This window comes from Lissotriton vulgaris, chromosome 6, assembly GCF_964263255.1.
Source record: "Lissotriton vulgaris chromosome 6, aLisVul1.2, whole genome shotgun sequence".
NCBI lineage: Eukaryota > Metazoa > Chordata > Amphibia > Caudata > Salamandridae > Lissotriton > Lissotriton vulgaris.
Genome location: NC_141694.1, coordinates 1,133,109,998 through 1,133,182,086, shown reverse-complemented (window position 1 = coordinate 1,133,182,086; position 72,089 = coordinate 1,133,109,998).

The following is a 72,089-nucleotide window of genomic DNA, read 5'->3' as shown; positions in this document are numbered from 1 at the left end:
CAGAATGCATCACACATAGAAGTAGCAAATCATCATTAGTAAAGGTTGCTTATATGCAGGAAGAGACACCTTCCTGCACTTAAACAATAATTAATGGCACTTTGCTCTTTTATATGTGTGCTGTTGAATGCAGCACACACAGAAAAAGCAAAAACGAGGAGAAATGAAAGTATTCCTCCTTGCTTTGCCATTCTGATGCCTGCTCTTGCATTGCGTTCTTGGCGCTGCCTCAGATTTACACATCCTTGGAAATCTGGGGCAGCGTCAAAAAGCAATGTGTGTTGCGGTCGAACGCCCACAGCAACACTCATTGCACGCCCCTTTCACGCCAAGTGATGCATGTAAACAGACCTTATTTACAAGGTGACGTTAAACCACAAAAGAGTGGCTTAACGCCACTCTGTAAATATGAAGAATGGCATATCGCCACCAGAACATCACTAACTGTGACTTTCTGGGGCCATAATGAAAAAGAGCACTATGCGCAATGTAGAAAAATGTGGCACATTATGGGGAATATGCTGCCCCAAGGGCAGCCGCAAACTGGTGCTGCCCTGGGGGAAGAGCATTCATGTGAAATACAGAGTGGCTGCTTTGATGGCGCTCTGTGTTTCACTGTGCAGGCAGCAACCAGCACAGACTTTTTAAGGGGATTACAGATCTCCTTGAATACAGGTGTATTCAGGGACTGCACCCACCTGTAAGGGGATGTCTGGGGGTCCATAGGACCCCCGTTCCCCATCCAGATGGCTGCTCTCAGGGGGAGCATTGACAGTGCACCTCCTAAAAAAGTGCACCACCTTTTAGGTGGTGCAGTCAGTGTGCCTCCTGATTGCTTTTTTGCCTCTGCGCCCACATCGGTAATATGGTATGGGCACACAGGCAAATGGATACCCTCATTTGCACGGGGCTCACTCCCATTTCAATAAGGTATTGCCCCCATGAAGATAGTACTGATCTTTTATGTGCGCCAGTTCTACTGGTATTACAGAAGGGGCTGCACAAGAGTCTGCAGCCCCTTCTATAATACCAAAGTGCCCCGATGCGCGCAAAGCTTGCGCAAACGCCTCTTCCTCCCCCGGAGCAATATATGTAATATGGCCCCTTGATGGCGATATCCCCGGGTAAATATGCCCCTGTACCTTGTTGCTTAGTGGTTCAAAGCTTCTAATTCAGAGATGAGCATGTGAAACCATGGTCACAGGTTGAACCCTGGTGGACCCTTTTGGACTTTTTTCCTTCAATTACCACAAAATGAGTACTTTTCAGTGGGTAAGAGTAAACACATTAATTCATTGGCAAAATACCATTCAGAATGACCTGGGCTTTACAAATACAGGATATGTTACTGCCAAAACATGTGCTGTTAATAATTTCTGTACAACTCTTAAGTATTCATAAACAAGAGTGTTAGCTTGCTGTGTTGATCATCCTCTCAAAATGACATTACAGAGGTATTATGTGCCAATGACTGCCTATTGTTTCTTTTAGTTTGCCTTGTTCCAGGTGGGGCCCACTGGCATTATTTTTGGGGGACATACACTTACTTTTCCTCATCAAATTTTGGGCAGGAACAAAAGAGAAAAGAACACAAAGGTGAAAAAAGGAGAAAGAGAAAGATGGGAAACAATGATAATGAGAGAAAGGGAAGATGACAAAGAACCTGCAAGAGTGAGGTAAAGAGGCATGGGGGTCTGGTGGTGGTTGAAAGAGCCATGAGGTGAAATAAAGACAATGAACCTTGATGTAAAGCACCCACATTTGATCGTACTGGCTGTAGGTTTCAGAGCAAAACTTTGGGCCCAGCATCAGCGACAGATCCTCGTTATGGCGGAGGAGCATCACCCCGCCTGCTGCGAGTGCAGCTGGCACACACATAATGAAATGGTAATAAATACCATTTTATTAATGTGTCACAGGCTAGCGCTATTACAGCATGATGGCAGGGTGAGTGGCTGTGTAGTGCAATTGCACTATTAATGCAGAACCCTGCCAGTGTGCATGTTAGATTGACCGGCTGTCTAGAGCCAGCTAATCTGACCTGCACACTTCAGAGCCTGCAATCCCAAGGCTGAGAAACAGCAGAGGGGTTGCAGCTGCAGGCCCCAAGCCTCAAAATGAGTGCTTGGTTACCCTGCTCAAGCCAATCTGGATTGGTTGGCTTTGCGTTGTACAAGGAAGGAAGTCCTTCCCTTTACGCCAAAGTCAACATTGTGGAGAGCGCCAGAAGAAAGAAGAATACTGCATCTAGAGCCTACGCTGCATTGAGGACATGGAAAGGAGTGTTGGGTGACAGGCAAGTTCTTTTATTTTTAATTAAATGTTTATTTGTTGTCTGTTTCCCCTCTCTCCTCCCCACCTCCCCATCATCCAGCCACTCCGCCCACATACCAGCTACTACTGCCTGGCACTCTTTCTTTTACAAATTAATGTGGGGCCTTGATCTGGCATTGAGCAAGGAGGGCAGCTTGATTTTGGAGCTCCACTTTGAGACGGGACTGAATGGGCACAGTGGCCTTCCCAGTGCTGCAGGGGTCCTACAACCCACATTCCCTCATTTGCACCCACCTTCTGATGCCCGACCAGGGAGCTCCGCTGAATGCCGCAGCTGGCATACACTGAAACTTCTGCTGCCAGGCACAACTGCTGGGCCTGGAGGAGGAATTGAGGCCTAGGCTCTCCTGCAGCAGCTCTGCCCTGCCCCAACCTCCAGGAATCATCTCCAACCACTGGTGGTCCACCACTTGCTACGTGATGGGGACATGGGGGGCTCAGGACCTGTATCCCTAACCTGTCACAACAGGGCCACTACACACAGAAGCAGAACTGGCGATGGTATGTCCCGACCCACACAGCTGCAATGCTCGCTCGCTGCCTCGCATTAAAACCTACGGACGTTACAAACAGGGAGACCCTGGATGAAGGCTGGCATGGCCAGATACCAGTAAGGGAGGGTCTCACACACATTCCATGCTTCCCACTGTGCCTTAGTACCTTTTCTTTGCATCATTGGCAAAAGGGAGCTGGACCAAGAACGGTGCAAAGGTGAAAAAGTAAAGGCCTGGTCACCAGCCCAGCACAACATCGGAGCACTTTAGTCAGCTCACTCAGGCGGTCGGCGGTATATTCACAGTACAACAGGGGTTTTTTGAGCATCTGCTCCCCCAGCCCTCCACCCATTGTACCTCCTGTAGAGCCAGGTTGCAGGCAGACTTACCATACTAGACAGTGGCAGATCCAGGGTTGACTTATTCCCCATCTCCTATTGATATATAACCAGTGCAACCAAAATTACACTGGACCCACATAAGTATGACGCCTTGAGGTTGGAGCACCCTTCCCTATCCTAACCCTGAGGACACACCAGATCGAACATGCTCCCTGGATCTCCTGCCCTCCTACCCACTACAAAAAGCCTTTCCACCTGTCTTCCAGGTCATCTAACGCCGGCAGATCCTCACCCCACAGCCTGACTGCATGGAGGGCTATGCAGCAAAGCTGTATGTGAATGGGGCAACAAAGAACTCTGCCTGACCACTCGCAGCTTGTCTGATATCTCGACATCAGAAACTCCAGTCAAGGACACCAATGGGTGATTGGGTCTATCAGGGTAGCCTTACCTGGAGGGGACGAGTCGGTAAAGGGGACCTCCTCAACACAACCACTAGGAGTCCCTGTATAGATGTTGTTCCTTTAAACACAGGTGCCTGAGCCCTCTTAGCAGTTTAGGCCCTACCGCCACCTTGCTGGCCTTCTCCCGTGGAGCACTGATGGGCACTCTCCCCTTCTTACACATGCCCCATACCCCCAGAGGACATACCACCGCCACAGCCCCACAACCTAGAACTGGAAGACGCTGACCATTAGACGCCACCACATCTACCTTTCCCTACTGTGGATAGGACTGTTAAAGCAGAAGTGTGAGGTGCTCCACAACATTTCAGGACAAATGTCAGCTGATAAGCCTACAGGCAAGTCTGTATGGCAGTTCCTCTTCACAGAGGCTCTCAAACAGCTGCCCACCATGTCCACGAAGAGACCCACCCATCCCACAGGTAATCTACCCAAGCCTCCCACAGCCACCACCCAGAACAACACCATGGACGCATCATGCAAGGAATCTTGGTGGTAGGCCGCCGCCTGGAAGGCATGGGCGCTAACATATCTACCCTGATGGAGGAAACAAAATCAATATGACTTGACATCGCAGGATTTCACACCCGCGTGAAGGGTTTGCATCAGAGGTTGATGGTGGTAGAGAGCTGCCTTGACAACATGCTGGATAAAGACTAAGATCTTCTTTTCCTCCGCAGTAAACTGATCAATTTGCAAGGTTGTAGCAGAAGGGACAATGTCTGCTTTTTTGGATTTCCGGAATCGATAGAGTGCTCTAATGGTAAAACCATCCTCAAGGACACCCTCCCAAAGCTTACTGGCATCACCTTAGAACTGTTGCTGGAAATGCAATGTGCTTGGCGCATTGGCCCTACATGCAAGGACCTTGCAGCACACCCGGGCCCTCATTGCTTGTTTTTTGTGACATGAGCAAGCTTGACAACTGCTTTCTGTAGTATGCTCTCAAGGCCCACTCACGTATGAGGGGTCCAAAATCTGTATGGCAGCGGATTGTTCTATGGGGGAGACCTATGACCACCACAGGCTTTCCTCTCTTTTCGACCCCGCCTATGTCAAATGGTCATAAAGTATGGCCTCTTTGAGCCTGCCTGATTCTGAATCACCAAGGATGGCATATCCAAAGACTCCTCCGATTCTGAGGATCTGCGCCTATTTTTGGACAGTTCTGAACCTCAGGACATGGATGCCTCCTTTGCAACATCCGGACTTGCCCACAACATAAAGCCTCCCACCCTTACCGCCGATGGAAAGTGTCCAAACAACAGTGGATCCCAGCACCGAGGCAGAGACCACGATAGGACAGCCCGCTCCCAAGGAGACAAATAGCAGGCCCTTCCGTCAGTAGCTGCCTGCACCTAAGACTAGGGTACAGACGAACCCCATTCCCCCCTGAAACTCAGTTTCACAACACAATCATCAATAAGAGACTTGGGCTGATGTACCGCACCAGATGCGACTGAACATGCCAGTAGATGGCTGATTGAAGCAACGTTTGTCGGACAGCTGAGTATCACCTCATCAGTTATGAGCGCTTTCATAATTGTCTTTACTGTCCATTGACACTTCTGTTACAGTTAATATAATTCTCACTATTCTCTCTGATCCATGCTATGTGCTTCAAGAGCTCACTCCCCACCTTCATCCCTCTCCCATGAAGTACTAGCACTCATTCCTGTACCCCACCAGGCCTAGAGCTAACAGAAAAAGTGCGTCCAAGAGCCATTTTTCCCTGCGCACCCTGACCCTCCCATTCTCTCCCCTCCAGGTGTTCCTGTAGCCACAGCCTACTCCTACTTGACGCACCCTGACTCCCCCTGGCCCTTTCTCTCTTTGTGCTAGTAATCTAGACCCACAAACCTCAACCCTTTCATCAGACTGCCCACAACAATGGAGTGATGGGAATCCACCTGCCCCCGGGCACCATTACACCTGCAGGAGTATGGTCACTCTCCCCAGATAACAGACGAGAATTTATCTGCCCTGTCCCCCACCCACAGCTGCCGCACAGTCTCTCTGAGCCCCCCCTGCCCACCATCTCCTTCAGCACTATGTCACCCAGTTAAGGGTCCCTCGAAGCGCCATATCCACGAGTTTAGACCCCCGGTACACAGATCAGTGTTCCCAGTGCTGCACCCTTGGCAGCAGTTACCTCTATCCCCTTCCCTTCCTACTCCCCACTCCATTTTCAATTCATACGTCCACTCATCTCCCCAACATTTGCACCCTAGATGTTAGTGCTCGCTATCCTTAGACACTGGCTGTACCCCCAGAGCGGCCCTCCTCTGCATGCCTGTTGATACACCCACCCCCCTCCATGTACCCTCCCATCACCCTCCCACCCTAAGCCCTCCCTTCTTATCTTGATACCAGTTGCTCGTACCTACTCCTTTCTCTCCCCCATACTGCTACTCGGTCTCATCCCCTTCTTGCTACTGCTGTATTGCCTCTGCATGTGCTCACTGACACCGTCTCTCCACTTCCATAACCTACGTAAGCACAACTTCTAGCACTTTCCCTTGGGACACCCGTTAACCTGTTGATTCCCTGGTAGCAATACACGAGGGCTGAAAACCAGCCAACTACACCTGTTTTATATATGTGCAAATCCCACTCTCTGCGTGCTCTATCTTGGAATGTTAATGGCCTCACACGTTAAATTAAATGAAAAAAATTGCTATCTTATCTTCAGTCTAAAAGGGTAGATGTGGCCCTGTTACAGGAAATGCATTTATATTGAAGACAATGGAAACCGTCTCAGGGGTCTCACTGATACCTGGTCCTTTTAAACCAACAAAGAAGAAATTGGCACAGAAGCTGAAATATAAAATACATATTAATTTACCTCAGTTGAGGGAGACTACATCACACAATACCCTCAGAAACTGTATGAGTCAGTCTAAGGAGTACAGAAAACAGGGGCCTTATATTTGTTTAGAGTTACATAGTCAGCATAAAACCAAGGGGAGGTCCTGGCTCATGTAAGCAGGCAAAATTACTAATATGGGCATACAAGATCTGCTTCCTCAACAAAGTGGGAGGAGAGTTACTTCTCCATACATCAGTAAAAATAGCCTGACAGGTATATAAGAGGAGCAGGTGCATTTTACTAGCTTGGCCCTTCTGAACATGTGCAAGGCTCTGAAGAGGTAAACAGCACATGGCGAGCACATGGCTACCTAAAATAGCTGCCAAGTACCAAAATGGCTTTCAGCTCATGCTAACAAATCCCTGCAATCTTTAACAATATGTCCTGGAGTCTAAAAAAGTGCATCTAGATTGGGTGGGTAAAGTGATACACAGTAGCACAACCACAAGGACAACCCTTGACTGGGACCCCCTTGTAAATGCGGGAGGAATCCTTCTCCATAAATGCCTGCCTGTAACATTACCGAAAACATGGTCTGACCCCGATTAGGATATATGCATTCACCAAACTACACCTGGGAGACAACTCTTTTTGTCTGGGATCTGTCTATGCTCCAACTGGTGCGAAACGGCCATTACTCCTTCACTTGAATCACTTTCTAGTACAGATAGGTGCCTCGCAATATTTCATTAGTGGGGGCTCAAACCCAGCATGAGACCCACTCCTGGAAAGAACAGGTCCTCGAGATAGAGGTAATCCTGCAGATAGGGCCCTGATGAGTGACGTACTATTGGACAATGAATTGGTAGATGACTGACGCCTTAGTCACCAGACAGATACACACTATACCCTGACCTCCCCCTTCCACGGCATGCACTTCTGGCAGGACTATTTCCTCATCTCTCACAGAACAATTGCACTCATTCGGAAATCTCAAATACCGGAGGCAGCACTTCTGACCACTCTCCAGTTATATTATCCCTGGAGGTGGGAATGGCCTCTCTCGGACATAAACCATATCAAATTAAATACAGCGACACACCTCAGGGTAAATCCCAACTGAAAGCCCACCTTACTATGTATATCCCAAATAATCATAGCACATTGATTTCCCACAGGGTACTTTGGGCTGCTGTGAAGGCCACCATCAGAGGTCAACTCATGAGAGACGCCGCAGTGGCTACAAAACAAATGGTTTTCAAACAGTAGGAACTGGAGAGGGATATCTCATCCTCTACCCTCCTCTACCCCACCTTACAGCACCACAGATCCCAAGAACAGGCCCGGATGGCCCTAAATAGTCATTTCACCTCTAAAGCCAATTACACCTTGCAACAGATGAAGCGGTAACTCTACGAGCAAAGGGAAAAAGCTGGACACCAACTGGCGGCACAGATCCGGCAACGGGAAGCCGCCATGGCCATCCCCGCCATAACATTGGCAGGGGGTGAGACCCTTACCCCACCCCCAAGACATTGTGAACGAGTTTGACTCATTTTACAGGCCCCTCTACTCTCTGGGTAAACTGGCTGGGGAGGGTTGAGTGACCACTTTTCTGAGCGGGTCAGACCTACCCCGTCTCTCGGACAAGGATTGAGCTCATGGACAGGGAAATCTGCAAAGAGGAGATAGCACTTTGCAGTATCAAAGCTACCCTACCATAAATCCCCCGGGACAGATGGCTTCCCTGCAGAATTCAACAGGTGGTCTGGAGAGGAGGCGGTCGATGCCTTGCATGCCACCTTTCATGGGGCAGAACAGATGTCCTCCCTGGGACCCCTATTTAACATGGCGATGACTGCTGGCTTACCCAAACCTGTAAGAGACCCCTTACTTTGTGGCAGCTACCGGCCCCTTTCCATGCTAAAGTGTGACGTTAAAATACTGGCCAGTATTTTAACAGCCGTCTGAGCAAAGTTCTACCCTCCATGATACACCACACTCAGGTAGCCTTCGTACCAGGCCGGACCTCCAGAAATCACCTTCTCAACTTAGCATATACTCTTTTGACCACCAAAGATCTCCAGACTGATGGGTTGGCCCTCTCCCTTGATGCATAAAAGGTGTTTGATCGCACTGAATGGAGCTAGCTAGTTGGGTGATGGAGCGCCTTTTCCTGGGAGACCAATTAATTTCTAAGGTGTGACTGTTGTATGACTGCCCCACCACCCAGATTAACTGTGGGGGCTTCCTTTCTGACCCTTTTCCTATTCATCGAGGAACACATCAGGGATGCCCCCTCTCATCACTTCTATGCTTCCTAGCCATGGAACGCTTGGCCTCTACAATCCGCAACTCTGCCAGCATAGTGGACATTCCACTCCCAAACGACCACTCCAAGATATATCTCTATGCATGCGACCTCCTACTCACTCTGACGGATCTGCAACGATCCCACCCAGCCTTGCTGGGTGTCATCGATGACTTCTTGATACTTTCCGGCTATAAAATGAATTGGTATAAGAGTGAAGCACTTCCCATCTTGGCCAGGACCACGAAAGAGGCCATACACAGTCACCCTTTCTGCTGGCAAGCTTCAAATACTCAAATACCTGGGAATACTGGTGAACAGAGGTACAGAGAGAATGGTCGTAGACAACATAGACTCATTACTAGCCCAGATGAAAGGATAATATGAGAAGTGTTTGACTCTGGGGTTCTCCTTGAGGGGCAGAGTGCAGGCAGTACGGACTGTAACATTGACACGCTTCAAGTACACGCTTGGGATGCTCCCCGTCCAGGGGCCTCTCTCTACACTATGCCTCATTGATTTCCAGATTCAGTCTTTTGTGAGGAGATTCTCAAAGCCCAGGCTTATCGCAACTAAGCTCATGGCGCGCCATTCTAGTGGAGGCCTAGGCCTCCCGTTGGTGGAACATTACACCCTTGCTCTGCAGCTTTCCCAACTGTCACATAAGCTATCTGGGGCCAGATGTAGGTCGGCCGGTAACGGCCGAAAATCGGTATTTTCGGCCGTTACCGATCGGTAAATAGGTGAGCGCTATGTAGGGGGCATTATTTTACCGAATCGGTAAAATTACCGATTCGGTCATTTTACCGATTCGGTAAAATAAAAAATCGGTAAATTTACCGAATGTGAGCCACCCAGATGTAGGTGGGACTCTTCAGAGTCCCAAAGGCCTTACCGAATCGGTATTTAACCATCAAATCCAATTTGATGGTAAAATACCGATTCCGGTGTTCATGCACATGTGTGCATGCACACCTATGCCATGTGACAGGCAGACCTGCCCTTAGGGCATGTATGCCTGTCACATGGCACCCGAGCCTGTTTTGGGGGTGCCAGAGGGTGTCAAAGTGACACCCCCTGCACCCTTGTGAAATTCGGTATTTACCGATTCGGTAAATACCGAATCGGTAATGCCCATTCATTCCTATGGGCTTCAAAGCCCATAGGAATGAATGGGCAATACCGATTCGGTATTTACCGAATCGGTAAATACCGAATCGGTAAATACCGAAATCATCCGATTCGGTATTCCAGCACATCTGGAATACCTACATGTCCACCTCATAGATTTACCGATTTTTAATTACCAAATCGGTAAAATTCGGTAATTGAAAATCGGTAAATCTATTTCACCTACATCGGGCCCCTTGTGTCTAGAACCCGCCGCACTGGGTCCACATTGAACGAGAATAACTCTCCACTGACACAGGCCTTTCTATCCTATACGGGGGCTGTTCCTGCCAGCATGACCCCACCCACCCAGTGTTGCACGATATGCACAAGGCCTGACAGCATGCACATTGCGTACTCGGGACGGACCCACGTCTACATGAAAAAGCCCCCTTGAGGGGTAATGCCAGCATACCGATTGGCGGACAGACTCTGTCCTGAACTCAATGGAGGAAAGTGAGTATCCACACTCTTGACCAGCTTTTACTACATGGAAACCTCAAACTATTTGACCAGCTGATAGAGAAATTCGGCCTTCACCCAACACAAAATAGGTGCAACATGCAATTGCAACAGGTCCGGTTGAGTATTGGGCCCTAGACTGTGGTCCCTACAGCCTTCACCAGTAGCATATTATCTGAATGCATGGGAAAAACACAAAGGGGTGATATCAGGACTGTACATTACAGCTGCATGCCATCGCTTCATGAAACCTCCATCGCAAGCTCTCTGCACCAAATGGCATGCCTGCCTGCTAGACACATACGACTGCACCAAATGGCATGCCTGCCTGCTAGACACATACGACAACGATGAGTGGGCAGATAACCTAGAAGACCTGGGCAAAGGTACAAGGGAGGCACGTCTGAAGTTCTGTCTTTTTAAGACATTGCGCAAATGGCATTGGACACCAACAAAAAATAAACAGAGCAGGCCTCTTTCTGAACACGGACTGCTGGATATGCATGAACACCCACTGCGATATAACCCATATCATCCGTGAATGTACTTTGACCCAAACCTTCTGGTCATATTTTGGATCAGTCTTGAGTACTTCCATCACTCTACATCTACCCCCTCAGCTATTCTCCTCCACGATGTACACAACTCACCGGAACGCTCATGCCCACAGCATTGTCAACTTCACACATCCTTGGCCACAGCCAAGTTATGTATCCTCCGCCAATAGAGGTCACCAGCACCCTCATCACAGGAGGCTTGGCTTGTGGCCATGGTCCAAACAGCTTTGCATGAACACATCATTTACAATCTGCATTACCAGACCAATTTGTTCTTCCAGACGTAGGCACCTTTCCTTCCTGACAAGAACGCCAGCAGACATCCTGCCTCATGTGTCCCAGAAAGCCCCCACACCCATATGAACCATGTTGGGCCATGCTGAACCATACAACTGATTATTACTATAGCACACAATGCTTACTTACTCTCCCCCTCCTTCCTTTGTCTTCCTACCTTTTACTATTCGCATAATGTAATTTCTACCCCCTACTTACCCCTCCATCACTGCCCTACCCTACCATAACCTACCTTTCTTTATCTCCCTCATACCTACCCCCTATCTGCAGTGCCGGCTCGTGTATGGCATTAAAATGCCTTTACATCTACGGATGATTTCAACAGATAGGCAGTGCCGGCTCATGTAGGGCGTTCGACCGGGCGGTGACGTGGGGCGGGGGAGGGGCAAGGTGGGGGGGGGTGTAAATTACGGGAACGGATGATTACAGGTAAGTAACGTAAAAAATAAATAAAATTAATTTTGTTGCGTGCTCTGCAATGCCAAATGTGATGCAGCGCACGCACCAAAATTTGTTTTATTTGTTTTTTGCGTTACATACCTGTGATCGTCCGTTCCCGTATTTTACAACCCCCCCCCACCCCCCCCCCCCCACACACACACACTCCCCCTCCCCTGCCCCACGTCACCGCCCGGTGGAACGCCCTACATGAGCCGGCACTGCCTATCTGTTGAAACCATTCCGTAGATGCAAAGGCATTTTAATTACAGAGGATAGTCATTTCAAAATGCTTGCCATGTATGAAGGAGCAATTGACGAGATCACGCCCCCTCTGGTTCTGAAATTGTATTTACAATTGAGGTTCCTGTCTCTGCCCCCTAGAACCTTTTCTATGAAGTGGGCTAATGCCCAAACTTTGGGAGATGGGCCCAGCTTGTGGGGCTTTGGAGTCTTTACTGCACATGTTATTCTATTGCCCAGCCTATGGTTCTCGAATGAAGAAATTGATATAGCTACTGTGTAGAAAGTTGTGTACTAGGAGACACCTGAAGGCACTCAGGATACTAAGGAGCTATAACTCCAGGTTGGTGGTATTCACAGCTGGACGATACCTTATGTTTGTTTGGATCCGCTGCTCCAAATGTTTACAAGCAAGCGAAAAAGAGATGCCATAACCTTTTGTGACGATAAGTGGATGTACTTGTCTGATCTACCACAATGATCCCAAGTATCCATAGAATGCCTATTTGGCTTTTAACTGCTGTGTACTGTATTGCTGTGATTGTATATGATTGTATTTTAACAAATGTTCGTAAGTATTTTAAAATGTATTTTAACAGGGCATTTCATTCACTACGGAGATGCTTATGTCTTCCACCCGCTTTGCATTTCGGGTCTGACTGCATGCAGTTATATTCTATAAATCAAAAAATGCTTGCACCTTAATTCCACTAGCACTTTAATTGTTTGTTGGTAGAACACAGACTCTTGCAAAGGGAAATATCCTTCTGCCTTAGATATCTTGCCAGGTCCTTTGTTTTTCTTTTGTGAAAGCTGCTCTAAGATGATCCAGCCTCTTTGACATAGCAGACGTTTGAGGATGAGCCTATATGGAAAATTGTATTTTATTGATATATCGATACCACTGTGTACGTGACCCAAGGACCTCAAGATTCGAAAGGATTATTAAATGTGGGCCGTATGTTGTCCATAAGAAGGGCCTCTTGTTTAGTTGCAAGGGGTTCAGTGGGAGTATTTACTTGTGACTAGTTGGCCTTCTCTACAATGTCTCAGTGAGGTGCTCCTGATTTGTATGCTTTTATGTTGAATGACTATGTCGGTTTTATTCGGTCTTTTGTGCCATTCCATATCAAACTTGACAGCTCTCTGTACACTTTAACTATGAGTCTGGTTTATTGCACTGCATACGATCAATTAGCTCATATTGTAAATGCTTCGTTACTGTTGTCTTGGATTTTCCCTCATGTTCTTTGCACAATTTTTTGAAGAGGCCACAGTAGTTTTCAGTAGGGCTGAATATGGAAAGAATTGGCAAAGGCAAAAAGGGATTGTGAGGAATTGTACTTTGAATTTGATATATGGGAAGGACAAGAACATTAACCAGAACCTTTGCAACATAAACCTAAACTTTATATTTGCCCGTAAAACTAATGGAATTCTAATTCTGATAAAAGAGACACCTGGCAATTATAAGTTTAGGAATTTGGCCAGATGGACTTCTGCTGAAACAATTTTGCACACACAACCAGTAACAAAGTGAAATGCATCCAAAAGGAACACACTGCTTAATAATCACAGTTTTAGTGATAATATCCGAGTTGAAGTTGGATCAGAGATAACCATGATGTGTGTGATTATATACTAGTTGAAGTTGGATCAGAGATACCCATGATGTTAATGTTAGTTAACCTTGAAAGGCCATAACATTTTTATTTTTGGCTTGCATTTACTTCACAGCAGACAGAACTTACAGTGCTGCTGGTGCAACTGTTTCTGGTTTGTCTTGTTAAACCTCATCAGGTTCATTCACCTTGGACTGAAAATGTACACCCTTGCAGATAAGCATAATTAGTCTGCACCCAGTCCATCATTTGCTGCCTTACGATCACCGTGCACTGATTTTAGTGGCTTAATTACCAAGTGCAACATCTAAGTTCCATCTATGCCACGCCCATCCCCAGCAACCCCCCTTTGTTACAGCCTGTGTCGCACAAATGGTAACATCAGGTAGTGCTTGCCCTGTCTGTCCTTTATAAAAACACATCAAAGCATTGCCTGTGTGAGAGCTAGGTCTATAAAATATACTTTCTTAGCGAGCATGAGGATTAGGGTTCTCTGAAGCAAAAAAATCAATAGAGAGTGCTGCATTAAAAAATTTAAGTTAATGCTGGCGATTTATTGATAATGAGTGGTATGCAAAAAATATATGTCATGGTTCAGAATGTAGGGCAGCATAACAATGCCAGCCGGTCGGACCGCCGGCAGCTTTTGCGGTGGTCAAGAGTGCACTGACAAGCATGTGGGCTGTCTGACTGCTGTATAACAATGTGACTGCCAGGCAGGCAGTCACAAACGCGTTGGGGGCATGCTGTGACATTGGCAAAGGGCCATAGCTCATGCCAGCACTGTGCAGCACCTCCAAAGTTTCCATGCACTGTGTGCCATGCACTCTGAGGTACATGGCAAATGATGGATGGAGGTGAGTGGGGGCACTAAAAGTGCCCCCCAGAGCCACTTTTCAGTGGCCTATGTAGTAATAGAAGATACACAGACCAGCTGTATAGTTAGATAATCCTTTGTTGTAGCTCTCTTCTAGGATAGATGAGTGGGAGAAGATAGGAAGTACAGATGTAGCCCCACCAGGAGCAAGCTCCAAGTAGCTCAGCCTGAGTTGACTAACTGACACTTTGAGCCAGAGAGAACCCAAGCATTCTATGATGTAATTTCATGTCATGGACATTCTATTCAGTGGAGAACAGTAGAGAAGTAATTTACTACAGCCTACAATAGCAGCGGGCCCTGTTTGTAAAATAATACAACCTCACCTAAATAAGGTATACCCAGAATACTGACCCTGAAAAACTGAACCACCAAACACTTGAAAACAGTGAGGAGTATTACCTGGGAACTGAAATGGGCCATTGACTACCCACAAACACTACCACCTCTCCAAAGTAGGGTACACCACAGAAAATTGACACTGGGAACTGATATGGGCATTGACTACCCACAAACACTACCACCTCCCCAAAGTAGGGTACACCACAGGAAAGTTACACTGGGAACTGATATGTGCATTGACTACCCACAAACACTACCACCTCCCCAAGGTAGGGTACACAACAGGAAATGTACAATGGGACCAAGACTACAACATCCCCTACATAGGATACACCATAAGATTCAACATCACCCTAGGAAACAGAAATGGGCATTGACTACCCACAAGCACACAACTGCCCTAAAGGAGGGTACACCGTAGGGTTAAAAGATCTTGCCCTACGAAACACTCCAGTCACAACAGCTCTCAATACACTTTCCATAATGACCTCAAATACACACAATAGGGCAAACACACCAGAAAAAAAAACACGCTGAAAAAAACCTATGCCCAAACAAGCGCACAGTCAAAACAATGCTAAGCACTTCAAAAGAAATAGATAAAAGATTTGAGCACCGGTCAGCTGTCACTCACCCGGAGTTTTGCACACAGCTGTCCGCAGTCAACGCTGAATCTTGCCACACAAGCAAAATATCAGGCTGTCTATGGGATGCAATATCTGAAGGAGAGTCAAGAGTTCCGATGCTCCACTCCCTCTTCGACTGAGACATCGCCCAAATTGTCTGCATCATGAAGAAAATTAAGCACTAAAATGCAGGCCAAATCGCTTTGATCGCCGAAGAAACGGAGCTGTCGACATCAGAAAGCGTTTTTTTATTTGAATGGCAAGACTAAACAGAGACGTGTAAATAACGGTAGAAGTAATGCTGTACGCTAGCTGGGACTGCAAGCTGTTAGAAGCCGTTGTCATGGTAACTGAACTGAGTCAAAATGGCCACCACGTCGACCGTAGCAGCGTAAGCAGCGTGAGAGCGAAGCTTGACGTGTCTCCAGAGAAAGGCGTCACCAGAGCGAAGGATTAGAACATGAGAAGGACTTCACTACGGGAGAAGACCTTCGCTAACTCCCAGATGCATTCTAAACACGTCATCAATTGGACGGCAGCAGGGAAAGCGAGAAGATCGCTGCTGGCCAACCGTCGACCAACCGTCATCAGCATCCAGGACAGTGAGTAAACGATCTTAGCAAAGCACAGTCATCCTGCATCCACGCGCTGCCAGGAACCTCCGACTCTCCGATGAGCCCACACACTGGAGCTGCCATGCAACACAACACCCAGCCAGCGAAGCACATGACCCATGTGCAAACAGCAGCGAGTTCCGCCACTGCAAATCACCAAAAAGTGCAAAATCTCACCATGGAGACCGTTCCCCAATGAAATCCATGTCGCTGTAAATGTGCCAAACAAACTGCCATGCCATACCTACTAGAATCTCGAGCACATGTCACGCCTCTCACAAGACACAAAGTCTTCTTCAAAGGTACAGGGCAATACGTTGAGTCCACACGGGACGCTTCTCAAGAAAACGCCAGTTTCCACACACAGGGCAGAGACAGGCAGAGTAGGCAGAGGCTGTTGGAAGGTCTCTTTCCACACAGAAGCCTGATCACTCTTGTGGACACTTTGTTCACAAGACTTGCTTATTAGGCCAGGGAAATTCCGACACAGGTTGAACTATGTTACTAGATCCCTCAGAGATCTTCCATGTGACAACAGATTCTTGGGTGATGAAACCATAAACGCCCAGGTTGCAGGCTGTCCAGATAATACAGGACACTGGTGGGGCTGGATGTGCGTTACCTTTTAGTTTCAATTGAAGTTTTAAACATCCTTAATGTCTTTAGTTCCTTGTCTTCTAGTTGCTTGGTTCCTTAGTTGGCCTTTCTCCTTAGTTCACGCGTAGGTTCATCCTGTTCACAATCGTCGCCAAGTTATAGTAAAGGAAGATACACAGTCCAGCTGTATAGTTAGATAATCCTTTATTGTAGCTCTCTTCTAGGATAGATGAGTAGGAGAAGATAGGAAGTACAGATGTAGCCCCACCAGGAGCAAGCTCCAAGTAGCTCAGCCTGAGTTGACTAACTGACACTGTGAGCCAGAGAGTCACCCAAGCATTCTATGATGTCATGTCATGTCATGGACATTCTATTCAGTGGAGAACAGTAGAGAAGTAATTTACTACAGCCTACAATAGCAGCGGGCCCTGTTTGGGGCCCCAAATATCCCTTTCTGACATATCCCTTTCTGACAAACTTCCTACGATACCGCATATATGTTGCGTTGAATAATTGGTCTAGCTTGCTTGTCGCATTAAAGTACATTTTGAGCAAATAATGTTCCATGCTAGCCTCCAGATATTAGCTCAGCATGATGTTGGATCCAGGAATATACACCACACACAGTACTGTGGTGATTAGTGGGTTATGTCGTATCCTTTTTAGCCAAGGTTGATGCTGCTCCACGTGCTGTTGTTATGTATCAGTGAAAGGGGCACATTCTTGGTAAAACTGATTAAGCAATCAGTTTACCACAAGTACACAGGCCGTACCCATTTATGATTTACAGAATCTAGGCCACGTGGCTAGGAAGCAGAAGAGGTAGAAGCATTAGAACAGAATCGGGATCCATCACAGGGGCTAGGAGGTGGGTATGTTTAATACTGATCCCTTTTACCTATAGGATAACCTTCAGAGAACCACATGGCTCTCAAAATAAAGACAGTGATTGGACTCGAAGATACAAACAATGAAAAGTCTACAGGCTTTTAAGTAGCACAGGTAGACGTGAAAACTCACATTTTATCACATGTGGCCGAATGTTCAGAAACCGCCATACTCAGATTTGGCTGTAAGATCATATAAAGATTGCCAGAGGATTCATTAGCATTGATTTGTGTTGCATGCTCAGGAGGACACACACACTCAAAAAGAAATGCATATGTGCACTGCAAAAAAAATCATGATGAAGTTTTGTTGACTCCAGTAAGTAGAGACTATGGAAGACTTGAAATGTTCCTGGCATTGCACCCATGATGTAGGTGACACATTTTGGTTTGTAGCATCATAAAACAAGTTCTATGCTTCCCAAATGTGTTGTGAACTTCACTACATTTATGATTTTAATTGTGGAGTATTGGTTAAGCTATAAAGTGGGTCATGAAATGTGTGGAAAGGTGTCACATTATAAGGTAGCATTTTGACAGTGTGTTTGTTTGCTTGACAAGTTTTATCTCACATTGAAACATTGAGATAAGTCTGTCATCCCCCATCTTAAATACTGTTCAACGGAAGTAACAGCCATCATGAATAACTTATTACTGGCAAATAAAATAACTAGAAACCCTTGTGTGTCAGCAACTGCTATTATCCAAATTACTGTGTGTCTTGGAGAAATAATATGCCCTAGTGATACATAGCAAAGGAATAACCGTCCTCATCACTTTATTATGAAAGTGTGCATCTAAAAATAGTGGACAAAACAACCAAAGCATTATGCAACAGACACGTTTCAAGCAAGCTGAGTGGTGGGCTTATGCCAACTCAGGCTCCCTAACCAGGGTAGCCAGAATACTCAATGTCAGAAGGACAATGTCTTGCCAGTCCTTTCCCTCTATCGATCATTGTTTGCTGGTTTATCATTTCATTTCATTCCATTAAGGAAACGAGGAATAGATCTCACATAATGCAGCGATTTGCTAATGAAAGCAGAGAACTGGAAATATGGTGTTCTGTCAACAAGAAGCAATCTGTTGATTCTATTGCTAATTTGGGCTCTTGCATAAGAAAACTCATGCTGAGCAGAACCTTGCTTATTACACCCATTGTCCCCTTTCCAGGATTGATACCTGTAAATGCAAGGAGGACTACATAGACCAGAACAGATCCCTGTGATAGAAAGTTGGGCAGATTCTGACCTTTCAGATCACTAATTCTTCCCCCCCAAGTGACTTGTGATGAATAGATATTAATTGGTTCATATAACAATGAGCCATCTATTATTTAATAATTCATACCATACCTGGGGGTTTGGATTGCCTAATTATGGACCACACATACATCCCAATCCCTTAGTCAAGGACACCTGATAATCTCCCAGCATATATGTGTGACTCCAGATCACTGCAACCGCACCTTACCCCCATGATGGGAAACCCACCTGACCCAATATCCACCTACCACCTGATTTCAAACCCTGATACTTCTCAGAATGTAGAAACACCTTTTTTGGGCTCACATGTCTCCCTCCCATCCCCCCATCTTACTCCTCCATCTCAACTTCTATCATAGCCTGCGCCTATACTGACATGTATGTTACACATTTACTATGTAGGTATAGTCCATGAGAAGCATTCGTAAGCCCAACACCCACACACACCCACACAAACCAACTAAGCCTGACCTCACATTCAATGTATTCCCTTCTTATCGTCTCATTCATTTTCATAGGCTAGATCTCCAATTCGACAAACTATTCACTTCGTGCGATCTCATATATCAATTGCTTTACTAATCATGATGATCGCGTTATTATGTATTCTCCTATTCTGGTAAAAGGGAGACATGTTCTGCAGTAAAACAGTCACTGAACTTCTTTGCACATTTTTGTCTAAACATTTGTTTCCTGCATTTTGCTGCCGCTTATGGGCCATGTTTTTGCTTTTTCTGAAAGGGTCCTACCATGTGGACATATTTAAAGTAGATAAATGATAGAAAATAGGTACTTTTTCGACAGGACAAAAATGTTTGTTCCTATAACAATTTAGCAATAGGAGAGAAAGTGATTCATTTGTTCTTCACATTCTGTTGATTTATTTTTAAATACTTGGAGAGTTTAGATTGTAAAGAGCAAACGCTTTATATAACTTATTGTTATAATACCTTTGATCTGCTTGAGTCATCTTCCATTCTTCTATACACAAACAAAACAGAAGCTTGATTCTCACTAGGGGCATGCTGCAAAGTGTTCTTCTTTGCAGCCCGCGAAAACAAAATCAGACAGATGTTAAAATAATTGTCCACATATGGTCAAATTAGGTTTTCTGACTTTAGATATCCTGTCTTCTAACATGAAGCAAATACAGCAAAAAAAATGATAACATCCTCTTGACTGCCCCTTTTCTATTTGAAGCAATTCAAGGTATCTATGGGCAGCAGAATATTCTGCATCCTTACTTCCAGCACCCATAGTTGTGACTGTCAATCCAATGACCATCATTTGGTTATCTGAGTTCCAGAAAAAATTGTGTTCATGAAAGCATCTGAGGTGTCTGGCAAATCATGTAAACTAGATCAAGCGTCTAGTTAAAAGAAGGTTCTAAATGGAATGTGATGAGGTGAGAGTCCTTGTTTTTAATTTTGTAAAATTAAAAATTGGACTGAGTGGTGCGGATAAGGTGCTACAGACTAAACTACTATTTGACACTTCACTGGTGAGGACTTTATTTGTTACTTCGCTTCAACACTTTTGGACTAGAGTGTCAGGGGACCTCTTCACACTGATGACTGATGATTTGTGGGGGATGGTAGCAGTACCGGGGCACTATGGTGGAGTAGCATCGTCCCACTGCTTATAGGGAGTGCAAATAAAGGAAAGATAATATGATAATACATTTGAGTTACTATCATTTTATTTTTCCGTGCTGCTTTGCAGGCAGGTGGGGCTGGTCTGCTCTCAGAGCAAGGCAGGGAAGGAGTGCTTTGCCCACTCTCAAGTGTGCATAACTGTTTGGCCTGCCCGCCTTCCCTGTTCTCCACATAGCCTGAATTACAGCCTGCATGGGGAACATGCCCAGGCCCCAATTCCATGGTTGAGCATTGAACCATGACGCTCAGACCAATCACAATGCTGCATTGCAGGATTGAGATTGGTCAGAGGAGCCTAGCTGTGCTTTCTGTTCCTGGAGTCCGATGGAGGAGAGCAGGAGCAGAGACGTGGGACCGGGAAGCCGGGTAAGTGTTTATTTTTGTAAATATGTTTACACTGCAAACCCCCCATGCATGGCCTCCCCTGCACCCCCCAACACCTTGTCAGGATCATAGCGGGCGTAAGGCAGGGTCCAAATATGCACTTCCCGAGACCCATGTGAATGGGAAGTGTGTACTATAATCCCGAGCCACTCCTGGGGCGCACACAGGAAGTGACTCGGGAGGCATCTGGAAGGAATAAAACCGTAGTACTGATGACCCGGGAAGGTACTCACTTCATGCACAACACTTAAGGTTCGCGCTGAGAGGCACCTAACAAGGAGGCCGCCACAGGACGCAACAACACACGTCCAGTTCACATTCACTTCTGTGGGACACTATTTCCAGCATTTACGTATCGTGCTTTCATCATCACCGTTGTTACCAGTTGGGGAACCAAGGACCATGGCTCTCCTTCTTGAGTCATAACATCTATGCCCTGATGAAGTTCATTCTTCAATGAACGAACGGTGTTGGCTGGAGCTCATGTTGTCTGACAAAATAAAGGATTGCCTTACATAAAGAAATTGGTCAGCCTTACTCATTGGAATAGACACGTTGGTGGTGCACCTCTCCACACTCGTACAGTCTCTATACTGCTTGCAAGCTGGCACCTAACAACAGCAGGTGCAGGAGTTGTATGTGCACACCAGATCTCACTACTTCCGGATAAACACAAAAGGAGCATAGCAGTGAGGTGCGGGAAATACGGTCTGCCGTTGGCTACTGCTTTTCATTGACCTTTTGCCTGTGCTTCAAATGGTACATAGTGTTTACTCTCAGTGACAGAGATCTGGACTTTAATGAAGATTAGACTTTCAGAGTATACATATATATTTGCAACATAATATGCCTTACATTCCAAGTTGTGCAAAAAGGAGTGGCAACATACATCTTTTTTCTTAGCATTAGCACTTGCTGGGATTGTGAGTATGTCTTCCTAGATCGAGAGTATTTAATCAGAAGACAAGGTAATGGTATGTTTGTGTTCTGAATGTTGTCCCCTCTCTTGCATACAGGTTTCTTCAGGTCATGTCTACAGCCTAGGGTGTTTTGGTGTTTCTCTATGTCCTGGGACAACCGGCAAGCGAACCTGCAGCGCAACAGTGCTTATTATTTTATCCCATCTCCCTTTTTCCCCTGTGCATGGCTTATCAGAGTAGTGGAGTTAATTTCTTCTCTGTGGGGCAGTGTGGGAGGGAATTGGGGGGTCCAGTGTTGAGTACATCATCCGCCTTTGGCGTTCTAGAAGGTTAGTGACTCCTTGCTTGCCAAACCCGACAGAACGGCAAGCCCACACTTTTTTACCAGCCTGGATGATGGATCCCAAGGAAACGCTGTTGTCCGTTTTGAAATCCCTAACCACTTTGCAGATAGAAGTGCAGACCTTTAGGGCAGAAAATCAGGATTTGCGCAAAGAACTAGGGACCCTGCACAGGGAAGTGGCAGGCTTATCAAGAGGAGGTAAACCTGAGAGCAGTAGGGGCCCCTAAATCAAGGAGTGGACTCTGCCATCTCCTATACGTACCGATAATGACCCCACAGAGTACGCTCCCTCACCAAACCACAAAGGGGATTCTCCTGTTACCAGGTTTTTTGCTGCAAACCATGCCCCCCCTCAGTTCGACGGCACAACTGTTTCTCTCAACAGCAGCCCCTGTTACATCTTGCTCCTCCTGAATGGTTTTTTGGAGACCGCAAAAAGTTGGGCATCTTCCTGAACCAGTGTTGTTTACATTGCCTATGTAGACCAGCCATCTTTCACAACGACCAGGCCAAGACAGCCTTCATGATGGTCTATTCCATTGATCGAAAAAGACGCCCTTGTTCTGCATGACTTTCTAGCATTCTGCGATGAGATGCAAAAACTGACCGTAGATCCCATCATCTCTTGTTGAATAGAAAATTGATAACCTTGAAGCAAGGGACACAGAACTTGTTGTCTTACATAACTACCTTCAACAGGGTTGTGGTGGAAACGGATTGGCCCATGGATAAGCGTACGTCTTTATTCTACCAGGGGTTGCATGGTGAACTGAAGGACGTGCTAGCTCTGGTGGTACATATGCCCCAAAATTGCGACAAGTTGATTGAGCTCACCATGCAGCTGGATCACTGTCTCCAAGAAAAGAAGGGTGACCGGGGGAAATCTGAAACACAGTATTACGCCCATATTAGTGAGGTAGTCCCCGTATGGTTAGGGCACAAACTTCACCAAAGTGTGCCCGCTTTAATTGATTCAGGAGCCACAGGGAACTTCACAATCAAACCTATGCTAAATCGTTGGGTCTACCCTGTGAACGAAACAGCACCCCCAAACCGGTGAAAGCTGTGGAAGGAACAGCATTGACGTCAGGAGCAGTGAAATACAATACCCAGCCTTAGTTGATGCAATACGGAGAAGACCACTAAGAATACATACGATTTGATTTAATCAATGCCCCACACTTCCGCTTCATTCTGGGTATGCCATGGGTAATGTTGCATGATCCTTATGTGAATTGGTCTGCCCGGTTGGTAACCATGGGTTCCTCCTTTTGTAAAGACCATTGTAGTGGAATGAGGGTCAGTCAGGGGGTTGTAGTGTACCTCTTACTTGTTCCATTGTCTGTGTCCCTAGGGAATATTTACAGTACCAAGAGGTTTTCAGCAAACAACATGCAAGTCAGTTGCCCCACATAGGGAATATGACTGCTGAATCGACTTGACCCTAGGAGCCACTATTCCATGCAGCCTAGTGTATGCCCTGACAGAGCCTGAAACACAGCACCTGAAGGAATACATCGAGGAAAACTTCCAATCGGGATTCATTTGCCTCTTGCCATGCCTGCATCATAGCCCCTTTTCTTCAATCCTTAGAAGGAGGGGGACCTTCGGGCTTGTATTGATTATAGGGGGATCAATTACATTATCGTAAGGAACCGTTACACATTACCACTCATTCCTGTTCTGCTGGATCAATTAACGGGGCGCAAGTCTTTACCAAGTTGGATCTTCAGGTGCCTACCACTTGGTATATGTTAAACAAAGCGATGAGTGGAAAACGGCCTTTTGTATCAAGTTTGGGTTATTTGAATACCAAGTGATGCCCTTCGGGCTGTGTAACGCCCCCGCTGCATTCCTGTTTTTCATGGATGAGGTGTTGCACAGATATCCCAAAGCCTTCTGCATCATTTATACAGATGACATCTTCATCTACTCCACCACCATGGAAGATCACGTCGGATATTTAAGGGTGTGTTAGAGCGTTTGCAGAGCCATTCCCTCTATGGGAAGTTGGAAAAGTGCCTGTTTTACTTTGCAGATAGAAGTGCAGACCTTTAGGGCAGAAAATCAGGATTTGCGCAAAGAACTAGGGACCCTGCACAGGGAAGTGGCAGGCTTATCAAGAGGAGGTAAACCTGAGAGCAGTAGGGGCCCCTAAATCAAGGAGTGGACTCTGCCATCTCCTATACGTACCGATAATGACCCCACAGAGTACGCTCCCTCACCAAACCACAAAGGGGATTCTCCTGTTACCAGGTTTTTTGCTGCAAACCATGCCCCCCCTCAGTTCGACGGCACAACTGTTTCTCTCAACAGCAGCCCCTGTTACATCTTGCTCCTCCTGAATGGTTTTTTGGAGACCGCAAAAAGTTGGGCATCTTCCTGAACCAGTGTTGTTTACATTGCCTATGTAGACCAGCCATCTTTCACAACGACCAGGCCAAGACAGCCTTCATGATGGTCTATTCCATTGATCGAAAAAGACGCCCTTGTTCTGCATGACTTTCTAGCATTCTGCGATGAGATGCAAAAACTGACCGTAGATCCCATCATCTCTTGTTGAATAGAAAATTGATAACCTTGAAGCAAGGGACACAGAACTTGTTGTCTTACATAACTACCTTCAACAGGGTTGTGGTGGAAACGGATTGGCCCATGGATAAGCGTACGTCTTTATTCTACCAGGGGTTGCATGGTGAACTGAAGGACGTGCTAGCTCTGGTGGTACATATGCCCCAAAATTGCGACAAGTTGATTGAGCTCACCATGCAGCTGGATCACTGTCTCCAAGAAAAGAAGGGTGACCGGGGGAAATCTGAAACACAGTATTACGCCCATATTAGTGAGGTAGTCACCGTATGGTTAGGGCACAAACTTCACCAAAGTGTGCCCGCTTTACTTGATTCAGGAGCCACAGGGAACTTCACAATCAAACCTATGCTAAATCGTTGGGTCTACCCTGTGAACGAAACAGCACCCCCAAACCGGTGAAAGCTGTGGAAGGAACAGCATTGACGTCAGGAGCAGTGAAATACAATACCCAGCCTTAGTTGATGCAATACGGAGAAGACCACTAAGAATACATACGATTTGATTTAATCAATGCCCCACACTTCCGCTTCATTCTGGGTATGCCATGGGTAATGTTGCATGATCCTTATGTGAATTGGTCTGCCCGGTTGGTAACCATGGGTTCCTCCTTTTGTAAAGACCATTGTAGTGGAATGAGGGTCAGTCAGGGGGTTGTAGTGTACCTCTTACTTGTTCCATTGTCTGTGTCCCTAGGGAATATTTACAGTACCAAGAGGTTTTCAGCAAACAACATGCAAGTCAGTTGCCCCACATAGGGAATATGACTGCTGAATCGACTTGACCCTAGGAGCCACTATTCCATGCAGCCTAGTGTATGCCCTGACAGAGCCTGAAACACAGCACCTGAAGGAATACATCGAGGAAAACTTCCAATCGGGATTCATTTGCCTCTTGCCATGCCTGCATCCTAGCCCCTTTTCTTCAATCCTTAGAAGGAGGGGGACCTTCGGGCTTGTATTGATTATAGGGGGATCAATTACATTATCGTAAGGAACCGTTACACATTACCACTCATTCCTGTTCTACTGGATCAATTAACGGGGCGCAAGTCTTTACCAAGTTGGATCTTCAGGTGCCTACCACTTGGTATATGTTAAACAAAGCGATGAGTGGAAAACGGCCTTTTGTATCAAGTTTGGGTTATTTGAATACCAAGTGATGCCCTTCGGGCTGTGTAACGCCCCCGCTGCATTCCTGTTTTTCATGGATGAGGTGTTGCACAGATATCCCAAAGCCTTCTGCATCATTTATACAGATGACATCTTCATCTACTCCACCACCATGGAAGATCACGTCGGATATTTAAGGGTGTGTTAGAGCGTTTGCAGAGCCATTCCCTCTATGGGAAGTTGGAAAAGTGCCTGTTTTACATGCCGGGGTCTGTGATCAATGAAAAAGGGTTATGAATGGACAAGACAAAGTTCATGGCTATCACTGAATGGGAGTCACCAATGAATATCAAATAGATCCAAAGCTTTCTTGGATTCGCGAACTTCTATAGAAGGTTCATTAAGGATTTCTCTAGTGTAGTGCAACCCATTACCAGACTATTGAGAAAAAGAGTGACCTTCATCTAGAGGGAGGAAGTGGAGACCGCATTCCAGGAATTAAAAACAAAATTCACTCAGGCCCCCATCCTACGCCCTCCTGATGTTCAGCTACCCATTATGTTAGATGCTGATGCTTCTCAATTCGCTCTAGGTGGTATATTGTCACAACGACACCCAGACAATGGACAACTCCATCCAGTGGCCTATTCCTCTAAAAAACTAAACCCCCATGAATGCAACTACAGCATTACTGACAAGGACCTACTGGCACCCATTAGGAAAGTATTACAAGCAAAAATTAGGGCATCTGCATGGTATGCACAACAAGCATTCCCAGGCAAAATGGAGGCAATGTTGGACAAAGTGCAATGCCAGTCCTATAAACGTATTTTGAAACTTCCGAAACACACCTGTAACAGTCCAATTCGATTGGAGTTTGGCCTAAAGCAACAGAGTAAGGAATGCCTGGGAACACAAATAAATACTTTTATCAGGTGTTAACAGCTTCAGCCGGAAGTTTAAAAAGTATGCTCAATCCAATGTACAGAGAGACCACTAACCCGTGGCAAGGTTATAAGGAAACAGCAGTGGAAACCTTGGGGTTAGCAATCGAAAATTGGCAGGATGGATCAGTAAATGATCTGGTGATCAAAAATGCAATCAACAAACAATGCTTTTTCCTGTCACACAAATGGTCTAGCAGAATATGTGTCAAGAAGAGGGCCACCCGGGTTGGCAACATCATACATTGGGTATAAGATCCAGCCCTACCTTAGCCAAGCGCTGGTAACTTAAAAACATTATATGGGCCAGATTAGTGCCCCTTCAAATTAAGGAACTAAACCCCGGATGGAAGTCCCTTGAACACAAAACAAGATACAGACTCTGCAACTATAAACACGAATCTCTGTTACACATGGTTTGTTGCTGCCCTGTGATGCTCCTCCCCCGTCAGACCCATTTAAAACAAATTTGGCTACGGCTCGGGGTTCGGACAGTAAAAGAAGCAGTGGTAGCACTTTTCTCTTGCTCTCGTCCAGCAGATTTGGCTAGGTTTGGGAAATATATGGCAGAGCTGGGAAAAGGGCTTGAGGAAGAAGATGGGTCATGCAATATGCAAAGTTAACTCCACCGAATAAGTAATATGTGCCCCCACTAAATCAGACGGAAAAGGTATTACATTTTTGCCAAATACTACAAGAAACTTAGTAAAAAGGACGCATTGGCAGACCCTTGTGATGTCATCAATGGACAGACATAAATATTCACATATTTATTGTATTTTAATTGCCTCGAGACTGTTGTATATAAATGTTTTCTTTTATAAACCGCTGTTTTTTAAACCTTTTATAATTGGCATACAAGTAGTATTGCAAATGGTTTTAAGTAACTGTGCAATATAAATAAAAATTAATGAATTCATTCATTCATTACTGGCTATGAAACAGGCATGTGAAGAATGGAGGCATTACCTACCAGGAGCCACCCACACAATAGAGATCTACACTGATCACAGTAACCTGCTTTTTCTTGAAACAGCCCGAGCACTGACTGCCAGACAGTTGAGATGGACATTGTTCTTTTTGGATTAGTATTTTGTAATCAAATACAGACCTGATCCACAAAATAGTAAAGCAGACACCTTCCCCGGGATGAATCACACCAACAAATGAAAAAGAAGAACCGCCTGTTATCCTCCAAAATGGGGTGTTACCCTGTCCAGAACTAGCGGCTATCACTACCACTAATTTTTTGGCTGAGGTTAAGGCCCACTCAGCACTCCTAGACCAGCACGCGTGGGTCAAAGAAGAACTAAAACTTCGGTCTCAAAAAAGGGGACTTCTTGTTTCGCTCCCAGACACTTTTTCTGCCCAAAGATTCCACGATATGGGGTCATTTGGGTGTGCGCGAGACTATTGCACTGACCAAACGTCACTTCTTTGGCCATTCCTCAGACAGATTGTCCTACAGTACATACAGAATTGTGCAGTCTGTGCCCAGGGAAAAAACAGCCACAAAAAACCTGCGGGACTGCTTCAGTCAAGTCCAATTCCCCCCTATCCTTGGCATACAGTCTCCATGGACTTCATAGTAGAAATGCCACCCAGCAAGGAATACACAGTAGTGTTGGTGGTAGTGGATCATCTAACGAAGATGGGACACTTCATCCCTGTGACAAAACTACACACATTAGTAGAGTTAGCCTCCACCTTCCTGCAAAATATTGTACTTCTCCATGGAATTCCTGTTGTCCTGATCACAGACAGAGGTTCACAGTTTATCTCTCAATTTTGGAAGGCTGTATGCAATGCCATGATAAGAGATGCCCGGTTATCCACCAGTTACCATCGCAGACCGATGGCAAGACAGAGCATTTAAAACAGACTCTAGAGCAATACCTCTGATGTTTCACGCTGCAGCAAGAAGTGGAGTACCTTGTTGTGGATGGCAGAGTTTGTGTACAACAACGCAGAACACTCGTCTTTGGGTTGTTCACCTTTCTACTGTAAAAATGGCTGTCATCCCAACATTCTGCCTTTTGAATGGCCCATCACATTAGATCTCCGATCTATACGTGAACATCACTCACATCTGCGAATAGTTTTACGAGATGCCAAGACACATCTACTGAAGGCCCAGTTGGACGACAAATGTTATGCTGACCGAAGAAGACAAAAAGAACCTGCATATCAAGTTGGGGACAAGGCATGGTTGGCAGCAAAAAACATACGTCTGTAAGGGAACAGAAAGTTGAAACCCAAATATGTTGGCCCTTACCCTATTACCAAACTCATAAATCCAGAGGCAGTGAACCTTCTTCTGCCCTCATCCTGGCGGATTTATCCTACCTTCCATGTCTCTCTCTTAGTCCCTTGCCAAGCACTCACCTGCCTGCCTGATAAGCCTCTTCCCTTTGACATAGATGAAGAGAAGGATTATAAGGTATGGAGTGTTCTTGATTCCAAGTTGGTGAGGGGGAGGGTTCGGTACTTTATTGATGGGAAGGGTTGTGGACCAGAGGAACAGTCTTGGCAACCCGTACGAAACCTCAACTGCCCCCACTTGTTGTGGTGTTTCCATGCCAGATTCCCTGCCAAGCCTGGTAGCCTGCCAAGACAGCGGTCCTTGCGGGGGGTACTGTCTGGATCATAGCGGGAGTAAGGCGGGGTCCAAATATGCACTTCCCGGAACCTGTGTGAATCGGAAGTGCATACTACAATCCCCAGCAACCTTTGGGGCACATCAGGGAGGCATCCAGGAGGAATAAAACCTTCCTGATACTAAGAATGGTGCTTGTCGTTGTATTTCCCTAGCGAATACCTGGACTTACCTTCCTGCGTCCTGTTGACTCATTCGAAGTCCAATCTGTGATGACGTGAAGGCAGGGGCACCAGGACCTGCGTGGGGAGCAAGACAGAGGCGGGCGGAAAAGGAGGAGTCGGGGGACAGGCTAGGCAGTTGGAGTATGAAGTGGGAAGAGGGCAGACGCAGAAATAAAGAAGGTGCAATAGTTCCTGCCGAGTCCGTGTTGTGTGTGCCCACTCAGACACTACACAGTCTGCATTGTTTTGCTCCTGCGCAGGTTAATGCTGGATGTGTTCTGTATTTTGCTCCGCATGGCGAATCAAAGCAGAAAGCGGGACTCTCCTTTGCCACCACAAGCATTCTCTTTCTCTGGCCGGCAGGCCTGCTGGACAGTTATCTCGGCGGGGTTCTCTCTCCATTCCTGACCCCGTGAGCAGCCTGAGAACTCCCAGCCAGTCTTTGATTTTCAGACCACTGCATCTGCTCCTGTGATGTCACAGAGAGCAACCGAGGCTACAACAGATAAGTGACTGTTACGCTTGGTGTTTCCAGTTGTTTGTATTATTTTTGTTTTTGCTTTGAACATTGGGACCTTTTGCCTGTGCTTCAAATGGTACAGGGTGCTTACTCTCAAGGACAAAGAGCCCCCGAAGCTGGACTTTCATGAATATTCAACTTTAAGAGTCTACATATATGTTTGCAACATAATTTGCTTTATGTTCCAAGTTGTGCAAAAAGGAGTGGCTAACATCTTTTTTTAACATTGGTACATCCTGGGAGTGTGAGTATGTCCTCCTAGATAGAGAGTATTTAATCAGGAGACAAGGTAATTGTATGTTTGTGTTCTGAATGTTGTCCCCTCTCCTGCATACAGGTTTCTTCAGGTCAGGTCTGGAGCCTAGGGTGTTTTGGTGTTTTTCTACATCCTGGGAGAACCGGCCAGTGAACCTGAAACCCAGCAGTGTTTATGTTTTTATCCCATCTCCCCTTTTCCCCTGTGCACTGCTTATCAGATTAGTAGAGTTACTTTCTTCTCTGTGGGGCAAAGAGGGAGGGAAATGGGGTGTCCAGCGTCAAGTCCATCATCCCCGCTGGGCGTTCTAGGTTAGTGACTCCTTGCTAGCCAAACCCGAAACACCTGCGAGCCGTACCGCCCGCCACTGGATGGTGGAACCTCAGAACATTGTTTGGAGTTGTGACTACAATACTGATAAGCATTAAACTATTGCTCAGAGTGGGGGAAGAGAAAAAACTGCAAACAGTGAATGCATGTGTATCAACAGAGTACTGCAGGTATGAAACACTCCAGGAACGCCCATCTTTTCAAAAAGGCATGCTGATGTCATTCAGCGTTGTGCTCCAGTGACACACAGTGCATCAAAGGAGCATGGTGATAGACAGGCATTTTGCTCCAGTGATGCACAGAGCACTAAACGTGTCTTTGACTTGCCTCCGGTTAGGCCCCTGAGAGAGGCCTGGCATTTTCTTTGGTTAGAAGTGACAAATGCTAGCTGGAAACACTGAATTGTGTTAGGTCTTCTAGGCTAAATATTTCATTGATGCATTATTGGGAAAATGGATGATCAATAAGTAGGGTAGAAATCCCTTTGACAGGCACCATAAAACCAATTATTGGTTATTGGTAAGGTAGATGTGATTTCAATATTAGGTTTGTTTGGTTATTTGACCTGGCAAGCTATCCTTGAATACAGCCTGTCTCAGATTTCCTTTGCTGAAAATTATTTTGTTCATTTGAACTCATTTTCACATTGAAACAATTGAGAGTCAGAAAATAGAAATGCTTGTAGTCATCAGGGAGAAGCTCCTATCAATGGGAGAATTGGAAAAAAGTATTTTTAGGCTGGTTTTGTTGGGTGATACTGAGTGTTGAAAGGAGAACAGCACTTTTCCAACAATGGAGCAGAAAGGCAAGAAATTCTACAAGAAATTCTAGATCTGGATAGATAAATATCTTGTGGTTGAAATGATTTTGATATCTGCATAAAGAAAGCATGTAGTAATTATTTTTACTGTATTTAATGAATAATGGAGAGATACCATTCGGTCGCAGAAACAAGCTGAAGGAAGTGTCAGTTGAAGATTATGTCACAGCCTTTAGAAAATAAATTGCCCTTGAGTTGTAAAATTAGGACATTATGGGATGAGAGAATCAAAGAAAGGTTTCTTCTCCATTGCAAATGTAAAAAGATATGCTTGGAACTATGGTTGATAGATGAGCCTCCATTACATGAGGAGTTGACTGTAGCGAAAAGAAGTGAACATATGATGTTTTTAAGAGAGTAAGAAAGATGAAGAGAATTCAGGGGCATATTATCAAGGGGGTTTATCTCCGCTTTTTTGGCTTTAAAAGCCAAGAAAGCGGAGACACAATTATCTCCCTATTACCTAGCTGTCGCTAACACCAGTTAGCGACAGCTAGTAGGAGATAGCGACCATCTTGGGCCCCACTTTGCATGTCAGTGATATTTATCACTAATGACATGCAAAGTGGGCGTGCCAAGATGTTAGCGACTGGAAACAGTAGCTAACATCGCTATCTCCTATTTCCAACTTTTGGAGATATTCGCGCTAAGCGCGAATATCTCCAAAACCTAACACCTGCCCTGAGCAGTTCTTAGCCATGTTATCCAATGGGAGGTGGATAACATGGCTAAGAGCATTAGCTCGGTAATGCATGAATATCGCTGACTTTTCAGCGATATTCATGCATTGCGGGCGATTTTTATTTCATTTGCGATAAACCTTGGTAATACCAAGGTTTATTTGCGATAAAAATCGCCGCAGCTCAGCGGTAAATTTTTGTCTCTAACCAAGCAATAACGATAATTGCTTGGTAATATGACCCCTAATTCCTATGGTCTTCTTGGTTTAGGAAGAAATAATGTGACAATACTTTACCCTACCAGTCGTACCAGTGATTTAGGGTGAAGATTTTAAAATGATTTTGAATCCAAGCAAAGATAAGTCCACTAAAACACCAAGCAACCTCTCTGGTGCAGCAAGTACACTGCTAGACTTAATATGCGTGTGCCTACTCTCCGCTTGATATATATCATCATATGCACCTGCTTGAGCTGGAACATTCATACTACTCTAGAGTACATGATGCTCATTTGCGTATTTACCATTGTCTGGTGTCAACTGACCTAGGCAACACTTGTACAGAGACAACTACAATCCCCACAACACAGTTTGACCACCCACCAATTCCAATTACTCTGATGCTAGAACTCGCCACACATACAACTCGACAGCAGATATTCCCGTCCTCGACTCTCACAGACAGAGTATTACGGGAAGAGATTAGACAGGGCGTACTTGATTATTTTGAGTGAAATTTAGGTACTGTTGAAAGTTATTCCATGCTGTGGTGGGCATTAACCCTTTCGATGCTCATGACAAGCTCAGCTCGTCATGATGCACAGTTGAGCTGTGCTGATGACGAGCTGAGCTCGTCATAAATAAAGTAATAAAGCAATTTCCAGCACAGGGGGGGGGGGGGGGGAACGCCTAGCAGCCAAGATGTTAAAAACCTTCTTGAAAGGAATTTGTATCTCAAAGCAGACTGGTATACTACAAACAACAAACAATAAAGCGCATACTGCAGAAGTTAGAGGCCCCGCTTAAAAACACATCAATATGTATATGCCTGAACATTTGACTTTAGGGAAGAGAGGTCAAGTTCCTAAATAAATACTCAAGATCCTAGCACTATGGGGAGGGATAGAGGCCTGGATGCACCTTGGTCCGCTTTTTAAACCCTATACAATCAGTTGGGAACATCCTGAGTATAGTGGGTGGAACTGGTGTTAGACACACACAATCTGAGGTTTTATTGAACATCTTTAATACTTACTACAATGAGTTGTAGCAAGAAGGTGCTTTAACCTCTGCAAATGTTCCCAGAAAGGATTTAGCCTATGCTCAATTAACCTGGTTTGTAGCTCGTGAGTGAGAGCCAAGTAAAGATCCTCTCGAGGCAGGGGTGATCAATGAAGCAATCTTGCCGCTGGCCAGCAGCAAGCCCCCTGGAAAAGAGAGGCTAACTGCTCAATTCTTTAAAGAATGCTCCATTATTTTTTCCCCAAAGTTGTGGGAGGCATATGGAGATACCGTATCTGTGTATATTCCCTCCTACTATGAGCAAATCAGGTATATCGCTTCTGTTGAAGCCAGACTACCCATCCTCAGACTACTTTTCACAATGTCCACTCTCCCTGCTCAATTTGGATACCAAAATACTAGCTAAGAAAATTGTTTATAAATTACATCCTCGTATGAGAGGTGATGGAGCGAAAAAGATTAAAGACATTTGCCTCTATCAATTCTCACTATTTAATGAGATTTGTTGTATTAATTTTAATAAAACGTGCAAAATAGAATGATGACAAAAAATATGAAATCCTTAACTGCATCGTAAAAGCATGCAGAAATGTTCTGAAATTTAAAAATGTGACAGAGAAAAAGAGAGCAGAGAAATAGCTAAATGTTCATGAAATGTATATACTTGTTTAAGAAATAAAATGTGGCTAACTTAGAAATGTACTACTTGTTTCCTAACATGACCTAGGGAAAATAATACTTACAATAGTGAATTAAAATAAATGCAATTGAAATGTTAAGCTTAAAGATGATTAATAGTAACGATTTTCCTCTATTTAATTAAATTATGCGTTTTGTTTAATTGTGCATATATATTGACATTTAACCTTTTGAAAATAAGAATAATGAGTGAATACATGAAGAAAATTGTATTATATATGCAAATTTCTGTTTTATATTCATTTTAATATGGTAATGGTTTTACAAGTTTTTGTATAAGCCTTAAAATGCTTTCTTTCCTTTGTTTCGAGAAGCAGAAACTAGCTGAAGTTGTCATTTCAGACGCTATGAGAACTTTTCTGTATGTTTCTTTTCATGCTTATGAACAATGGGCCTTTTCTGATTTAGCAACACTTTTGACAAAAAATGTATCAATAGAATTGCAATCCCAGAGAGAGCATCTGGGAACAGACAGACAGTGAATAAAAATAATGACCTAACTTCAGAAGAAAGGATGCAAATTTTAATGTGGTGAAGATTGGTGATTTGACAAACAAATTACTTACTGCTTCCAGATTTCTTAGCGAGGTATTGACCACTCGATGAGCAGCCCACTGTGGTCAACCAATGGAAAACATAACGTATGACAGAACTGATACTTTGTGTGTGTAAACTGAGAATTTTTTGGGGTATATTTGCCTCTATGGAGGAGTAGTTGGAGATAGCTACATGTACAATTTTCCTGCCTGACATGCTGTCGGACTGAACTTTGGTTTCCATTATGCCTATCCCAATTTTGAACTGAACTTTCGAACTGACTCATCCTGTACTTTGTTGGCTGGTAAAGTGTGCAGGTGTAACTCTTTGGCTGAAGAGTTATGGACTCAATCCTGTGACTCCTTACATTCCAATCTCTGCATAATTGGTTTGTATAACCTAAATGCTGAACTTAATTTTGCTATGTTCTCTCTCTCTTATTCCTTAGGTAATCACCATATGTCCATATTAATGAATCTGTTTTGATATTGTGTGAGTAATTGTGCTCAATGAATTCCATATACAAAGCCTAAATGTGATTTGTTTTTCTTGACCATTCAACTTGAGGTGTAGATAAATGATATCAATGGGCAAATTATCGTTTTGAGTCATACTTGGTGTGAAGTCTTTATTGAAATTTTCTGTTACTAAGGTTATAGGAGAAGTTAATGTATGCATGTATTTGGCATTTTCTTAATCCAGATACTCATAAGGATTTGCCACATGTTCTCTTCATATCCGAATCCCTGTTAGCTCACATAAAAGAGTAATCAGAGGATCTATAGTTTGATTGTAAGTGAAATTGATATTGGGCCCAGAGAGGAAATAGATTGAACGCTAAGGAGGTGGTGAAAGTAATGTGTGTTTAAAGATTTTATTTACTTTCAGCTGCAACAGAGGTATAGTATCGCCAAAGCAATTTGGTTTCATACCTGGCAGATAAATGTCCGATAGCCTTCACCCATTTTCCACATGTACAGCAAATTGATCCTGACAACAAGTCACAGCAGTACTTCACGACACCCGAAAAGTGACTGATTGCCAGGCCATAATATGTATCAACACGGCATTTTCTCCTTTGATCCTAGTTGCTAGGGGCACCCAGCAGGGATGCACCCTATCCACACAGCTGCAGAGTCTTCAATTAGCAGTCGAAAAGAATGTCATAGTCCCCATGTTCTCTGCATTGATGTTAAACATTATCTAGTGTCACTTGCAGACTGGATAGCTCTATATGTAAAAAAAACAATATAAACATAAATCCTATGATGAGATAGATGACAAGATTTTGTGTTTTTTCTGGCCTCAAAATTAATTGGGTAAGTCGCTGATCGTTCCTCGCAGACCTCCAATGCTCAGGTCTAACAAGGATTTTCCAGTTTGGTGATGCAACATGCCATCATAACGTCAAGTTATCATGATTCACCAGGACCCATTACAGTGCTTCAAGCAAATCATGAGACTGGTCTTCAGAGGATTAAGCACCAGGTGGAGTGCTAGACATTGTTACCTCTTTAGCTGGCAGGCCACATAGCGATTATTAAAACTGAATTTCTGCCCCTTTTACTATACAATTTTATTACCATCCTGCTACCACTAACTACAACCTTTTTCAATATGGTCTGCTCAATATGTATAGCATTTGGTTGGACTGGGAGTGCAGATTAGTAAAAACAGGAGAACCTGACATTACCATATAAGAACGGAGGTCTTGCTGCCCCTCAGGTGGCATGGTACTACTTGGTAACACAGGCTAACTATCTGTATTATTGAATGCATAACGAATATAAACTACCTCTATATATGAATGAATGTGAAATGGCAGACATATATCCCCTCACCACTGTAGTTGTCAGAAACCACCATGCCTCCACACTTGCTTGGATATGGTCACATACACAGTTTATGCTTGGCACTTAATGCTTTGAGCAGTGATTCGCTACCCATCATGAAAAAAACAATAGTTCCACCTTCTCTGGAGCTGCAATATCTGGCCCAACTCAATGGATTACACCTTGAACACTTGAAGACGTGTTTCCAGAAGGAAAATACTTAACAATAGACAACTTTAAATAAAAAGAAGAGAGTACTCTGTTGGATACATATTTCTATTGGAGACTGAAAACATTCACTGCAAGCATTCTAGCGCACATTTTCTGTGGTGCCCCCCATTTTCAACTCTTACCATGGTAGTTGTAGCACTGAACCCATAATACTTGGGGGTATACTTACAAGGAGGCTGCACTGCCACTGCATCACTTGTTTGGAGAAACGGCAGCACAGAGTGTAGACTCAAATGCGTCACAAGCCTACACCTCCCCAGAGGAGGTGTGATGAGGAGAAATATCTTCATCGCTCCTCGTTTTTTCTCGATTTGTGTAGCATTCTGCAGCACACAAAGCAGAAGGAAAACGCCTACTTCCTGCACAAAACAATCTTCCCTACAAATACAATGCAGACACCCTTTCACCATGATGCAAGGGGTGCCTGCATTGGCACTAGGCACCCAATTATGCGCTAAGGCAAAGAGAATTACAGGGATGTATCATATGCATTATATGCACCCTGAACTTTCCTTTTTGTTGAAATGCGGTGTAGCAAGCTGCCTTGTATTGCTGCGTTGTGTCAATTCCTTGTAAATATGCCCAAAGTTAAAACTTGTCTGTGATTCAGGTGATACAAGGCAAGAGTCGATGGGAACAAGATCTCAGTATAATTCTAGATTATACCATTTCGACACATTGTTGCTTACAGATACAACAGACTTGTCTAAATAGTAGACATTTGCTTCTCCATTTTAATTTTATTCATAGGATACACTATACCGCAGCTGAATTACAAAAAGTGAACATTTCAATTAACTCAGAGTGTCCTTGATGCCACTACCATATAGCAGAATATTTACATCTGCCATGGGACTGCCCTTCTTTGTTGACATTTGCGTGACCATATTTTAGTTACTATCTAAAATGGTAACCTTACAAATATGTCCCTCACTGCTGCAAGCTTTTCTGCTCTATACAAAAGATATTTCCCCAAAGTAATTTGGTGGTGCACTTTCATAGAAGTTTCTTGGGCCAAGTGACAAGTTGCTTTGCATTGAGGGCATTAACATCCCCATTCTGAAAAAGAATGAATTAAAGACTAGATATATTTTTAATCAATTCAATAGATAAATATGCTTCAACATTTCTCATTTCATCCTGCATGGCAGATATTTGGCCACAATTATACTTCTACCTATTAGGTCAGGATTCTTAAATGTCATTACATGTTTATTGCTTGCACAGAATCTTCCCGCTTTCTTGGACATTATACTAGTTAAGCCAACTCTTAAGTTACGTTCAAGAAGCATTGTATATCTGTATATGTGGTTACTGATCAGACTCCGTCTGTACTTCATAATTTGCAACTGTCATGTAGCCAATTTCCAGAAATTGCTTTATGATCGGGCTATTTTTTTATTTTTTTATATGTCTTGATGCAAATGCCAATTGTTTAAATACTTTGTATGTTACTAAAGTCTGTATAAAACAAAAAAATAAGAAAATAAATATGTGTGTGAACTCTATAGCAACATCTACTGAAGGAAACAATGTGGAAGTTGTGTGGAAGTTTAAGGGGCTATGGTATAATTGTGAAGTAACTGGTCACACGGTTCTTAGCAAAGATTGACCTGCACTGAAGGTTACCTGTTTGCATTATGTCAAAAATAGCATTCGATTTTTTTTATTCCACTCTATTTGGGAAACATAAAAAGGAGGTTAAGGAAATATGTGAGGACATTGTTTTACAACTTGGTTCAAAGTATGCTGACAATCAAACATAAAATGAATTGACAGATTATGTTCCACTCATTTTCAGAGTTCAAAATAATTTCTGAGGAGTTGTATGAGAAACATTTTCAAAAACAAAAACAAGTAGTGTCATAAATTTAAACCAGGGTGGTCATGATGTGCAGAAGACTGAAATTAGAGATTTTTTTTGAACACTATAGAATATAAGGGGAAATCATTAGAAAGAGGTGACACGGTTTTAAGTTGGCCTCACCTGAAAGAACTCAAAGTATTTCTATATCCTATTGCTTGGCCACACTTGTGTGCGCAGAAGAAGTTTACACTTATTTTTCAAGAGGAACTTGGGTGTCTTCATGGTTACATTCACAAGTTTAAACTTGAGGAACATACCCAGCCTGTGATCTCAAAGGATGGGAAATTGCTAATTGCTGTGCTAGGACCAATAGAACAAGAATTGAAGAAGTTGTGTAAACCTGTAGTTATGGAACCAGTTGAAGCCACTGAGAAGTTGGTCGCAATTGAGGTGGCAAGAAAGGCTGGCGGAAAGATGAGACTTTGTCTATTTGAGGTAACTAGAAAAGGAGATAGTTGATGGCCAGTATCGAGGAGCCAAACGTTTCATCCATTGAGATTTGACCTCTGCAGACCACCTTATTCATTTGTATAGTGCATAGTGACTCAAGGTTTGGATTTAGTCAAGTTTTGTCAGGATTATGTTTTGGTATATTGATGTATGAGAGAAGGATGTATGACGTTACAACGCCTACTTTTACCACGCATGCCTTTACAACGCGGTATTTACAACGAAAACCTTTACAACGCATAGTGCTTTGCGGTGCTGGATAGTGAAAAGTTTAATTTACTATTCCAACTCCAGTCCCCGTGGACACTAGGGAAGGTGTTGTATAATAAATTAAACGTATTCCCTATCCTAGAGCGCCCCCCAGCACAATGCGTTGTAATGGTTTGCGTTGTAAAAGTTGCGTCGTGAAGGCACTGCGTTGTAAAAGTTGCGTTGTAAAGGATATTTCCCATGAGAGAAGAACATGATAAGAGAGTTGGAAGAGTTCTGGAGAGATTACTTAAAAGGTGGGGAAGTGTCAATTTTGCAAAGGAAGTGATTTCCTAATTGGGTCATCAGATTTTCGATAAAGGGTTGAAATCTAAGAATGATCCTATAGAGACAATTAAGAACCTGAATGCCAATAAGAAATGTGTGTGTATGTTTGAGTTCTATGGCAGATATTTAAAAATAATTAGAAGAGAGAAAACATGTGAGGTTGTTGTAAAAACAAAATATGGAATTCATTTGTAGTGATGAACGTAGAAAGGAATATTGAGAGGTAAAGAGAAATCTAGAGAAAGCAGCAGAACTTTTCTACTGATGCCAGTTCAAAAGATTTGGGTGTGGTTATGACTCCAGTAGGAGATAAAGAAAAGAGAACAGTTTGCCTCTAAAGCACCCACATGAGCTGAAATAAATTATTCAATTGTAGAAGAGAAGACTTTAGCTGTTCACTGGGTATTTTTTATATTTAGATTTTTCTTGTTGGGTGATGGCTTTACAGTGCAAGCGGATCATGAACCTCTTTGTGTAATATTTGAAAAAATGTTTTGGGTGCTATTTCCAGTAGGATCAGAAGATGGAAGATTAGTTACAGCAATATACCTTAACTTTAGGATGGACTACATACCAGGAGTGATGAATAAATCTGCTGATTGTCTTTTGAGATTAGTTTCCAATTACAACATGGTTGATGGTGAAGAATTTGAGGAATTGTTGGAGAAAATCTGTGTTATCATGAATGAGTGTGTTACGGAGGAATTTTGGAAGAAAGGATTAATAGACGATCTCGTTGTCAGTGAAGTAATTATTTAACAACACTTATGCAGTAGTGATGTACAAGAGAATGCACCTCAAAAAAGTATATAATCAGATTGGGTAATCAATTAATATTTTTCCTCAATTCTAGTGATTAGCAAGTCACAGGACAACAATTGTTTCTGGTGCCTCTCAGGAAAAGCATGCACCTTACTACCTAGATGCTAAACTACACAGGTCCTGCAAAGCATTCACTGTGATGAACAATAATATACAGATATCCCAGCACTGAAAAGTAACATCTCTTATTCATATTATTAAATGATCGAAAACAGACTGCATTATGTATTGTCAAAAAATCACTGGCAACAAACAGATTTGGATTCACTAAAAAGTGATTGTTTAATTTAGAGAGACAATATATACGACATCACAGTTTCCAGAAAAGACCAAAGAGGAACCATTGTCCCTAAAAAAATTGTAACATTCAAGAGACTGTTCATAAATAGATGGTTGTGCCCTTGTGGTCTTGATCCAAATGAGCAACAGCCGGCACGTGTTTCGTCATGTCAAGTGACTTCCTCAAGGCTTTTTCCAATTTTATAAAAGGTGTTAGTAGCTGCACATCTATTTAATTGCTGATGTCTTCTCAAACTGTGGACAATAGTGTCACAAGAATTGATTAATAAGACGTTGTCCACCTATTTCTTTAGTCCAAATAGCGTGGGAACTGCCAAACAGGGGTAGTTCAAGGATGTGTATCAAAAAAGTTTTCTGTATTAAATTGCAATTTATATCTCTTCTTATAGTGTAATATGCCCAAAGAGTTTCATAACATATTCAATTCATCCCTGTTGGTACATTCTTCAGTCCATTATGCAAGTATTTTTCATGTGGAGTAAAAAATATAAATATTGTCCTGCTATCCCTTGTATGCCATACACATGTATTGGGTTTCGAGCAGGCTAATGTAGGCCCCGTGCGTTTCTTTCTGAAGTATCAACAGCGTGGACTATGCGGGGGAGGGGGGGGCGATTTAGTCAGGCGGCGCTTGGTGCGATAAACTTTGATGGAGCCCCAATGACCTACTTCTTCGCGGATTCCATGTCTACCACCCAACAACTTTGTCCCTCTTCTCTCCATATCACTTCTTTCACATGTATTTAATTTCTTTTATAGTTTTACCCATACCAATGTAGAGTGTCAGAGGGCTTAACATTACATACAAATTGTACGGAGATGATGAACCCTTCAAGTGTGTAAATCAATTTATAGTAAAAATCACATAAAACAATGAGGACTACAAGGTGTAGGAGTCACATGCCATCCATACTGGTAGGCATTATATGTTAAGAGTACTTGGTCTGGAGAAATGCGTACTCTGGGTTTAAAATGTAACATAGTGGCTGGGAGTACCGTCCCTAATATAAATGTATTGCTATACAAAGGAAACCTTTTCAGCAATCTTAGAATAGACAACAATGGGGGTAAAAAGCATAAGATTCTAAACCTATGCCTTGTAGTTTCCATTCAACTCTTTGATGCCAGTTCATAGCTTACTGTTCTATGTTAGAAGGATTGTAACTTCTGAACTACAAGTAAGAAATGGATTATTGTGACAAAGCAATAACCCGCTGATCTAGCTAAATAATATAACATTCTGAGATCTACATGCTCCAGATTGTGATTTGCAGTAGGCACATTTACCCTCTGCACTACTTTCTGATGAGTCAAAACTGTGACTAATCAAGCCTCAGAATTTTTCAGTAGCTGTACTAATCACCAATGTTATCAATACATCTTTATTATTGCCTGAAAATTGCTGGACATACCAGGAAATCTGTGGCAGGTCTATTTAACCCCCATAGCATATTTCAAAATGCATCTCCCCCCAGAAAATGCTACTCAGTGCAGCAGCATGTCTCTTCTTGAATTACAGGTGCACCACTTATTTACCCTAGCAAAGCCATAATCTATGTTTGCAAATTAACTTGTGTAAATGTGCATCAGATTTACACACGTTTGCATTATCCAAGTCATACATTCATTGTTACTTTAAGAAACTGCAGTAATGCAACCATTATTATTTTCTAGTCACTGTCTCTTTCATATATTTTGACAAAAGTTAGTTGTAACATGAATCATTACTACGGGCCTGATTACGAGTATGGCGGCCCTGGAGTGGGCAGCCACTCCAGTGCCCTGCTCAAGGTCTGCCAAACTTACTCACCCAGCCAACAGATTATGAGTAAGCTTGTGGTCTGGAGGGGGGGTCCTTTGGCGTTCCCATGACAGTGCCTTTTAAAAAGTGAACACCAAAGCCTGTTCCTGCACGGCATGGACTGTAAAGTCCATACCATTCAGAAAAGCAGGAGACTGCACACAGGGGGTCACAACATGTGCCCCCTGCAGGCTCCTCTTGGTCTGAGACAACCTGGTGCCCTGTAGGGCCCCCTTTGTTTCCTCACCACCACAGTTTTCATGCCGACCTCATTTCCATGAAAACTGTGGCTGTAAGGAAACTCCTAATATTCTAGGCAGTGTCACTGCTAAACCACCAGCATATTAGGGCCTCTGATCCAAGATCCACCCGGTTGCTACAGTCCTGTGGAGATCCATCCACTATATTCATAATACAGCAGGCAGACCGCCAATCTGGCGTCCAGTGACCACCACCACGGGTTTGGTGGTCTCATATTTAGGACTTTAGTAAGTACTGAGGCTTAAATTATACTCAATGTGGTAAGCAATGTGAATAAAAAAGATGCTGCTCTTTTAAATATACATTTAAGACAAGTTAATGCATTTCTGCCTGCTTAATAATGTTCATTGAATATGTTCACCAGCCTACATTCATACAGCACGTCAATTTCTTGGGAATGCTCCTATGTTTAGGCCCACCATGGCCTATACCGCTGCCGCAAGCCAAAGTTGGACAGTAGCTGAAAGAGTCAGCAGTTACTAAGGCGAATGCAAATTAGCTGACTGGGTCAGCAGACTCCTGAGGCATTTCCCCCTACATTTCTGGCTTCCACCACCTGTGGCCTCTCATGCCCCTTTGTGGAAGTGCCCAGCCCCATGATCCCATGACAGGGAGGCGGGTCAGGACCCAGAGGTGTGGAAGCCAACATGTTAGAGCTTTGGTGGTGCTTCAGGCTCTGCATATTGTGCCTTGCCCAGGGCCTTCCTGGAAGTGAGGAGTGAGAAGCACCATTGACAGATTGGGGTGCTGTGAAGGAGAATGGAGTGTGGCGCATAAACACTTTCTGAGGCTATGGTGCTATGGGGCTTCTTCTCCCCTTCCTCCCTTTCATCGATCAAGTACTGTCCAGGTGATGACATCCAGAGGCTGGCATGCTGACTGGGGTACTAGTAGAGACACCTAGGTCTAGGACATAGATAAGCTAACATGAGCGGTCCAACTGAGGGCCAGATGGAAGTGGTTGGGAACCACCCCAGTGGAGGAGCACTGTGATACTTTAGAGATTGAGGGACGACTTGACCGCCTGGCGGGGGGTCATGATGACTGAGACTCTGTGGCTACTCAGATCAGGTGACAGAGGGCCCTGTTGCTGGGTCATCCATATGTTTATCACCCTGGAAATGTAAGGCAAGTGAAAACAGTTTAACTCCATATTTTAGGGCTTAGCACAAAGGTGAAGGTCGAGGCCACCAGTCCCCTCTCAGAGGGGAATTGACCACTTCATGAGGCCTGGAGGTGGATCACAGGCAGCTCAAGGAGGAGGATTCAACATAGACAGGTTATCTCTGAGGTGACTACACACCCAGATCAGCAATTTTTCCATCAACCAGGGAACAGGAGTGGTGTTGGAAGGAAGAATAGATGGTGTCTGGTTAGAGGTGTCCCTTCTGCAACAAGACCTGTGCACTATGGTGGATCACGCAACTGAGTTAGTAATCAGGGATTAATCTGCAGAAGATAAATTACATTTATTTAAACTGGACTTTGAGAAACTTCAAGAAGCAATGCTGCAGCTTAGAAGACCGTCTAAAGATGCTAAGAGCAGGTGCATGTGTAATATTCTGCACCTTGTGGGAGTCTCTAAGGACATGAAAGGACCATGGTCCTTCATGAGGAGTTTTTCTCTGAATGGTTATGATCTAGAAACCTGGTACAAGACATTTCGTCATGTTTCGTGATTGTATGGGCACTTAGAGCCCTAACTAAAAAGCCACCACCAGGCAGCTCACACTGTCCCATAACCATGAAGTTGCTCAAATACCTAGAAAGATATGCTATTTTTGGAACAATCAATTGTTGGACTTGGCCCTCTCCAAAGATATATATAATAGGAGAATAAAGGCCCTAACGTTTTGCCTTCATTCTCCTATTTTCTAATTTTCATCTTTGTTGGCCTTAGGACTTTGAGCACTTTACCACTGCTTACAAGTGCTAAAGTGCTTGTGTCCTTCAAACATGGTCAAATTGGCTTACACCAGTTTAGCACATCTAATTTACTTATAAGAATAAGACCCTACTAAAGTGGCATCCCGTACTGCAAATTATTGCTATGGTGGGCCTGGGCTTTTGTTGTGCCCCACACATAAGTAGCCCAATAAAACACTTTCCAGGCTTGCCATTGCAGCCTGAATGCAGTTGTATACTGTCCATTCAACTTAGCAAAATAACCCCCTTGCCAAGCCTTATACTCCTTTTTATTACATATAACCCACCCATAAGGAAGGTCTTAGGTAGCCCATAGGGCAAGGTCCGTTGTAATTAGGTCTCCTGGTTCTATGGTATTTAATTTTTTGCCATTTCCGTCTGTATTTATCCATATTTATTTTTTGGGCATTTTATCTGTATTTATCCGCTTTTATTTTTGCCACAAGCAGAAGGCGATGCTGCAGCTAGTATTTTTACACATTTATTTAAATTAACAATGCACACATGCACTCTGTTCTTATTGGCCAACACAATAAATTCATCTGAAAAATTTGCCATTCGTAGAATGTCCCAAATGCTTTTAAAAGTGCTATCCCAAGCCATTTGCCACAGAGCTTTGTAGTTTCTGTCATCGGCACAGAGTGTTAAATCCTCTCCCCCACTGAACACTGAACACCATACAGCCCGACCGAGAGAAACTCACACTGCCTTCAGCTACAACCCAATTGTGGCCGCTATAAACACCTAGAAGCAACTCAATTCAAACTATGCACTAGACCAGAGCAATTTGCTACCTGAAAAAAGTAACAGCATTCTGGAACAAAAACACTCACAGGGAATACAACTTAAAGCTTTCACACTCATTATTCAGAAAGCTAAGGACATGAAAAGAAAAGTAGTGCTTCACTGGCAAACTCTGTAAGGTGGCGCTAATGTGCTTGGGTGTGAATAAAACCAATCTACCCACTTTGCGACTACTCTATCTTGTTTTATTTAGTTATGTATTTATTGTGCGTATTTTCAAAACTTTTTTCTCTCCTCCTCAGGCTGCGTTTTGGAATAGAAAAGTCATTTGCAAGACAAGTGTTTCCTCTTTTTTTTGGATCCATTTCACTGGGGAACGAATGATGGAACGAAGAGAAAAGAACAGTGAGAATTCCCCGCAACGGGCACCCCATCCAGACCTGCTTGTGTCCAACTCTATGACCAGGACTGGTGCCAAGCCGAAGATCACACGCCCGTTCCAGGCTTCCATGTGTGTCAACCACCATGACATCTCCTCTTTGGCCTCATCGGACAGGGGAACCGTTTGATCGTATGATAACCCCTTTCTGAGATGATGCACTTTCAGACGCTGTAAGGCACAATAATGCAACAGGCCCGGGAAGATTGCCTGAATGGAGAAGGATAGGAGGCCCACCACTCGGGCAATCTGCCGTAGGGAGGTCTGGGGTCTGGAAAGGTCTGTCTCAATGTGTGACGGATCTTGGCCATCTTGTAAGATGGAAGACTTAAGGAGGCCTGGATGAAATCCACCACGAATCTGAGGAAGACGAGGCTTCTGGTTGGTAAGAGGACCGACTTATGCCCATTGATGATGAATCTCAGACTTTCCATAAGAGACACCGTCTGCCGTAACTAAGACGACAGCTTCTGGGGACACTGAGCCATGATGACACTTACCCCCTGACTGGCCACTGCCGACGTTGTTCTTGAAGCCGCCGTGGCCCCGGAAACACGCCCCTCTGGTAGGATAGAAGTTATTGAAGTTGGCCGAGGAGTTGTACTGCCCTCGCCCGGAGCCATGTCCCTTGTTGCCAGATTGCTGACCACCACAGCCAGTCGTGCGGCCCCTCTCGCGACCGGCCCCTTGGGAAAAACGAGTTTGGAAAACTCTCTTGATGTTAGACTGCGCTTTGTCTAATGACATAAATGTGGCCACAAACTTCCCTAACTCTTTTACAAACGGTTCCCTGAAGGAGTCACTGAGGAGGAGCGCGACAAAGAGAGGGAATAAGAGGAAGAAAGAGGAGGGGCAGCAGAAGTAGACACTGTCCTTGTGTTGTCCTGGCAAAAAGGAAGAGACAGAAATGGTTATGGGATATGCAGTCCGGTCACAAACTCTGCAAATACTCCAGTCAGTGGCGTAGCAAGGCTTTGCCGACTTTGTGATCGGACTGTTTGTGCTGCACACGTACCCAGTATACTGCTCCGCATTCCGGCCACAAACTCAACAATCACTACACTGACGTAGCTAGGCTGTGCAACCCCACAGCGGGGGGTTGGGGAAGGGTAATTGTGAGGGGAGGGAGTTGGCATCCAATTCCTGCTTTTGTCATCTCCAAAACTGCAAACGCCAGTGACTCCAGCCCCAGCCCCCACACTTACCTTTCTTTTGAAATAGCTGGCCAGAACTCACTCAAGGGGCAGTGCAGAGCTTCAGACATGGCTGAGGCATCTAACAAAAGGCCAACAGGAGTTCAAAAAGACCCCTATTGAAAAACAATTCCAGCAAAATTGAAGCTGGTATTTCGCGTTACTGTAGGCAGCCACAGCCCTAGAATCAGCAAGAGGGCATGGCGAGGTAACTCTACTGGAGCAGAGCAGCGCGGCAAAATGTGTTTATATTTCCCCATTTTTACATATGAATACAGACAAAGGAAAACTTGTTTTCCGTCTGTGTTTATATGAAAAAATCAATTTAAATGGAAACCGGGAGCCCTAATTGTAATTAAAAGGTTGGACGTATACTTTTAGGTTTTACATGTCCTGGTAGTGAAAACCCCCTACATTTATTTTTCACTACTGTGGGGCCTACCTGTCATACAGGATAACATTGTGTTGCCTTATTACATTTAATAAGTGCTAACTTTTTATTGGGAATAGATAAAGGTGTTTGTTGTCTGAGAAATTATAATTTAAAACCCTCTTTAATTGTAAATTTTAAGTTTCTATTTTGAAAATGCCTCCTTTGAAAAGTTGTAATTCCCACTAATCACATCAAAGGTCTAGACAGATAATTTGTACTGCTTATGGGTACATTAAAAGGGCATGAGCATTTATTGACACCTATATACCTCTGATGCTTGCTGAAGGAGCCATTCCTGACCTATATGGCTGCCCAACTGACACAGGGACCAGTGTATAGAGTAATTTTAGACAGCTATTTCAATGCTGCAATAAACCCAGCCTTCAACACATTCAGTGGCAGGATGCCTCCTCTTGTGACATGGGCTGAATCATTCAGACTCTTTGATGTATGGCAGAGGTGGCACCCGGTCAAGAGGTAGTACATTTTTCACCCCGTACTACCACTCTGTCTTCTGCCTTTTTAATTACTGTTTTATGCCTTCAGCTGACATGTTGGGAGTGAGGGAGTTCAGACTACTGCCCGATAGTCTGCCCAGTAAAGTGATCAATATTTCAGCGAAATAAGTTGAGGAGCTTGTGGCTAGTGCCCAGGGACTGCTCTTCCACTAAGGCGGAGGAGTGCCACTCCACTGTCTTTAAGCACTGAAAAAAGGAAAAATAAAATGATACTAGCACCCTGTTATTATCATTTTATTGTTCCGTGCTTAGGCAGTGCGGCAGGGCGGGCGGGGCTGGACAAACAGTCATGCGCACTTCTCCTTCTCCAAGTTCTCCTCCATGCTGTAATGCACAGCCTTGGTGGAGAACATGTCAGGCTCCCAGTCCCTTTCTGGGTGCTGAACCACGCTCTCAGATCAATCACAATGATGCTAACTGCAGTATTGTGATTGACTTAGGGGAGTCTGGGGCATGTGTGCTTCTGGTCCTCACAGAATATGAGGACGGATGAGAGGTGGAGGTAAACCAGCAGGTAAGTGATCTTTTCTTTTTGTTGTTTTTATTTTACCCCCTCCTTCCCGCCCAACTACTACTGGCTGGGAACAGCCAGCACTGCTAGTGCCTCCTATACATGTGACACATTCACCCTCACAATCTCAACGCTGGAGTGGCACATCTTAAACATCTCAAATTAGGAACTGACAGATTTTCCTAGTTGCCTACTCCACACAAGATCCATGAATGGGGCAATAAGTCCTACAAGTTGCTTTACTGGCTGACAACTCACGATCTGGAACTCTGTATAGCCCCAGCAATACAACAGGAAACCAAAGAGCTGGCATCAGATACTGCCTTAATAGTGAAAACATTATTAGGAATATTATACTAATCTTTATGCAGCATTGATTGCCCCCAATTGTGGAAAGATCTAACCAGGTTGCACAAGAATTGGTAATAAAAGCACCTGAAAGTCGCAAAAATGTGATCTGACTGCAACTGTGACCCTAGGATAGATCCAAGAGGTGATTTCAGCTATGAATCCTGGGAAAACTCTGGGCCTCAATAGGTTCCTCATAGAATTTAAAAAAACTTCCGCTTACTGTCCCCACACCTTTTAGCCTTCTACGAGGACGTGATTCCTTTCGGTCAATGGCCACATGATCTGTGAGGAACCATGATAGGAGTTATCCTCAAACAAGGGAAAAACTTGATTATCAATACTGAAGCTAAGATCCTTGCAAAATATTTTGCCAATGAGACTGGTGTGGGTATAGGATCTCTGATTCAACCCAATCAAAATAGCTTCATGTCAAATTGCTCGGTTGGCCTTTTACTCGGTACATCTCCCCTTAATGTTCCTGATTCTGAAATGCATGAACGTTGGGCCCCAAAGGTCCCTGGTTGAGAGTACCAGTAAATGGGGCACTGTCCTCATGTTTTCATATTGAGAGGGGCACAAGAAACGGATGCCCCTTCTCCCTGCTCCTCTTTGCGCTCATCCTTGAGCCACTGGCATAGTGGATCCAATTGGACACAAGACTGTGGATTAATAGGTGGTGCTCAGGACACAAAGGTCGGGTCTCTTTTTATGCGAAAGACCTATTAGTGCACCTGCAACAGCTGGAGCACTCTACTCCCAGGCTTTCAGAATTGCTGCAAATTTACAAAGAAGTTTCTTGCCTCCACATTATCTGCTAAATCACAATATGGTCCAGTCAGAAGGCGACAGATTATTTGGCATGAGTAGGGCTGGGAGGCCCCAGTGTCCCTTTCACTTATCTGAGTATTTACATCACTAAAGAATCACAACTATGCTGGAACCTCAATATCACTCTGCTGCTGGAGCAAATGAAAAGAGAGATGTTGGCCTGGGACTGATTGTTCTTATTAATTGTGTGGGCCATGGGCCTCTCTTTAAGGTGGTAGTATTATATAGGTTTTTTTATACGCTCCACCACTTCTCCTGCACTCTTCTTACAACCCTGTCTACTAAAATAAATACTATACAAAGCAGACTATTATGGGTGGGTTCACAACCTCATGTTTCACTGGTCAAATGAATATAGGCTCCATACAATGAAGACGTGAGGTGCTGGATTGTGTGATGGCTAAGGCCCTGTCTACAGGTCAGAGCAAGACCTCTAGCATATCTGGAACTTAGATGCGATTACAAGGCTCCACAAGATCCCAGGGCCTACAAAAATCCCCTGATTTGCGGCATAATGACTTAGAGCACATCCAATAAATTAAACAAAATCACAGTGGAAACTCCCCAATGATGGGCTACCTGGCTTTACCAGGTCTCAAACCTGGCTTGCTTTGGTTCTTTTAGATTTAACTTGCATCTATAAGGTTGGTGCTGTGTTTCAGGGAAGGAGCATCAACACATTTGTTTAATTAACAAGGAATGCACACTGCATATTCCTAGTTCCTTCACTACCTAAAGCTTTGTCAAGCATTTTACCCATTCAATGACCTCTTATGGGCAGTTCTAAATTTAATCCTCAAGAGCCTAAGATTGATGGGGCTGCTAGCCAATAAAAGCATAACCCATATATATAGATCACTGGTGGTAAATTCTCCAGACCCTTTCTCAATGAAGAGTCAAATTGCAAGAGGAGTGCCTTGAGGCCCAAATGGCAGCCTAGTGCCTGACTAGTTAAGGTAGAATGAGACAGACACAATTAAAATACTTCCTCAGCCCCTAATATGACCCCATCAGGCTCTGGTGTATGGCTAGGAAACAGAACCATTCATGTCCACATTGCCATACGCGCAAGCCAAATGTTTCCATATGGTAAGGCACTGCCCCAGAATAGCCCACTAAGGGTCTAAAATATACAACACATTGAGAACAGTAATTACCTACACATTACTTGTGGACCCTAAACATGCCATTTGGGCATTGAGCTTGAAGGGGCGGACACCTTGGGGACTTGTCATTTTGTTGCATTTTGCCTTCTTGTTGGCAACTGTACATCACCAGGCTCTGGATCGGGAAGGGCCCATTCATAGTTGATGAAGGGAACCGGAGTATGGACATCTTCGCTGCAGTAGAACACCCTGTGACACATGACTGCTCACACAAATATCATAAAACGTGGTATGTATAGTGGGGTCATTGGGGTATGGAAGGGAAATGTGGAAGGGGTTTTGAGATAATTGTTGTGCAGATATGCATATGAAATCTTGAGTATTTTAATTACATTTCTCTGACAGCGCTGTTTTCAATGTTATTGAAAAAGCATTAAAGAGTTCAAAAAAATTGTCACGTGGTTCAAGTACAACAAACCAAAACTACTACTAGAGCTCAGTAACTTATCCTATGAATGCTCAGAACTGGAAACCAGAGGGCCTGGTGACATAGTAGCTGGTAAGAGCAGTGCACTGAGGGCAGGCAGGCCACACATAATGGCAGCCTGTTACTCCTTACAAGGGCCCCACCTGTGCATGTGCAGCACTATAGCCATGTTCAAATCATTTGACCAAACCATGTACTGCCTGTCTCCACCCATGCAGTTCTGGGAGGCCAAAGCCGGGACTAAGACACATGACGGTAAGACGATAAGCAAGGAATCTGTCAAGTAGTACTCACAGATTATATTAAATGAGATAGCCAATGACTATCATCCACAGAGCTCACATAGCCAGCCATCAGGTATGCCTGTGGTTGGAAGGGGGAGGTGAAAAAAGTCCATGAAAGGCAGCCTTCAGGGGCACAGAAGAAAGGTTAATAGGTTTTCATACATCTTCTCACAGTGGACACTGAAAGACTCATGGTCCCCTTAAACAGGTCCTGGTTGTCCCATTGGCCCTACATGCACAAATGTATCACTGATGAGAGTCATGAAAGGTGTAGGGGTGAAGCTTTTAGATCCAGTCTCTCTGCATCTGACTTGCCCAATGAAGAAATGCAATGTGTTGGAAGTGAGGAAGAGGCAGTGGCTAAAGAGACTTTATCAGCTTATGCTTTCCATGTTTGTCAATTGCTGCTGGGGCATTGCACACAACTCTGGTAAATATGGTCAGGAGGTGCTGTGAAAGGATAGGGTTTTAAACCCCCTGTATATTCCTGATTTTTATGTTTAGTTAAGACATATTTTAATAGTTGTTTTGCCCATTGCAATGCTGACTAATAAAGTCCCATTCTCGTGCTATTGTCCTTAGCCGAATCCTTTTGTTTCTTCTTGGTTCATGTAGAACATTCAACCTTGTTACATAGACATTTTGGGACCCAAGCGGAGATAAGTACAGTATTATTTTGTGAAGTAAAAGGTAATAAATAAGGAGGCACATAGGACAGTAACTTAAAAGGACCAGTGAGCTCTCTCCGCAAAGCAGTTCTTAAAGGTAGTGAGCACTCCGTACATTACCGTAATCTCTTAAAGGTACAACAGAACCTCAGAGCACAGAATGTTCTCATGCCATTGTAGCCATTCTACCACAGCTTGTTCTAGTCATTCAATGACCTCTCCATAGTTATAAGTCCTAACCTGCAGGTCAGACATTTAACTCAGAGAACGGGCCAATGATAACTGGAATAGCCAGTGACAGAAGGGCTAAATGTTGTATTCTGTGACCTTAGACCTAATTACCTACTGATAATTAATTTTATTGTGTCTTGGTATGAGAATTGTTAATTCCTTTTTCTTAAAATACACCTAAGCAGAAAACAGTTCCTAAGTGCTTAATACTTTAGTGTCAAATAGCTAATAAATGATTAGTGTTTTTAAATACATTTTGGATGCACATATACTTTGTATGCCTTTATTGTTTACTGTTTTTTTATTTATCCATCACTTGTTGTACATTGATTTAAGTTAAAGTCTTGGCAGGAGGACAATTTGTTGCAGAGGTAGCCTAAACAAGCTCAAAAAAGAAATTCGGCTGGGCTCCTGAATCTATTACCATATAACAGAAAAAACTACAGAAACACAAAGGTTCAAGGAACATGGAGTGCCAATTTTTAAAAACTGTTGTCATGTTCATTTCATGGATTTCTTTTTAATTCTTTTAAATTATTTTCGTAATCACAGTACCACGCAGGATTTTAGCACCAAATATAGTGGAGAGGGATTACTCACTGTTGTTGGTCTGCCGGATCTGCCCCCGCCACGGCCACCATTGACGCGAGGATTCGGTTCCTGCTTGGAGGGGGGCCGCATGTAGCACGGACTACACTTCCCGGCACTCACTGGGGCACGCACGCTGGACACAGACGCTACAAGCACCAGTAGGTGCATAAAAACACGCCAGTGCTCCCGCAGCGTGGGACGCACCATTCTATGCCTGTCAGAGACCATAAGAGGCCGGGCAGGACCACCTTATTAATACTCTGTGCCTTACATTTATATGACTATTGACTTTGCTAGGGGGTCATTGTATGCAGGCTTAGGGGTTTTCATCGTTATTAGTTGATAATTACTGTTTATCATCTGTTATAGATTGCTGCCCTAGAGTGTATCTACAAAATGAACAAAAGAAAATAACTCACAGGACAGGGAGTGGTGGGGACCTTGGATGCCTTTTTGTTATGTGCTGAGTCAGCTCTCATCCATGAACTCGCTTTAACAGAGCGAAGACTGTCCTTAGAACAAAAACTCCCCCAAGGGCTGCTTGACTTGCTAGAGCCCTTAAACAACACCGACTACCAACAGAGTATTTCTCCAAATAGGCCAACGATCAGTTACACCGCTGAAGTAAATGACAGTACTAAGTCAATGGCCGCAATTGTAAAACCTAAAATAATTACTAGGGGTCAGAAAAGCCAAACCAATCTGGGGAGTAGTTCTCCAACCCTATCCAGAAAAAGAAAGGGCCAGGGCCCTTACAAGCCAACACACCCCGCATTAAAGAGAGGACGCAAAAGTAAAAATATAGTGGAGGAGCTGGAGGAGCTGGAGGAGGAGGTTGAAGGGCATTCGCCCGCAACTAGTCCTGTTAATAAAGTGCCCCCTACAAGTTCACCAACTTCCATAAAGGGCATTGAAAGCATGGAGTTCTCACCCAAAAATATTGGGTGGTTAGTCACAACTCTAATAGATCCCCTATTGCAAAAATTAGCTTGAATAGAAGCTAGTATTGATACACTTGAATCAATGACAAGTAATGCACACATGATGCAAAATCCCCTGTTGGGCCCGTCAGGTACTCAGATTAGCCAGCCCCAATCGATCAACCCTTGCCATTGTAACACAAAGAACACCCAAATCAATAGAAGCACCATGCTTTTGCCTGCACAAGCAGGATCTTCATGCCTTGGTCCAGCGATAGCTCCTCAAATAGCGCAATTTGATCTCCTGTCTATGTGTCAGAACATGGTAGGTATGTCCAATATTCACCACAAGTCACAGGTTCCAAGTACCATCCAAGAACGATTAATAAATATCCAAAACAATCCCTCACTTAGCAGACCTAGACATTAAAAACTGCCCAACATAAAGTACCACAGTCAGCAAGAGGCCAATCTGATATAAACACCCTGCACCTTCCACAGGAAGCAACCCCCTACACAATTATGTTGGTTAATGTCCCCATGCTGCCTGGCGGAACCAGGGAACATTGGACATTTCCTTCAAAAATAAAGCACTTTCCTTGCTTAGTTCGAGGTCTGGATTATCCTCCCCACTCTTTACAGAATTCAAAATGGCTAGATGGGTTGGTAGGATAGGTAGATCCAAAAAGTCCCTAGGGGGTGATTGTGTGGTGGTATCTTTTGGGTCACCTAATCTTGTCCAAACATTACTTGACAGGGCAGGAAACTGAACTGTAGAGCAAACAGGGATACTTATATTGCCATTGGGGTACTTTTATAAGCCATCTGGCTATATGCAGCCTTCACAAGAGTTGGACAGAGTAAGGGGGTGGAATCAACCTAGATATAATATACCAGTGAATAATCACTATGCAGTCCTAGGTTCCCGGGAGGACAATGACTGACTAGAGACACCGACTGTTGAGTTATTTGATAGAAGGGTCGCTACAAGAGGCTCCTGACAACTTGAATTAACTAGCCCTCTGGAGTTCCAGAGGCTGGAGTTCGAAAGTCCCTGCTTTTGCCAAATCCGAGGGTGTCCCCTGTGAATTTTACTGAGTCTAGCCCCATGGCCAATCGATGAGGTACAACTAGGCTGTTGATTATGGACCAGGTACTTTCTCCCCGCTGGCAACCCCATGCCTCAAGTGCAAGGACCAGTAGAGGCCGGGGGAATTAGAAGAGCTGAAAGGGATGAGATACTGGGAGTATCTTTTCTCCACAATAATGTAGAGCCACCGCCGCAGACTTATAATATCCATCAGTGGTGAACCCATCACTGACAACCATAGAAGACAACCTACCCGTAGCTAGGAATGGCCATTGGCCTTTAGATAAGGACCCAAGGAAACCTTAGCAAGCCGTCAAATGACTCACTGAAGCTCCAAATACTATCCTGGAACGTTGCAGGAATCCTCTCCAAAGTAGACAACCCAGAGTTGGGTGCCTTTACCCAAGGTAAGGACATATGCATGTTCCAGGAAACCTGGGCCAGAGAGGACATACATAGACTTTGCTATGCAACTATTCATTTACCAGCCACATCTGTGGGGATGGGTAGACCATTCTGGGGTTCTCAGTATTTGGATGCAGCCCACCTAGGTTGCTCAGTGAAGCAGGTAGAAACGTCTTCTAGTGACCTCCTCTGTGTTATTTTGAGTTTCCCATCCAGAACTAGGATAGTGTTTATCAATTCCTACTCACATCCAGTAGTATATGGCCAAGAGTCTCCCACCCTTGAAAAATTATCCTAATTTCTACCCAGAGTCATTGTCAATGACATAGTAATCCTGGCTGGCGATCTTAATTGTCAGTATGAACCACTGAAGGACATGGAGGCAGGTGACCCAAATAAGGAGGACCTGCACTGGCCTATTCCAATGGCTAATGTATCGCCTACTCGGGATTTTACACCACTAGTTATACAGATGAATACCCTTTCCTTGAATAATTCACTCAGGGCATGCAATGGGCGCTTCAAATCTGACTTTCCAGCTAATTTTAAATATAACAGACCGGGTTGCCCCTCGATCCTAGACTATATTTGTGTGAAAACTAAATCTTGGCACCGGATGATTGATTTTAAGATTGCCCACATATATGACAATGATCATAATGCCCTGATTTTCGAATTGGACTCTCCGTACACTGGGGATGTACTAAACGGCCAATCTTTGTAAACATTAGGGCCTACCCTAACTGGCTGAAGGAGGAGAGTAAGATGGGGTACCCTGTGCGAATCTCAAGATAGACTGGTGTCGCTTTATCAAATAATCATACCATATCTGGAGGTTGCAAATCAATAAAGTGAGCTTGGAGACTCTACTCGTCCACTCCGTCAAATTGCAGAAAACCACAAAGGCCTAATTGCGGCCCTGGCTGATAGTTTTTTGTATGTATCACAATCAAAGGAAGGCAGTGCACCCAGACACCCCTGGTATAATGGCAATTGCCAAAAGGTTAAGAAAACCCTTCTCTCAGCTATCAAATCTAATGACAATCTGTTAATAAAGGCTATCTTACAAAAATACAATTAAGCTAGCTAAAAAAGATTGAGAAGAAGAAAGGTGGGAGAGTCTGAGGCATGCCCTAAACAGTAGGGACATGAGGACTTTCTGGAAAATAATAAAGTTCAGACTCCAAAGAGGGCAAACACGCTTTCAAACTAAATTTAGGGGCCGAGGTTTGGAGGGCTCACTTCCAGGCACTTCATTCTAAGGTGGAGGGTGACCCAGGGAAAATAGCAACTCATTGCACCCAGCCACACTCAGCCCGTCTGGATACCCCAGTAATTTCCCTAAAAGAGGTAATGGCTGCAATTGTCCGAGAAATACACGCAAAAGCTCTGGGCTTAGATAAGATCCCTGGAGATCTTTTTTGCACTAAACGTAAAGTTTGAGCTTCGCACCTATGGAGTGTATTCAATGCTAGTCTTCAAGGAATGGAGATTTCTATTAAATGGTCAGGGGCGGAAATCATTCTGATTTTTAAGAAGAGTTCACCCCTCCATCCTGCGAATTATCGGCCCATTAGCCTTTTTGATGGTGCCCAAAAAATCTTTGCTCAAGTGCTTCTGGACCGATTAAAGAACTGGATGGAGGAATGTTCCATTCTCAGTCCTTACCAGGTAGGTTTTAGAACAAAAATGTCCGCAATAGATCAAGTCTTCAGGTTACAACTACTGCACTGGAAATCAATAATCCTGGAGGGTGTCAGCCTTTACATGATATTTGTGGTCTTAAAATCGGCTTTCGATTTAGTTCCCAGGGAGAAACTATGAGCTATTTAATTACACTTGGGAGGGCCCCCGTACTTATCCCACATCCTGAAAAGATTACATGACCATAATTTCATTCAAATCAGATATGGGAAAAACGGGGACCTCACTGATCGTATACCTATAGAGAGAGGTGTATGGCAAGGGTGCGTTCGGGCTGTGACCCTCTTTTGTATCTTCATCAATGGCTTAGTAGGAGCCCTGACAGCAGGAGCAGACATAGATGCTCCTAACTTAGCGGGCCGCAAGGTACCTGCCTTGATGTTCGCAGATGATACCCTCCTGCTGTTGAGGTCACCAATGGGCATACAAAGGGTTTTAGGCATCTTTTACTTATTTTGCAAGAATAGGGGCTTGGAAATTAATACCCAGAAAACAAAATACATGGTTTTCAATGCAGGGCATTCAACACGACACAATCCACAATTAGCTGGGGAATCCCTAGAGAAAGTCCCTGTACGTGAGTATTTGGGATTGTCCCTTAATGAGAAAATGGAGTGGGGCGTTCAAATCAAGAAGGCTTGTCTTAAACTGGCTCAAACAACAGGGGGGCTAGTGCAACAGCAGAGGAAGTGTGTACATAAGTTCCCGGGCCTGTGCTGGAAATATATAAGGCTCAAGCCAGAGGAGCTGCCCTTTATGGGGCAGAACTATGGGGTCAACGGTCACCCAAACAACTTGTTCAGACTGAAAACTAATTTCTCAGACACCTTTCGGGACTTCCCAAAAGTACACCACTAACCCCGCTCCAAATGGATCTTGGAGTTAGCCCAATGGCACTGGCGGCTGCCCTCAGACCTCTGCTATACTGGCGCCGCTTATGGAGAACCCCGAATTATCTATGTATAGAGAGAAACTGAGGGAAGTGGCAAACTTCAATGGTGCAAGTAAAATGTCTTGGCTCACTTACATAAAGAGCTCCTTGCTATCCATTGGAATGGGAGATTTGTGGCACAGTGCTGAAGATAGATGCCCGTTAACACTTAGGAAGGTTTTGATTACAAATTTAAAGAACTACAATCTTAATCTACTACTGAGGGGCCCCAGAACAGGCACACTGACAATATCCTTTCTTAAAGTCAAACAGCAATATAGTTTAGAATCAAGCATAGATGATATACAGCCTTCTCTTGCCCAAAAACTTTATTTGCAGTTTAGGCATGGTGCACTTCCCTTATCTGCTGTAAAAATTGTACAGAGATAGACCTACATGTACTTTTTTTTGCCCAACATATAAGGTAGTAAGACATTGCTGGCTACGACAGTTATTTTGGAACCTTGGAAGTTCCCATTGCTCACAGGCCTATAGGATCCTAAAATATGATAGCAGTATGCCAATTGTTTTTTCAGTGGCCCGTTATCTGTTTTCAATGTGGTGTGTACGCCGAGCAGTTTTAATGAAAGAGCAAGTCCAAACTACCCACCCTATGTCTTCCATGGTGGAAGAGGTGTGGCACAGGGGCTAGGGTGCCTGACTCAGGACTAATGGGTTCATGGTTTGATCCCCAGTGCCGGCGGCAGGTTAACCCAGCACCATGTGACTCTGGGCAATAGCTTGCTTAATCTTCCTGAGGGCCCCCAGCGCCGGTACACCACTTCAGAGGTAGCTGTGCGCTTTACAAATACTGGTATTTCATTTCATTTATTTCATTTCATCATGACCTGAGACTCTGCTTCTTAACTCCGACCTTTTAACTTTTTAATGATCAAACCTCTTAACGTGTACACATAATTTTTATGCTGAAATAGCTGTATCAATTGTACTGTATTTTTTTTTGTTTTACCTGTGCTTTTATGGCCATATAATGCCGAAATAAAGTATCTCCTGACTTGACGAAAGTCTTAAGCTCGGCCAAGTTACCAAAGTAAGTGCTCGAGACTTTTGCACATCTCTACCTTAGAACGGCTCAATGTCGGTATTGCAAATCAGTGATCACTCCCATTTCCGTTTGTGGCTTTTTTGGATCATGGATGAGCCCGGGCAAAATGTCATTTATACCAGCATAATCTCACGTAAAATCTGGAATTTCGTGGTATGATTTATAGGCAAAATACCTGCAACAATGACATGGTGCCATGTTACATAAAAAAAATCCTATCACAGAAACAATGTGAATGGTGCCATGTTACATAAAAAAAATCCTATCACAGAAACCATGTGAATGATCAGAATGTGGGTGATTGTAGTCTGCTGCACATGCAATTCAGAAATTTCTGCTTCCATACAAAATGGACATCAGGTCGCATTTAATTCTCAAATATAACGCAAAATAACTTTGTAGGTAACACTGCATAATTTCTCATAACGTTTTTGGCACTGTGCATAAATTATGCCAGGAAATTATACAATTTTTTTCTAGGCTGAATCCGAGAATCATATGAATAACCAGTCCAATACTTTGCTGTAAACAATGCATACACTCTGTTTGCTCATCATTACACAAGGTTAAAACATGGACATGATTTTATTTATCTTCCAACCACTCTTAACAGGCCATTAGCTCAGAGCGATGTTTGACTTGTTGGTTTTCTGGTTCGAAGAAGACCTGGCTCGGCAGTTTAGGCTGAACTGTTCGCACTGGAGCGGCACTAGGGCTGATGTGTTTATGGCTGAGTCTATTCTAAGGTGGCACGATGAGCAAAATGTATTTGAATGGGATGTAGCCCTGAGTAGTTACCTGTGGCTGAGACGAATTTAAACATTTACTTTTATGCATTTTGACGTGGACATGCCAGGCAACGTCTCGAGAACAAACTGACTAAAGGGGCCTTTAGTCATTCTGACAATGAGAGTTTCGTCACCTGGCATTTCGCAGAGACTTTTTTACCAGTAGCGGCTGCTCCCCGTCCCGGGTGTTGGAGCAAGGGAGAGGGAGGGGGAGACGGAACAAAACGAACCCACTTACCTGGAATGGCTGCCCGGCCAGTCGTCCTGCTGCCGCCTCGCCTGTGTCCTCCAAGTGAACTTACTACAGACTCCCGGTAACAGGAAGCACCCGGCAGACGTGTTCCCCTGAGCCAATCACAATGCTGCAATGCAACATTGTGATTGGTCTGAGCACTGTGTAATGCAGCCTGGTAGAAACGGATGTATGACGTTACAACGCATACTTTTACCACGCATACCATTACAACAAACTTTTACAACGCAGGATCCATTACAAAGCATGCCATTACAACGTAAGTATGGGTAAGTATTTTTTATTCTAAATGTTGGATAGTGTAGGGGGTTATTTACTATTCTAACTCTAGGGGGGCGTAACAGTAGGGAATGTGTTGGATAGTGTAGGGGTTAAAATTAAATTTAATACTTACCCATACTTACGTTGTAATGGCATGCGTTGTAATGAACCCTGTGTTGTAAAAGTTTTGTTGTAATGGTAGTACGTGGTAATAGTTGCTTTGTAAAGGATGTTCCCCGGTAGAAACATGCAAAGTGTGCATGGACTGTTTGGTTGGCCCAAGAGGGCTGGCCAAACAGTTCATGCGCACCTTGGGAGTGCACAGCACTCCTCCCCTGCTCTGGCCAGCCTTGCCATGACCCGCCCAAGAGCCGCTCATGGGTGTAGGAAAAATAAGATGACAATAAGGATGGTTATTAATATGTTATTCTTTTTTTTGTTCAGTGGGGCGAAGCTCCTCCACCTTGGCTGAGGAGCTGCCACTGTTTTTTCCCAACTGAAGCAACTCAGCAAAGATATTCGTGCAGAAATCCTCAAGTGCATTGACAGCAGCGGTGTGCTGATCCTGGCTGTACTTCCCTCATGGGTTGACTGAAGAGAGATGCAGTGAATTCAGTTTGGCTCTTTGTGTCGAAAATGAGTTAGACCCAAGCTGCCACCTGTCCATTGACGGAGCCCAAGGCTCTTCATAGCCCTTATTCAACTTGACGAAGGACATACTCAACTAGTCAGACACTTCAAGCCTCTTTATTCTTTCTGAAGTGATTATATAGGCATTATTTCAAGCACACCTTCCTCCTCCGGAGTGCTTGGGGAGGATTTTGAGCAGGGGTCACTGCAGTGAAAGAAATAATTCGGCTTCAGAAGAAGGCTGTCATTGAAATGTCTCTACTCCTGAAAAAGTGAGACTACATGCTCCGATGCTGCGCTAATATAACCCTGTCTCCAGTCTTTTTTGTAATGTATTATGTGAGGTTTTTCTAAAGAGGAGGGCGCGTGAAAAGGTGTCGCCAATGGAGATATGCTTGGAATGGTAAGTGATAGTTCTCTCTTATACATGCATTGCTTCTGTGCTTTTACTTCTTAAAGGACAAACGCGAGTAGTGAGAAACGGTAATATTCCACAAATTAATACAGTTTCTGCAAGGTAGCTCAATCCTTGGTACATCTGCCCCTGAACAGAGCCTTCCTAAGCTTTCAGCGTTCCTACAGGCCTCATAATTAGCTTATTATTACCCCTAAGTCCCTTATGTCCTTGTCTCATTCAATGACAATGTGGAGATATCCATCTCCCGACAGAAATAAAAAGACAAGAGGAATGCTGGGACCCTAATACTGCCCCTTCCACCGGAATTACATAAGCAGTACTTACCCAGCATCCCGCCTGTTCTTTTTTTCTGTCTGTCAATAGAATGGACTTGGAATGTGCTGGTGCTGCTCCTGCTAGACTGGAGTGGCGGCGCTTCTCTTCACTCTCCGCCCGGCTGCCTGGCTTTGCGGGTGTGGGGTTTTCTGGAATGTCTCTCAGCCTGCCGGGCTTGCTGGGAATCAATTCAGAAAATGGGGTGGTGATGAACAGAGTGTCTGAATTAAGCAGACCACTCTTACCCAGTCCAAAGATCAGGGCTTGATCCATCACCTTTATTTATCTCACTGCACCATCCCAGCTCAGAACCTGGCTATATGCAAATCAGTCTGTCCCTGGCCCAGTGCATCATGGGAACAGGGCAGACTAAACTACCAAGCCAATTCTTCACCAGAAAGGAGACAAGCTACCGGGGACCGGTTTCTGGCATTTCAGCCTTCTTCGGCCCGGCTTGCTTGAATCCTGATGGTGCAGTGAGAAAGGGACTCATGTCTGAGTATACCCTGCCACACCTATAGTGGCCAAAAACGATTCAGAAAATGGGGTGGTGATGAACAGAGTGTCTGAATTAAGCAGACCACTCTTACCCAGTCCAAAGATCAGGGCTTGATCCATCACCTTTATTTATCTCACTGCACCATCCCAGCTCAGAACCTGGCTATATGCAAATCAGTCTGTCCCTGGCCCAGTGCATCATGGGAACAGGGCAGACTAAACTACCAAGCCAATTCTTCACCAGAAAGGAGACAAGCTACCGGGGACCGGTTTCTGGCATTTCAGCCTTCTTCGGCCCGGCTTGCTTGAATCCTGATGGTGCAGTGAGAAAGGGACTCATGTCTGAGTATACACTGCCACACCTATAGTGGCCAAAAACGATTCAGAAAATGGGGTGGTGATGAACAGCGTGTCTGAATTAAGCAGACCACTCTTACCCAGTCCAAAGATCAGGGCTTGATCCATCACCTTTATTTATCTCACTGCACCATCCCAGCTCAGAACCTGGCTATATGCAAATCAGTCTGTCCCTGGCCCAGTGCATCATGGGAACAGGGCAGACTAAACTACCAAGCCAATTCTTCACCAGAAAGGAGACAAGCTACCGGGGACCGGTTTCTGGCATTTCAGCCTTCTTCGGCCCGTTTTGCTTGAATCCTGATGGTGCAGTGAGAAAGGGACTCATGTCTGAGTATACCCTGCCACACCTATAGTGGCCAAAAACGATTCAGAAAATGGGGTGGTGATGAACAGAGTGTCTGAATTAAGCAGACCACTCTTACCCAGTCCAAAGATCAGGGCTTTATCCATCACCTTTATTTATCTCACTGCACCATCCCCGCTCAGAACCTGGCTATATGCAAATCAGTCTGTCCCTGGCCCAGTGCATCATGGGAACAGGGCAGACTAAACTACCAAGCCAATTCTTCACCAGAAAGGAGACAAGCTACCGGGGACCGGTTTCTGGCATTTCAGCCTTCTTCGGTCCTGAAAAAGTGAGACTACATGCTCCGATGCTGCGCTAATATAACCCTGTCTCCAGTCTTTTTTGTAATGTATTATGTGAGGTTTTTCTAAAGAGGAGGGCGCGTGAAAAGGTGTCGCCAATGGAGATATGCTTGGAATGGTAAGTGATAGTTCTCTCCTTACATGCATTGCTTCTGTGCTTTTACTTCTTAAAGGACAAACGCGAGTAGTGAGAAACGGTAATATTCCACAAATTAATACAGTTTCTGCAAGGTAGCTCAATCCTTGGTACATCTGCCCCTGAACAGAGCCTTCCTAAGCTTTCAGCGTTCCTACAGGCCTCATAATTAGCTTATTATTACCCCTAAGTCCCTTATGTCCTTGTCTCATTCAATGACAATGTGGAGATATCCATCTCCCGACAGAAATAAAAAGACAAGAGGAATGCTGGGACCCTAATACTGCCCCTTCCACCGGAATTACATAAGCAGTACTTACCCAGCATCCCGCCTGTTCTTTTTTTCTGTCTGTCAATAGAATGGACTTGGAATGTGCTGGTGCTGCTCCTGCTAGACTGGAGTGGCGGCGCTTCTCTTCACTCTCCGCCCGGCTGCCTGGCTTTGCGGGTGTGGGGTTTTCTGGAATATCTCTCAGCCTGCCGGGCTTGCTGGGAATCAATTCAGAAAATGGGGTGGTGATGAACAGAGTGTCTGAATTAAGCAGACCACTCTTACCCAGTCCAAAGATCAGGGCTTGATCCATCACCTTTATTTATCTCACTGCACCATCCCAGCTCAGAACCTGGCTATATGCAAATCAGTCTGTCCCTGGCCCAGTGCATCATGGGAACAGGGCAGACTAAACTACCAAGCCAATTCTTCACCAGAAAGGAGACAAGCTACCGGGGACCGGTTTCTGGCATTTCAGCCTTCTTCGGCCCGGCTTGCTTGAATCCTGATGGTGCAGTGAGAAAGGGACTCATGTCTGAGTATACCCTGCCACACCTATAGTGGCCAAAAACGATTCAGAAAATGGGGTGGTGATGAACAGAGTGTCTGAATTAAGCAGACCACTCTTACCCAGTCCAAAGATCAGGGCTTGATCCATCACCTTTATTTATCTCACTGCACCATCCCAGCTCAGAACCTGGCTATATGCAAATCAGTCTGTCCCTGGCCCAGTGCATCATGGGAACCGGGCAGACTAAACTACCAAGCCAATTCTTCACCAGAAAGGAGACAAGCTACCGGGGACCGGTTTCTGGCATTTCAGCCTTCTTCGGCCCGGCTTGCTTGAATCCTGATGGTGCAGTGAGAAAGGGACTCATGTCTGAGTATACACTGCCACACCTATAGTGGCCAAAAACGATTCAGAAAATGGGGTGGTGATGAACAGCGTGTCTGAATTAAGCAGACCACTCTTACCCAGTCCAAAGATCAGGGCTTGATCCATCACCTTTATTTATCTCACTGCACCATCCCAGCTCAGAACCTGGCTATATGCAAATCAGTCTGTCCCTGGCCCAGTGCATCATGGGAACAGGGCAGACTAAACTACCAAGCCAATTCTTCACCAGAAAGGAGACAAGCTACCGGGGACCGGTTTCTGGCATTTCAGCCTTCTTCGGCCCGGCTTGCTTGAATCCTGATGGTGCAGTGAGAAAGGGACTCATGTCTGAGTATACCCTGCCACACCTATAGTGGCCAAAAACGATTCAGAAAATGGGGTGGTGATGAACAGAGTGTCTGAATTAAGCAGACCACTCTTACCCAGTCCAAAGATCAGGGCTTGATCCATCACCTTTATTTATCTCACTGCACCATCCCCGCTCAGAACCTGGCTATATGCAAATCAGTCTGTCCCTGGCCCAGTGCATCATGGGAACAGGGCAGACTAAACTACCAAGCCAATTCTTCACCAGAAAGGAGACAAGCTACCGGGGACCGGTTTCTGGCATTTCAGCCTTCTTCGGTCCTGAAAAAGTGAGACTACATGCTCCGATGCTGCGCTAATATAACCCTGTCTCCAGTCTTTTTTGTAATGTATTATGTGAGGTTTTTCTAAAGAGGAGGGCGCGTGAAAAGGTGTCGCCAATGGAGATATGCTTGGAATGGTAAGTGATAGTTCTCTCCTTACATGCATTGCTTCTGTGCTTTTACTTCTTAAAGGACAAACGCGAGTAGTGAGAAACGGTAATATTCCACAAATTAATACAGTTTCTGCAAGGTAGCTCAATCCTTGGTACATCTGCCCCTGAACAGAGCCTTCCTAAGCTTTCAGCGTTCCTACAGGCCTCATAATTAGCTTATTATTACCCCTAAGTCCCTTATGTCCTTGTCTCATTCAATGACAATGTGGAGATATCCATCTCCCGACAGAAATAAAAAGACAAGAGGAATGCTGGGACCCTAATACTGCCCCTTCCACCGGAATTACATAAGCAGTACTTACCCAGCATCCCGCCTGTTCTTTTTTTCTGTCTGTCAATAGAATGGACTTGGAATGTGCTGGTGCTGCTCCTGCTAGACTGGAGTGGCGGCGCTTCTCTTCACTCTCCGCCCGGCTGCCTGGCTTTGCGGGTGTGGGGTTTTCTGGAATGTCTCTCAGCCTGCCGGCCTTGCTGGGAATCAGTCCCTGTTCCTGCCGGGATCCTGCTTGGCCGCACGGCCCTTTGCGGCTGGGGCATGTGTTCCTGTTGCCTTCCGGTTTGCGGGTGCGTCTTCCTGAGCCTGACCGGGTGAGACGTGCCTCGCTTGATAGGTTCCTCACCAGGATTCCTGCTGGCGGTTGATGGGGGGGGGCCTTGACGCTGGTGTTGGCCCCTGCCCCGGGTGAATCCCGCTTTGCGGTTTTTTACTTAATAACCTCTCTTCACACATATATGTGTTGAATAGCGATGCAGTTGCCTCCATATTGGCCTGTTGATTTGCCTTCGGCATTTCTTGCAGCGGGTGGTGGCGGCGTGTGTTCTCTGCTTGCCACATCCAGGCCGTGCTGTGGCATGCAGGGTTCTTACTACGACTCTGGGGTTATGGACCTGGCTGCCACGGAGCTGTATGAGACGGCGCTCTGAGGGACGGATGCCTGTCTCTCTGTCTTTTTGTGTGTACGGGAGTATTCACCAAATGGAGCTATTGCTCATTGGTTAGTCTTGTACCTTTGGTGCTGCAGCCCTCACAGACAGGGGTTCAAATCCAGCCTGTGCTTTGCATCCCCAGGTGGTAAGGTTTCAAACAGTGGATTTGAATACACGCTCTTTCATGTGTGGTTCGCGCTTATGTGCCTGGTATTGCGGGGGCTGTGTCTCTGCTGTTTTGTGCTCCCTCTGCATGTGCCTATTTGGGTGGTCAAGGGCTGCAGGGCGCTATTGCTCAATTGTCACAGGTTTGATCCTGGGTTTCAGCGCAGTCTGTACTTCTGCTTTGCAGGCTGCGATTTTGTCCGAGCGGCACTGGGGGTACCGCGCTTGGTGGCCTGCCACTGACTGGCATCCCCTGCCAACTGTCTTATTCACTGCGGGTTCCGTCCCCGACCTTGTGGGCTTCTGGACGTGTTGCTTTGCTGTGCTGTCCATGCCTTGTCTCTCCTCCTGGGGGTGGCTGCCTCTCAGGTGGCCCTCTCTCTTTGTTTTGGCCTTGGCGGTCTCTGTCAGGACTGCTGTCTTTTTGGACGCTTGTGGCGCCAGTCCCTTTTTCTGTTGCTGGGGTCTTGCCTTGGTGTTGCGGGCATCACTACTGTGGCTCTGTTTTCCTTTCCGAGTTGCCGTGATTGGGAGTCAACTGGTTCCTCCTGGTCCCCCCATCTCGCTTATTTCCCTGCCTGGTTCTCTTTGTCGGTGCTGGGTGCCTGGTGGTGTGTTTTGTCTGGCCCTTTTTTCCTGACTACGTGTCTCCCCTTTTGCTGGGCGGTGCGTCCTGGTGCCTGCCCTGCCACTTCTGCCTCTCTGGCTGTTCTTTCTTGTTTTGCCAGCCCTGGAGGGTGTTCTGGGGTGTTCGGCTGTCGTCTTGGGTTGTGCTGTGTTTCTGCCTCCCTTTTGGCGCTCTGGTGTCTTCCTGGGGTTCCCTGCTCTTGCGGTGGCTGGCTTCCCTGGGTGTTGTGGTTGGGGCCTTGGTACTCCTGGGCCTGCGTGGCCGCTGTGCTGCTCGCCCTTGTTCTGGTGTGGGCAGTTGTTCTTGATCTGCTCCCTCGCTTGTGCTTGCCCTCTCCTGGACTTTGGTCCTGCCGGGGTCTGCCCTCTCTTTCGTGCCTGCCCTGTGCTTCTCGGGGTGCTGGTTCCGAGGTGTGGTATGGTGTCCTCTTCCTCCTGGTTCCCGGGGTTTGAGCCTGTTGCTGCCTCCTGTTCTAGCGGCCGGGGTTTGTCCCGGGTCTTCTTTGTGCTGGGATAGGCTTCGTGTGGGCTGGCTGGTGGGTGCTGTCTCCGTCTGCCTGCCTTTTCCTTGCCGGGTGCTGCTCTCCTGGTTTCTCCTGGCTCTGGCGCTCCCTTTGCTCTGTTGCTGTCTTCTGGGGTTTCCTTGGCTTTTTCCTCATGTTCACTGATTTTTCTGCACCCCTGCTCTGTTGCCTGTGTCTTTGGCTTGCATCGGGCGGTCCTGGCTGCCCCTCCTGGTTCGGCCGTCGGTGCTGCTCGGTCTGGTTTGGGCTCCTGCTCTTCCTTTCCTTTGTACACCACTCCCCCGGGTGTTTTCCCTGGGGTGGCTGTTTGGTCCCTGGGGGTTCGTGCTTCTGCTGTTTGGGCCTGGCTGTCTAACGCTGTTGCCCTACCCTGGGCTCTGGCCCTTGTTTCTCCTCTTCAGTGCTGCGGTTGGGGTTCTGTCTGGGCTCCGGGGGCGGTTGCTCCCTGAAGGGGGGTCCTGGTCTTGTCTGGTCCCCTTCCTGGGTACCTGGCTGGGGTCTTCTGGGGATTTCTGGCACCTATTGGTCACTTTCTTCGGCTTTGCATCCTTGCCTGTGCTCTCTCTGACAGGCATGGCTGGTGCCTTCGCTGGTGTCGGCCCCTGTCCTGGTGTGTCCTTCTGGGCCTGCTCCTGCTGTTGGATCTCTTCCCGGGCTTGCTTCTCCTGGGTTGGATGTCCGTTTCTCTCCCTGGTCCTGGTATCTCCGTTCTGGGCTTTTGGGGTTGCCCTAGTGCTCCTTCTTCATTGCCCCTCCTTCTGTTGCCTTGTCCAGGCCTCTGTGGGGTCCTGGTGTTCGGTGCTTCTGGGTTGGCGTTTCCGGGGTTGCCTAATGTTGCTCCTGGCCTGATAGCTTCCTGCTGGTGTGCATGGTCTCTGGCGGTGACTCTTTGGTTGGCTGGCTGTGAGGTCCCTTCTCTGCCAGCTGTGGGGTGTGTTTGCCGGGGGTTCCCGGTTGTTCCTGGTGCCGGTGTCCTGGCTCGCTCCTGTCTCCATTTGCTTCAGCGTGCTCTGCTCCGAGTGTGGGTGTTTTCCCCCATTCTCTTGTTGAGCTGCAGTTCTGTGGTGGTCGTCTTGGCCTCTGGGGTGTCCTCCCTCGTGGATGAGGGTTGTCCAGGGTTTGCTGCTGTTTGGCCCTCTGGCTACTCTGCTTCCTCCGGTTGCCGCTCGTCTGTTTCTCTGTTGGTTTCTTCCGGCCTTCTGTGTGGTCTGGCGGTGGTGTGCTGGGGGTATCTGTTTGCCCTCCTGCCCTTGCTTCTGCCTTTGGGCTGCCTGTGCTCCTTCTGGGGTCTGGTGGGGCCTGTGTAGGCGGGTTGCTTGGCTCTAGTCCTGGCTTCCTGGTTCTTTTGCGTTTGTTGGGCTGTTTCTTGGCTTGTTTTCTTGGCTCCTCTCCGGCATTGGCTGGTGGGTTTCTGGCCTGTGGGCTGCGTGCCTTGGGGCCTTTTCCGCTGCTCCTGCCCTTGCTGCAGGCTTGGCCAGGGTGTTGGGTGCCTGTGCAGTCCTCCGCTATGCTGGCGCGTGATTTTTCTGCCCTCTGTGGTTCAGCGGTTTCTTGCCTGGTTGTTTCCTTGTTTGGGGGCTGCCGGGGTTTCCCGTTGCCCTGGGTTTTGCACCCTGTTTTGTTTTCCCTCCCTCTGGGGTTGTGGGTTTTTGGGGTTGTGGCCGATGGCCCGGTCCCCTCCCTTGCTGGGCCTCTCCGGTTCCGGCTTGTTTGTTTCCAGTTTTTTGTTGGCCTCTCTGTTGTTTGGTCCACTGCTGGTTCTTTCTGGGGGCTTCTCTGCCCTGTGGTCTTTTGGATTGGGGCCCTCTGCCCCTGCTGATCTGGGTTTGGGGGCTGTCCTGGTTTGGCGTGCAGCCCCCTTTCCTGTGGGGTTTTTGGCCTCCTGGGGTTTCTGATCTCTTTCTCTCTCTTTTTGGCCTGGCCTCTTGCGACGGCTCCTCCCTCTGGGTTGGGTGCATGGTGGTTGTCGTTTGGTGGCCCTGCTGGTGCTGGCGTTTCTTTCCTGGTTCCTGGGCCTCCTCTACTGTTGAGTTGGATTTTCTTCTCTGTCATCTCTGGGGGCCGGGTCATTTGGTTTGCTGGGTTGGGACCGTTTCTAGCCTGTGCTTCCCTCCTTCCTTGTTGGTCTGGGTGTTCGTGCCTGCACCCTGTTGGCCAGTCTTGGTTTCTTTTTTGGCCTTCTTCGGGGTGGTGGTATCTGCTCGGTATCTCTGTGGCTGCCGGGTCCTGTCTGCCTTCCTGCTGGTTCTGGGCTGGACTGCCTTGTCAAGTGGGTCCCTTGGCCGTGTCCTTTGGGTCTTTGCCCTAGTTGCCCTGCCTTCAGTTTGTCTGGTTTTTGGGCCTCTTTGTTGTGGCCCTGGCCTGCAGTTTTTTTCTTGGTTGTCTCCGGTCCGTGTCTTGTCCCTGCTGTCCTGTTCTGGGTTGCGGTCCGGTTTCTTCCTACGGTCCCCCCGTCCCTCCTTCTTGTGCTCCTTTGTGTTGCTGCATTTGTTATGGTTTCCTGAGTGCGTTAGTGGGTTCGGAAGGCCGGTTTCTGCTTTGGTATGCTCCACATTGTTATTGAATGGGAGGAGGACATAAGGGACCTGGGGGTAATGCTCTATTACTTACCGGTAATCTTCATTACTCGGGTCCTGTTGTCCTCGTCCCATTCAAGTCAAGTCAAGTCAAAGATCTTTATTCGGATGAAACATTTATAAAAGTACATAAAATTACAGCATCATGCAATATCATAGAAGACACAAAGTCCAATGCGCTTACTAAAAAAAAAAAAAAAAAATCACATAATAAAATCATCTGGTTCATCATAGTATGTATTTACAGTTAACTTCAAAAATAAATATGGCAGTAGATTTTACATTCGCATTAAAAAGAAACTACAATTAGCGGCTCTTCAAAGATCATTTCTATGATATGTACAAAAGACAATTATTTGTGCAAAACAAGCGATGTGCAAACTCAGCAATTCAAAGTGCAAAACTTTTCAGGGCAAGTTCAATGATGCTCTTGAGCGGACTGCAGATTTAAGAAAGCAAGTGACTCTAAAAATTACTTCGTCTAAGTTCAACCTTAATAAATCTTCAAAAGCTAATACAAAATCAAGTTGGTCAGTTTTGCGAAAATATGGCATTAAAAAATGTTTGGTATATTTAACATAAAAGCCGCAAAAAAGTGTAAAGTGTAAAAGGCTTTGTTTACCACCTTGGGTACAGGGACAATTTAGATTTTCCAAATTTCTATTAAATCCTATTGGGAAGCATAATAGATTTTTAATACTCCCGTCCCTGAACCGGAACAGCAAGCTCCTGTTCCATTTACTCATCTTTCTGCACAGGTAGCTTTCGGGTAAATTTGGATGCCTGCCACTCGTTGTCAAGAATGATAGATACCTTATGACGGCCGGTTTTGTAAGGTCTTTCTTTTCCCTGTCACAGTTGTAGTGGCTGTACAAGGCCCTTTTTACTAAGTTCTTGTGTGAGCAATCTATTATGTGGGGAAATGTAAATAAATGTCCCTGCTCCACACTCACTAGGCTTTTTTCCACCGCCGCGAGCCATGTTATGTGACTGGCCCGGTCGCATTTTAAACAGTCCTTAATGATGTCGCGGGTCAAGGAAGCGGCTTGATTCCTCCATATTTTCAACCAAAACAGATCAGGTCTAGATCTTATAAAGTCCTCTGTATACTTGATGTGCAGTTCTTGGTGGCACAAGTAAGTTGGGGCAGAAATGACCCCCCCCCCAAGATCTTCCTGCAAAACCGGTTCTCCACTGTCTGTATATTGCGGCAATTTGTGTAACCCCATACCTCAGCGCCATAAGTTTGTGTGGGTAAGCATTGGGTCTTGTAAATATGTAACATTGATATAATGACCTCGGCGCTTTGTGGTTGGAGGAGAGAGGTAACAGAGTTTATGGCTTTGCTCAGTTTATTTCTTCCTTGTGCTACGTGCGGTTGCCATGAGCCAGAGTCATCGAACAACAGGCCTAGGTATGGAAAAGTGCTTGTGCATTTTAAAACATTATCCCATACTAAAATGCAATTGATCTTATGCTTTTTTGGACCACAACACATTATGAATGATTTGTTAAAATTAGTACAGAGCCCCAGATCTGCCATATAGGTAACAAAACCTGAAATTAAAATTCGTAGTGCATTGGGTGTGCGGGCCATATGTACCGCGTCATCTGCATAGAGGAGAGCGGGAAGTGGTCTGCCGTTCACTTGCGGGACATCAGATGTTAATTTTACACACACAATTGCTTAGTTCATTTATGTACAGGATAAAAAGCAGGGGTGCCAGGACACACCCCTGTCTGACCCCCCTGCTAATAAAAATATCGCTAGATACCTCACCAAGGGTGTTCAAATGGACACGGGCTCTCAAATCACTATGCAAATGAGCCAGGAAGTGAACTAAAGATTCATCTAAACCATAATT